Below are 72,089 nucleotides of genomic sequence, written 5' to 3' on the forward strand. Positions count from 1 at the left end.
AAGTTACTTGCATGGCATCCATTATCGCTCTACTATTTTTAGATTCTGCAGATGGGATTTTCCAGTCTACATCTGGCATATTAAAGTCACCAACAATCACCACTTCTCCCTTCTTACCTATCTTATGGATGTCTTCAACCAGATCTCTGTCTAGCTCTTCCTTTTGGTTTGGAGGCCTGTAAACCACTCCAATATAAATGGACACTCCGTCATCTTTTTTTAGGTCGACCCATAGTGCTTCTTCCTTGCCCCAACTTCCTTGCAGCTCAGATGCTTGGATATTGTTTCTGACATAAAGAGCCACACCTCCCCCTTTTCTATCCACTCTGTCCTTCCTTAACAAATTATAGCCTGGTATTGCTGTATCCCAATCATGAGATTCTGTGAACCATGTCTCTGTGATAGCAACAATGTCCAATTTTGCCTCCGTCATTAGGGCCTGTAGATCTGGGATTTTATTTCCCAAACTATGAGCATTTGTGGTCATAGCTTTCCAGGTTCGCTTTTTAAGGTTATTGCTTTTCCTGGACTCCTTATGAGACTTTAGTTGAGATTTGTTATTCACTTCACTCTTTCCTTTTGCAGTTGTGCCACTGATGACAGAGTTATCGATCTCAATTAGCTTTTTCTTTTGGTTATGGATCTTGAAATTCTGCATGCATTGGGTTTTTTCTCTCTTTTCTGGTAACACTTCAATGTTTTTCTCAAGAACTTCTTCAGTTTTTAATATAGAGAAGACTTTTTGTTCATTTTGCATTTGGTACAGTGTGTGTCTCCTCATCACAGGTCTAATTCTACCAGAGCCCACTGTAATCCTGGTTTTTAATGAGTTCCTTAATGACCTGTTTGAATGGGGGGGGGGGGTATACTTGTTGGCTGCCCATCTGTCAAGATTGGGTGACTGTGGGTCACATGTGTTATCCTACCTGAGCCTATTGTATCTCTATTTCTTGACTACTGGTTTTTCTGTGGTATTGGGGAATTATTTTCTGAGTAATGCAATGTGGGTGTAATTCTTGTAATTGAAGCTAATTGATCTTTAACCTCAGTCAGCTACTTTTTCAAGGAAGAGAGTTGTGCACAAATTGGGCAAGCTCTAAGTTTCCAGATGCTTTCCCTGAGAATAAAGGCTCCACAGCAGTTACATTGGATAGTCCTCATTGTGGTACATTTTTTGATTGGTATTTCCTTTACTGTTAACAATTTACTAATTTATCTTGCTGCTAATGTTAAATTAGGCAGTCTTTATTAGAAAACAAACCCCAGGGGTGGGTGGGTAGAGGGGTAAGGTGGGAGGGAATCAAACAGTTTAACCTGGGACAAGCTGGACAAGAAATGGGACCAGCTGGACAAGAAATGAAAACACAGACAGGAATTATTCACAGAAGCCTTCTACAGTACTTGTAAGTAATAAGCAAGAATACTTAGCCACAATGAGAATTCAGTTCCACAAGAGAAATCAGCTCCACCCTGTGCACTGGCAACAATGGTTCTCCTGCTTCTCTAAGTTTATCTCCCCCAAGTGCTGAGACCCACCCAATCCAGTTGGATCAGGTCACTTCTAGAAGTTTGTCTGTCCTGTCCTTTGTTGTAAATTGTTTTCAGACAGTCCTTATGCCCCAATATTAAGATCTAAACAGATTATTTGTGCCAGCTAACTCCAAATTTATGTGACTTTACAACATATGCATGGCCTCTGTGCTATATTTTTGATCACTGGATTCAATTATTATTTTTGACCTGTTTTATATTCCATCCCAGGTTACTTTATCTAGTCATTGCAGGACAATCCATGGATGTAGGTCATGCACCTAGACTCCATCTGGAACCCTGCAATTTGGGACTCTAAAGCCAGCCATTATGTTATGATTATGGCGCCCCTCCCCTTGTGGCTGTGAATGCCCCTTCTTAGCCTTAGACAATTCAGGGAGCAGAAGACCTCAGCTAGGAATTAAACCAAGGTCCCTCTGCATGGCAGCATGCAATGCTGCCACTGAGCCACCAGGAGGCCCCCAAGATGCAATTATTTTTATTTACCAATCTTGGGGAATAATATACATTTTTATATGGCTCAATTATTGATGCTGAGCATATCTAGCACTGTTCTATCCCTCTCACTGCAGAACAGCACAAAAGTTATCTAGCCTAAACCTGAACCTTTCCTGAAGTTTAACTAAAAGGGTATTATCTGTCATTACAGAACAAATGGAATGGAAACCAGCACACAGCAGTCTATGTTGCAGTCGGATACTGCAGGCGAGGTAGTGGACCCTTGGGCCGGCCCACCTAGGATGACAGGGTAGGCCGGGAGGCGGAGCCACAGGCTGGCGGTGTTCACCCGGGAACCAGGAGCCCTCCAGGAGGAGCCCGTAGGGTCCTGGACCCTTGGGACTTGGGGAATATGCTCAATGTCCAGTGGCAGGAAAGGCCTAGGCCGGGACTATAGTATAGGAAGTCCAAAAGTATAAGATAGTCCGTGGACCAGCTGTACAGGCCGAGGGCCAGCTGATGACAGGGCAGCGGGCGGCAGCGGGAACTGTAGCTAACCGGATACTGAAGCAGAGTCTGTAGAAAGCTGGAACTGAAGCAGGCTGAAGACTGGAATGGAGTCTGTAGCAGGCTATGGACTGAAGCAGGCTGTAGGCTGGAATGGAGTCTGTAGCAGGCTGTGGACTGAAGCAGGCTGTAGACTGGAATGGAGTCTGTAGCAGGCTGTGGACTGGAGCAGGCTGAAGCGAAGTCGGGAATGAACCAAGGTCAGAGGCAGGCGGCAGGCTGAAGCGAGTCAAAGGCAGTCCAAAGGTCAAGTCAGGAACGAAGAACAGACGAAGCGCAACTCAGAACTACTAGGCAGTAGTGAACCTCGTTGCAAGGCAAGGAGGAGTCCGGACGCCGGTTATATCGGGCTTAGGGCGTGACGTCATCAGAGCAGGCGGGGCCAGACTTCCGGGAGCTGTGCGCACAAAGTGGGCGTCCTCGCGCGTGCGCGAGGCAGCGGGGAGACGGGCAAGCAATGGCGGCCGCCACGTGGAGCAGGCAGCGCCGCCGGGGTCCCAGCCACGCGGAACGCAGCATTTCCAGCAGCGGAGGTAGGCACTGTTCAGACCTAGCGAAGGGGAAGCAGCGGAGACCGCAACAGTCTAGTAGAAAACCTGTACTGTTAATCTCGGTCTCTTCTCCTGGAGCTTCAGATTTTCACTCCCACACTGCAGTATTCTCATTTTACTGATTTCTGTCAAATTAAATCACCGATTAGATTAGCAGGCTTAATTCTGCTGCATCTGGCATTCTGTTGCAATTGAAATGACATTTTATATTTCAGCTAATATGCTCATTGACTATACTATAGAAGAGGCGTTCACCCTTCTGAATAGAAAATTCAGTGTATATTTAAAATTAACAAAAGGAGGTTTTCAGGATCTCATGCTATAACGGAAACAAGAGATTCGCTTCCCTGTAGCCTCCACCGATCCTTCCCGCTTTCCATGTCCTCGCACACCGGCACCCGCAATCACCTAGTCCACACCCTAGTTACTACTACATGCTGTACAAATTTCAAGGTCTCCGAAGCGGAATGTCAAGTAGGGTAGAAGAGCACGAGCGAGAGAGGAAGCAAGCGTGTTTATGTGTGTAGTAGCTGCGCTCGGCCGGAAGAGGGCTCCGATCCAAAAGCAGTAGGCGCGTGCAGAGCCCGGAGCGTGCGCCCGACCGGCAGCAGCTGCAGAGTGGCGCGAGGAGCCGAGCTGCGCAGAGCGGCGGCTGAAAGGGCAGCGCCCGCTACGAGGAGAGCATGGACGGCAAGGACTGCAGGCTGAACTCCTCCGACACCAACTGGGACGAGGGCAACAACGCCTTCCCGGGCAACGCGGACAACCCGAGCGTGACGGAGCACACGAACTCGGTGTGCTTTAAGGTGGATGGCGAAGAGCCGGTGGTGGGCTTTGAAGTTGCCGACGGGGATGGGGCGTCTCACGGCTTCATGCAGAGGCAGATGACGTCCCTGCTGCAGCCGGGGGTCAACAAATTCTCTCTCCGGATGTTCGGCAGTCAGAAGGCGGTGGAAAAAGAGCAAGAAAGGGTTAAAATTGCAGGCTTCTGGATCATACATCCCTATAGTGATTTCAGGTAAGGCGTTCTTACTGATCTCTCTCCTGTGATAAGTCTTCCATTGGTAAACTGGGGGGAGGGGTGGAAACAGGGATCTTCCTGTGTGTCTGCATGTGTTAACGCTGTTTGCATTTACATGTGCGTGCATTTTTTTTATGTGTGTTTACATACATACATGTGTGTATTTTTTTAAGGAGCCCTGCGTCTCCATTAGGGAGCAGGGCACAATGGGGCGGGTAAGGCAAGGTAGGCAGGGCTAAGAGGGAGGGTGGGTGGGGAAGGGGCGGAGAGAAGGGAGTAGAAAAGGGAGAGCCAGCAGGGGCAGCCCCTCCTTTTCGTCCTGTGCAGAGCTGCTTCATCTCACCTCTAAGATCAAGCAACTTTACCTCCTTGCTATATCCGTTTTGCTTCCCAGTTCCTCGTGCTCCAGCGCTGCCGAGCCCAGCTGGGGTGGCTCCTCTCTCAGCACGGCTGTGCTGTAACAGTTTTGCTTTTACTTTCACTTTGCCTCCAGCACGGCTGTGCTGTAAGAGGAGCAGATCAGCTAAAGGAGCAGGAACGATTTCTTTGATTACATCATTGGGTAAAGTACAAAAATTTTGTGGCTTATAGGTAAAATGTTGAGAATATTAATGGTAATTTTGTGCTGCTAAGGTCTGGAATGTATGCTCACCCCTCCCCCTCCCCCCTTTTGCATTGAACTGGCTCTGCATTACCAGTACTTTATTTAATGAAAAGGTTTTGAATGCATGGCTGCTTTTGCCTGGAATGTTGTTTTATTTAAGGAAATGCCTTAGCACATGGCTGGTTATATATATTTTAACTATTATATATTTAGTGAAACGCCATATATTTATTTTAACTAATATATATTTAGTGAAACGCCATGGGCACATGGCCACACTTTACCTGTTATTATATATATATATATATTTTATGAACTCATGGCTGGCTTTCAGCACAATGCTTGCTCTGCATGTTGCTGTATTTATTGAAAGGGCAGCGAGTGCAGGGCTGGTTATCATTCACTTGTAGCCTTTTAAGAAACGCCATTGAAGGGGTCTGCACATGGTGAATGCATAGGTGGTTAGAGCACATGGCTGACAGTAGCAGGCTTGGTAGCTCAGTGGTTAGAGCACTGATCTTGTAGGCTTGCTTTACTTTAAAATCGACATTTTCTATGTATTGCTTTACCCCTTGCTCTCTAAATTGCTAGGAAGTGGGCAGGCTTCATGTCTACTATGCTACCTCAACAACCTGTGGATGTGCTTTGTTATACCTAAGTAATCTGACAATTAAAAAGTAGCCAGCATCCCCGTAGTTGGGAATTCTGATGATATGTCTATGGGACAGCGGTACGGCATCTGAGTGCTCAGCCAGGTTAACAGGATGTTTTTTATATTAATTATAAAGGTGATATTTAGTATTTGGTTATTTAAAGGGACAGCTGTCCCATGTGCACGTTTATACTGAATTATAAGGGGTACAGGACCCTCAGCTTGTTAGATATGATGATTTAGGCTGCGCTATGCAGCTCTATACAAAGTAATTTAAAATATTAATGAAAGGTCAGCTTACATCTTAGCATGGTATTGTGGTTCTTATTGTAAGCTCAGGGTGGCAGCCATTTTGGGGGTCAGCTCAGGGCAGCGGGGTCAACTCAGGGAAGCAGCCATTTTGGGGGTCAGCTCAGGGCAGCGAGGTTAGCACATGGCAGCGGCCATATTTAGGAGGTTAGCGCATGGCGGCGGCCATATTTAGGAGGTTAGTACATGGCGGCAGCAGCCATATTTAGGAGGTTAGCACATGGCGGCAGCAGCCATATTTAGGATCACCATGAGCATATTTTGACGCCGGTGCCGAGATAATCCCAACTAAGAGCCTGGTGGTGTATCAAAAAAAAAAATTAAGACAAGTAAATCATTAATCTGCTGATCAATAAATTGTGACTTTGTAATACAGTATTTATCAGTACAGAATGGCGACGGCGAGCCAGTGGTCATCGACCGCAGCCGAGTCCGCGACGCTGCATCAGCCCCCCCTTGAGGCAGACGGGTCAGCAGTGGGGCTGATTGAAGTTCCAAGCCGGCCCCAAAACTCAAGGCCTAGCAGGAAGACCGTAAGGAAGGGAAAACGTCAGAAGCAAATGGATACTTCCAATCCATCATCGTCACACTCCGCTACAACTCCTCCCAATGTAACAGCAACACCCATTCCTGCAGTTACAGCTATAAGTGACTTAGACCTGTTGCTGTTGGAGGTTAAGGCACATGCTGCCGCACATGGCACAGATTGGCTTAGGCAGCGCATGTCAGAGTTTCCCTCTCCGTCTCAGGAGCGCCCACCAAGCGACGAGCCACTGCAAGATTCCACATTGATCTCCTTTGTTCCAAGGAGTTCGTCGGCAGCTTCTCGCAAGAGGAGCACCAGACCACAGCAAGCAGGGGCATTAGTCGGAAAGAAAAAGCGCCCGGCGGGCCTGAAAATGATTGCGGCCGGGCCCCACGGTGGCGATGGGGCGCCCACGCCGACATCAGGTTCTGGTACTGCTCTCGGCTCACTGGCTACAGCTTCTAGGGCTGCTAGCACTGAGGCTACAGCTTCTACGGCTGCTAGCACTGGGACCACTTCATGTCACTTGGGACGAGGTAAGCCCCAGACTTGCGACCCTTTATCGTCATCAGATTGCAGTGATACTGAGAGAGTGTTAGCCAAGTCGCTTTGCTCTCTATTCCATTCTCTTAAAAAAAAAAAAAGAGGAATGTGAGCCAAGGCAATTCGGCTGCCGTTGTCTGGGGTGCTAATCCGGTAACCGTGCCAGTGATCAGTGGGCAAACGGTTACTGAATCAGGGAGGCTACAGAGTATGCTGGCCACTCAAGGTATGCCAGCCTCACCCGCTATACCAGCCAACACTCTGCCAGCCCCAGTTCAACCTATTTTGCCGCCTGTAGATATAAATCCTCTTTTACACACTGCTAATTCGGCGGTGCAAATTCCAACCCAACAGTTGGGGTATGAGGTTTTATGTGGGGTTACGTCCTTAGCTCACAGTGTGCCAGACACAATAAAAGACAAAATATTGAAGAGGGAGTACATTGACATATTGTTCAATGCTGGCCACTGCACATGGAAAAATTGCAAGTTCAGGCACACTTGCTCCACATGCGGTTTTGGCTCCTACCCAGCCGCTCAGTGCCGTACCTCCAAGGATCAAAGGCAGTTTCCTCAGCAGCAGGTGGGACGCTCGCCTGATTTCGCGAGCCCCAACCCCAGTCCGCGTTAAGGCAATGCGCCCGTGGCTGGATCGTTATCCCTACCAAACCGAAGCGGAGCAAATTTATGCTGGTTTCCTGTATGGCTTCCGAATCTCTATTCAATCTTTACCCCCTTTAGTGTTAGACTGCCCCCCCCCCCCGAGCAATGCATGAGGAGAAGGCGGATAAAAAAGTTCAAGCGGAATTGGCGCTAGGTAGGATAGCGGGCCCGTTCCCTTATCCACCTTTTCCAAATCTAGTAATATCTCCTCTGGGAATGGTACCCAAGAAAGAGCCAGGCCATTTCCGGCTCATACACAACCTGTCTTTCCCGCCGGGTAATTCGGTTAACGACCAAATTGACCCCCATTTGTGTGTGGTGTCATACTACTCCTTTGACTCTGCAATCCAGCTGATCAAAGATGCAGGGCCCTGCGTGTACATGGCTAAGGTGGACATAGAGTCAGCATTCCGCCTTCTGCCGGTGCACCCAGACTCCTTCCACCTTCTGGGTTTTCAATTCAAGGGGCATTATTATTTTGACTGCTGCATTCCAATGGGCTGTTCAATTTCCTGTGCATTGTTTGAATTGTTTAGTTCCTTCTTGCATTGGGTAATTGAACAGCAGTCGGAGAGAAAGCAAATAGTACACTACCTTGATGATTTCCTATTGGTAGGGAGGGACAGCGCAGACTGCCATAACCTACTGGCCATCGCTCAAGAGGTGGCCAGGCGTTTTGGCGTCCCCTTAGCACAAGAAAAAACAGAAGGTCCAGCTACCACAATTACCTTCCTCGGTATCGAACTGGATGCCCAGGCCCAGCAGTCTAGGTTACCTACTGAAAACATTTTTAAACTCAGGGAGACAATCTTGGAGATGCGCAGCCTCAAGAAAGCCACCTTGAGGCAGTTCCAGTCATTGATTGGATTGCTTACCTTTGCGTCAAGAGTAATTCCTATGGGCAGGGCCTTTTTACGCAGGTTATCACTTGCTACAGCGGGGGTTAAAAAAAAAAACAAAAAAACACCACCGTATAAGGGTCTCCAGGGCAATCAAGAGTGACCTGCTGGTGTGGGAGACCTTTCTAACAGAGTTTAACGGCTTAGCTTTTTGGCAGGACCCCCCAAGGCATAACAGTGAGCTAGAATTATTCACAGATGCGGCAGGAGGTGTTGGTTTCGGGATTTATTTCCAGGGAGCTTGGTGTGCTGCGCAGTGGCCGCAATCGTGGCACCAGCACAAAGTCGCCAAAGATCTAACCTTCCTTGAATTATTCCCAATTGTGGTTGCCCTTGTCATCTGGGGGGAGTCCCTTGTAGGATCTCACATCATTTTCAGATCCGATAACATGGCTGCGGTGCAAGTCATTAATGCACTGTCTGCACGCACTTTTGAATCAAATGCCCTCATCCGGCACAGACTAGCGCCGATGGCAGACTGTTCCCCGACTCCCATACCCGAGGCGGTGTGGCTACTTGGCCCCCCGAACTTTGGAACATGATTCTGGGGTCTTTGTCTGTGAACACGCGTAAGAGCTATCTCCTGGCGCTTCAGGAGATACTGAGATTCCTGGGGAAGGAATCCCTTGAAGTAGTGGCCATTGCCTGTTTCCACGTTGCTGGCATTTGTAATGCATTGCAAGAGGCAAGGAAAGTCCAGGACAGCGGTATCAAATCGTCTAGCTGGCATTTCCTTTTTCTCTAAGCTTCAAGGTTTTTCCCAGTTGCTCCGCATTATTTCCTATTAAAAGAGCCATGTTGGGTTGGGCCAGGGAGAGCCCCCCGGGAAGGGATGGCAGAAAACCCATTACCATCCAGATCCTCAGGAACATACTCAAATGCCTGGCAGACGTTTGTAGCAACGAAGCGGAATCGCTTTTATTCAAATGTGCATTCTCCCTGGCTTTTTATGCAGCCCTGAGAGTTAGTGAACTGGCAGCTCATGCTAAGCTCGGACCTTCCACAGCATGCCTGCAATGGGGGGATACAAAGCTGGAAGGGAAAAAATTGATCCTGCGCGTCCCTAGGTCCAAAACAGACCAGCTGGGAGCGGGAGCATATATCATCCTCCACGAATGGCAGGGGGAGACCACGTGCCCTGTTCGCTGCATGAGATCATACTTGCAGATTCGGCGTTCAACATGTGGAGGCCCTCTGTTGGTGCATTCATCTGGGTTACCTCTGACTAGATACCAGTTTGCTCGGGTATTGCATTTGGCGTTAACATCCCTGGGTATGAGCACGGTGGGCTACTCGTCGCACTCCTTCCGCACAGGAGTGGCGACAGCAGCAGCCAGCCTGGGTCTGCAAGACAGTGAAGTCATGGCCATTGGCAGATGGGGTCAGGGAGGCTTAGATCATATGTGAGGCCGCCGGGTTACTTTGCGGTTAAGGGGTAGCCATGATCATTGAAAATCCACCGCTTCACATCTATTTATTCTCTTGCTTCTTATGCGCAGACCATTGTGGGAGGCTGTCATTCGCATGGATCATCGGGCACTCTTATGTGCGTTGGGCACATAAGCGGGCCCAGCAGCGCCCGACAGGGGAGCATCTAGGGATGGCAAAGCAGCGAATGGCATTGATTTGGAGAGGAATTTCAGGGATGGTAAGGGACCAGCTATTACCGACTGTTTTGGAACTGCGCAATAGCAATCCAGTTACGCCTACAGCCCTCGTCATACACCTGGGTGGCAATGATATGCCTCAGACCAAGAGCGTAGCCCTCACACAAAAAATGCAAAAAGACCTCCGGGTATTGCATAATATGTTCCTGCAGCCTGTGATTGTATGGTCCTGCATCACCCCTCGCAGAGTTTGGAGGGGGGAAAGATCTCATGCAGAGGTAGAAAATGCCAGGAAAAAGATCAACAGATGGATGGTTAAATTCATGAGTACCATTGACGCTTTGTCTGTGACGCATGAATTGATAGACGAAAGCCCAGGGATGTTTCGGCACGACGGGGTACATCTATCGGACATAGGTTGGGATATTTTCAACTCCGACCTACAAGATAGTATTCAAGCGGTTGTACACCTGTTGGCCGCAGCCCAGTTGAGTGGGGGGTCCCCGGTAAGCAGTTCCGCTACCGGGGAACCTTGGCATGGTGACTGGCACAACCAACAACCCCTCCTCCCGCATTTAGGAGAGTCCAACAGGCGGTTCGGACTGGGCAAGCGGCCTAGCAGAGCCGGCGTAGTCCCTCGACGCTTCAACGGCCGAGAGGGAAGAAGCAAGAGATGCTGAGGCGAGGCGATTAGAACAAATGTTCTCGACTTCCACGGTCGGGTCGACGGATGCTATGGCTTCAACGGCCAGGGATCAAAGGACAACTCCGCGGCTTATACGGCCAAGGGGTGTGCACCCGCCTCAGCTGATTTTCATACCTTCAACTTTTAGAAGTGTGGGGGGGCCATCGCTAGTCACTAAACTTTGTTATGATCAGTTATGCAGTTGTGTATAGTTACAATGATGTTATAGTTATGCTTGCTAATTGCCATTTATTCAATGCTTATGGGCTGCGGCCAATTTTATCCAACCAATAAAATCTGCTTTTCGAATGAAGTCATTGCAATTGCGCCGTATGTTGGAAGTGGGAGGCGGGGGTGGGAGGGGGGAGGGGGCCAACGCAGCCTTTACACTGCCCACATTGGGAGCCCAGCGACTCCATTAGGGAGCAGGGTGCAATGGGGTGGGTAAGGCAAGATAGGCAGGGCTAAGAGGGAGGGGGGGGTGGGGAAGGGGCGGAGGGAAGGGAGAGCCAGCACAGGCAGCCCCTCCTTTTCGTCCTGTGCAGAGCTGCTTCATTCCCTCCCACCCTCCCGTTTTTCTCATTAGGACAGATAGAACCAGTATAGAGGGCCAGATCTTCTGGCCCTTTCACAGCCCTTGGCGTTGCGTAGCGGCATGGTGACTGGCACAAGCAACAACACCCCCCCCCCCCCCCGCATTTAGGAGAGTCCAACAGGCGGTTCGGACTGGGCAAGCGGCCTAGCAGAGCCGGCGCAGTCCCTCGACGCTTCAACAGCCGAGAGGAAAGAAGCAAGAGATGCTGAGGCGAGGCGATTAGAACAAACGTTCCCGACTTCCACGGTCGGGTCGACGGACGCTATGGCTTCAACGGCCAGGGATCAAAGGACAACTCCGCGGCTTATACGGCCAAGGGGTGTGCACAACCTCTACTACCATTTCATTCAATACTTTAATCTACTTTCCCAGAAATTTTCAGATCCCTGCCTAAAAAAGAAAGAAACCTGTTACTCCAAGTGATCAGGCTGACAAGGCACAGCATACAAAGTTATTGATGCTGAGCATATCTAGCACTGTTCTATCCCTCTCACTGCAGAACAGCACAAAAGTTATCTAGCCTAAACCTGAACCTTTCCTGAAGTTTAACTAAAAGGGTATTATCTGTCATTACAGAACAAATGGAATGGAAACCAGCACACAGCAGTCTAGTAGAAAACTTGTACTGTTAATCTCGGTCTCTTCTCCTGGAGCTTCAGATTTTCACACCCACACTGCAGTATTCTCATTTTACTGATTTCTGTCAAATTAAATCACCGATTAGATTAGCAGGCTTAATTCTGCTGCATCTGGCATTCTGTTGCAATTGAAATGACATTTTATATTTCAGCTAATATGCTCATTGACTATAGAAGAGGCGTTCACCCTTCTGATAGAAAATTCAGTGTATATTTAAAATTAACAAAAGGAGGTTTTCAGGATCTCATGCTATAACTGAGACAAGAGATTCGCTTCCCTGTAGCCTCCACCGATCCTTCCCGCTTTCCATGTCCTTGCACACCGGCACCCGCAATCACCTAGTCCACACCCTAGTTACTACTACATGCTGTACAAATTTCAAGGTCTCCGAAGCGGAATGTCAAGTAGGGTAGAAGAGCACGAGCGAGAGAGGAAGCGAGCGTGTTTATGTGTGTAGTAGCTGTGCTCGGCCGGAAGAGGGCTCCGATCCAAAAGCAGTAGGCGCGTGCAGAGCCCGGAGCGTGCGCCCGACCGGCAGCAGCTGCAGAGTGGCGCGAGGAGCCGAGCTGCGCAGAGCGGCGGCTGAAAGGGCAGCGCCCGCTACGAGGAAAGCATGGACGGCAAGGACTGCAGGCTGAACTCCTCCGACACCAACTGGGACGAAGGCAACAACGCCTTCCCGGGCAACGCGGACAACCCGGGCGTGACGGAGCACACGAACTCGGTGTGCTTTAAGGTGGATGGCGAAGAGCCGGTGGTGGGCTTTGAAGTTGCCGACGGGGATGGGGCGTCTCGCGGCTTCATGCAGAGGCAGATCAGGTCCCTGATGCAGCCGGGGGTCAACAAATTCTCTCTCCGGATGTTCGGCAGTCAGAAGGCGGTGGAAAAAGAGCAAGAAAGGGTTAAAATTGCAGGCTTCTGGATCATACATCCCTATAGTGATTTCAGGTAAGGCGTTCTTACTGATCTCTCTCCTGTGATAAGTCTTCCATTGGTAAACTGGGGGGAGGGGTGGAAACGGGGATCTTCCTGTGTGTCTGCATGTGTTAATGCTGTTTGCATTTACATGTGCGTGCATTTTTTTATGTGTGTTTACATACATACATGTGTGTATTTTTTTTTTAATGCGGTTGCCCTCTAATTTTCACCTGACCGCACTCCTTAAAAAGGGAAAGGCTTGAATTGCATCAGATAAACTTTTGTCTTTGCGTAAACAAAGCGCGGTGATCCGTGAAGAGATTTGCTTTTCTTCCCTGAAAGGGAAGCTTACAGGGGTGGAAGAGAGAACTTTTTCTTTTGGATTGTTTGCCTTTTGTGACCTACCCGCATGTTGCTTACACAACAAGACAGTGTTTTGTTTTGTTTTTCTTAAGCAGATGAAATATTTCTGAACTTCATTTTAGAAACCAGGGAAAATACAATTTGGATACATCTTTAGTTGCTTTATTTCTCAATAGTCACCCAAATTTTGTCACCGAAATGGAAGTCGAGTCTGACAGAACAGTCCACTTGTAAACTGTATATCTTGATCACTTCTCCTCTCCTTAAAGAGCTGAACGAGGTAGGATCATCCGAAAAGATATTTTAGCCTGTCTGCTCCTTCAATTGACCTTGAAAGCAAATCTATGGCTACAACTTTTTTAAATTTCTTCTTACCCCGCTCCTCTGTTTACAAGACAGCATACAAAAATAAGTACAAAAAGAAACCACATCTTACAAACTGCGATAAAAAATAAGCAAACGTGATTGTGTTTGCAAATGAAGAAATATTGAGTTTGATTTGTATTTTGGATAAAAATGATTAGGTCCTGATAGGTGGGGGATCTTCATATTCTCTCTCTCTCTCACACACACCCCTGTTGTCTCCCTCAGCGAGTTCTTAAACTCTGAACGCACCCCTGTGTTTGCCGTTCCAGATTAAACATATACTTTCTGGTGACTGTGCAGTAACCTACGATAGGTTTCCCACGTTTGAAACACATTTTGAAAGGTAAATTAATTAAATGTATTCGAAATGCGTGTTTGAGAAGCTATTTGCTCTTTGTATTGATGGGGGCGGGGAGAGGGGGGGGAGATTGGAGAGGAGACGTAGAGGCGAGGAAGGATTAGCTTTGAATAATTTGGGGAGTTATAGGAAATCGTCTTTCATTAACACGGGGGAACGTGGTCTGAAATCAGCGGATGTCTGTATGGAGATTACATTGAAAAAATAGGTGGAATTTCCCGTCGGTCCCTTAGCGTGGAGCTGTCCGGCGTGCTGAATCACAGCAAGCCCGTCTTACTGGAGAGATAACACAACCTTGGGAGGCAATATTATATATATTTGACAAAATTAAAAACTAAAGGAATAATAATATATTACCGCAGCTGACTGCCCCTCTGAAATGTGCTGAAATAGATTTCCAAATTCTAAAGGCCTTCATCCCATAGTGCATCTAGTTCTGTAGAAAGGTCATAGCTTCCGAAACTGGTACACTTGTTAAAAAACGCAGTCGGCATGCAGCCTTATTTTGTTTTATCTGTTTTCCAAGAATATATTGAAAACCATGAGATATTACCACCTTTTATATATGTATTCCTTTGAAATACACAAATATGAGAAAATTGTGATTTATATTGAAAATCTTTTGTATGCTATTATAGAAAACTGTCATTCATATTGTTTTAATTTTAAATCAGTTTTATTTTTACTAAAAGTATATGTATTATATAGTAAATATTACATCTTCCAAAAAAATATAATAAATACAAATAATGTATTATCATTCATACTATTTAAAATATAACAAAGTAAAAATCTAAAAATTTTTTAAAATGAAAAATGGAGGAAAGTAAATCAGTTAATATTCTTAAGGTACAAATTTTCACAAAATATGCTGACATGAAGGAATGGATGGGACACTTTTGTAAACTTTGCTTTGTGTCAAGCTATAGCTCAGAAAAATGTGGACCAGAACACGTTATGACAGGAAACTAGTGACCTCTCAGTCACAAATTGCTGTTAAGAAGTTCTAATCATAACCAATAATTATGAGTATTATTACTGTTCTTAGTATCGTTTTACATGAATATCAACTTGGAAATATAGATAAATTTATCATGGTGACTATTATTTTACTTGAATTATTATGGCACACCAAGAAGTATTGCTGACTTTGCAGGCTATATCTTTCATTAGACCAAAATAAAAATTATTTGAAGATAGTACTGCTTAGATATGAAGAGAGAACGTATGCAGTCTCAAAAGCTTGTGTACAATAACACGTGGGTGATTCTTATGCTAATCTAATAAAAGGTAACACAACCTGCTGAGAAGCCATTTTTGTCTGGGACCACATGGGTTCTAGGATTCTGTGCAATATTAACTCAGTAGCAATTATACATTTTTCTGCTGCAACTATTTTTTTCTGGTAACTCCCATGAACCTGTAATAAAAGCATATTTAGAAAAGTCATAAACCACTTTACACTCAGTGCATTTGATTTTTCTACAGTATTACACACACTGCATGAGCCATTTAGATCACATTCCATGTGAGGTAATTTGTAACTTTCTTTCAAATGTGACAGCTTCCAGGAACTCAGGGGAATTGCAGGGGAATCTTGTTCAGAGAATTAGAAATGATAGTACAACTTTTAATTCATGTAGTGTAACTGCTGCTACCTATAGAATGTTAGTGAAGAACTACAATGTGTAGAAACAAGAATTAAAGTAATATGAAATTTAGCCCTATGGATTATTTAATTGATTTTAATAGAAAAAATGGTAGGCAAGCCATACTTATAATACTGGATTTCAGGATAGGACCATATCCTCTAAATAATACATTTTCTGTGATAAATCAAAATGTATATTTATTAATACAATTGTATATTTTGAAATAACCACACCTGGATAATACATATTTAAAAAATATATAACATATCGTACTGTACAGGATGAAATACAATCTAAAATAGTTTAAGAAAACTCCCCAAATTACATTATGTATACCATTCTGATATTTTGTCCAGAAATTTTTCCCTCTTAATTGAAATATCTATTAGAAGAAAATAGATGTGGAATAAGAATGCATTCATTGATACAAACTCAAGCTGTTGCCCAAGTGAGGTTAGTAAGTCTGGAGATCTGCAGTGTGTTGCTAGACAGATGCATTTGGTGTTGTATGTTGGCCCAAAGTATTATGCATGCAAAATTTAGAGATGAATTATATTCTTGTCCTGATCAGTTGACATAGACTCCCTCTATGTCATGATTGTTGCCTCCACTGTATAAGCAATATGCTGAGTAAAGAAAAATACAATATACCATTCATTTAAGGGTAATTATTATACACGTTGGGGTTGATTCATTAAAGTTCATGAAAAAATGATATAGCGTGGAGGGGCTACATTTTTATCATGCATACTAAAATTACATTTAACATGAATTCACTAGGATAATGAAATGCAGAACATGCACTTGCTAAAATAAAATGACCCAAAATGTTACAATGAACTACTAAGCCTTAATTTGTTTACAATTATATTTACCACATGCTTTTTTTTTTTTTTATATACACAGTGTAGCTCTTCTCCCAGCTGCTTCTCCTTCCTCTGATAAACAAGCCTATCTATATCTGTCTATCTATCTGTCTTATCTATATAGGGCTTTTGATTTCAGGTTTTAACTGATAAACCCCAATAAAATACTCCCGATCTAAAAAAAAAAAAAAAAAGCAGTGTTCATTAGATGAACATCGGAAAAGCACTACTTCCCCTCGTACTCTCTCATCTCTCCTTTGCCTACGCTGGATTCTCCACTTTGTTTTTGTGCCTTTTCCATGCTAACGACTCCTCAGCTACACAAATAAATGTACTTGATTCCGCTGGAAAAGGTACCCAATGATAGTACCAGTGCCGTGAAAACACAGACACCAACGATATGCCCAAAGATCCTCTAATTAGCTTGAAAATAAACACCTAGATTTACAAACACCTAAAATCAGAAGCCCTATATTGTATATTAAAGGTTAGCATCTGCTCTTAGGGGCAGATTTTAAAACCTTGTGCGAGCGCGTACTTTTGTTCGCGCAGCAGGCGCGAACAAAAGTACGCTGGATTTTATATGATACGCGCGTAGCCGCGTATGTTATAAAATCCGGGGTCGGCACGCGCAAGGGGGTGCACATTTGTGCAACCTGCGCGCGCCGAGCCCAGCGCGCGCTGCCTGTTCCCTCCGAGGCCGCTCCGATTTCAGAGCGGCCTCGGAGGGAACTTTCTTTTGCCTTCCCCCTCCCTTCCCCTACCCAACCCACCCCCCCTTACCTTTGTCGGCAAAGTTACGCCTGTCGCCGGCAGCCCCGCTCCGTCCTCTGGTCCCAGGGGCGTGGTCCGGAGGCCTTGACCATGCCCCCAGGCCAGCGCCACGCCCCCGAAATGCCACGTCGTTTCGGGGACGCCCCGGGACCCTTTTAAAATCCGCCCCTTAGTGTCTTAGTGTAATAATGCACGCTGGGCTGTGCTTGAATATTAATCTGGTTATGTGCACATTTTGTGCATGCAGCTTTACTCCTAATTTAACAAGGAGTTTAATGCACAAAAAAATGTATGCACAAATGTGAGTAAAGCTGTGCACAAATTAGTGCTCCTCCATGTAAATTCCATGATGATCAATGCATTAGCTGCTCCTCCCCAGTGCTGAGAGTTGTGTAGGCTTAACTCATGTTTTCTTAATGCTGGAAATTTAACTCTTGGTCAGAAGTGGAGTACAATTTCTGGGGTTAATGTAAGTCTGGGAGGCTGAACCTGGAGTTCATAGTGCAGGGGTCCTGTGTTTAGGATTTTTGTGCATAAAACAGTTTGTGTACATTTGTTTTCTGTTTATTCTTTGTCTTTTGGTATATTTGTGAAGATTGATCTGTTTTGGCTTCAATTAAGATTTGTCTTTCTTTGTTAGGGTCTGAAGAGCATGGCACATGGAATGGGACAAGAGAAAAATCTGGGTATATGGTTGTGCTTAGGAGTATGACTGAGATCACAATTTCAATACTGTGTAGTGATATGAGAAATGAGTAGGAAGAAAGATGTTATGATTTCCAGCCAGAGTAATGGAGTGTAGGTTATACTGAAGAAGGAGGAGTTAGTGCAGCTGTAGAATAGCCAGCTCCTGAAGGTAAGAGAGATAGGTCAGAGTCCAGTGTTAAGGCCCATTAGGCACAAGGAGGAGAATTGTAGGAGAAGAAAGTAGTAGGAGGAGGGGAGAGGAGAAGGGCATGGGAGGAGCCAGGGAGAAGAGGGGAGCCTCACAGCACTGACTTGCAACACAAGAGTAGCATAAAGAGGACAAGGAAAGATGACCAAGTGCCAGCGGTGCCCTACTAAGGCCACACTGGCAAGTGCTCAAGTAAATCCAAGAGGAGAATGAAAAGTTTATGGAACTTGTTCTAACAATTACAACATCCTTTTTAGCAAAGATTCAACATGGAAGTCTTTGTGAAACAGCACATCAGAAAAACTCTGACACAAGACAGCAGTTTACAAATGTTGTCTAGGACAGGGATAGGCAACTCCAGTCCAAGTGCAACAAGCCAGTGAGGTTTTCAAAATATTTACAATTAATATGCATGATATGAATGGAGGCTGTGAATACAAATGTATCTCATGAATTTTCAGTGTGGATATCTTGAAATCCTAACCAAGTTGTGGCACTCGAGGATTGGAGTTGCCTACTCCTGGTCACGATCAAGCAAATTTGACAGTAACCCCAGAATTGCAGATACACTATCAATGAAAAGGTAGCCAGGACACAGTGACATCAAATCAAGACAGGAGGCAGTGTTGCTTCTCATTCTCAACTGAGCAGACTGGAGGAAAGACTGTGACTTCATGAGACTAGAAACCACCAGGTGCTGAGATGCATGAAAACACAAGGTGAGTAGCTTGCTTTCCCAAAACAAGGTCCAATGTCCAGGAGACTGACCATATCTCAATAAGGAGGTTACACTTGGATGCTCATTTTGGTTGATGAAGGATGAAGGCAAGCTTATTCCCCTGGAGGGGGACAGCCTTGGAAGAGGTGGCAAATGTCATGCATTCAAAGCAATGTATGTGTTATAACACCTGTTCTTACCAGCTTCTTCCTAATATGAAGAAAGAATTGTGTCATTTAGAAAGAAAATGGTGTAAACATCCTAATGCTTCATCTTTAGCTCATTATAGAAGTATGCTTTAAAAATATAGATCAAATATAAACTTATCTAGACGTGATTTTTATTTGAAAATTCATAAATTTCAGTTTAATCCTCAGATGTTCTTCTCCTATATTACAGAACTGATCAACTCTCATAGCAGAAAATCAAAACAGATAAAATGAATAATAAAGCGATAGAATTTGCTAACTATTTTAATGAGAAAACAAAAACATTAATTCATAATCTAGCAGGCTTTAATGCCTAGGTAATTTTGCTGCCTTTTCATCTATGTTCTAAATGGGCGACTTTTGAAACAGTTTCCTCAATGGAAACTGTGAATCTATTAAAAAAATATGAATCTGGCTTCTCACCCTCTGGATGCTATTTCCATAAAACTCCTCCAAACGGTGCCTGACATCCTAGCTAGATCTCTGGCAGATATCATCAACTCTTCGCTGGAAGAAGGTATTCTACCAGATTCACTTAAATGTGCAGTGGTTAAACCAATCCCAAATAATTCTCAGTTAGATAAAGAAACGTTATCTAATTTTCGACCAATTTCTACCCTTCCATTTTTGGCAAAGCTGCTAGAAAAGGTTGTCAGTCGGCAGCTGATGGACTACCTGGAAAATAATCACCTACTCTATCCAGCCCAATTTGGCTTTCACAAGTCATTTAACACGGAAATATTATTAACATCACTTTCTGATTTAGTAATAAGGGGTTTAGAAGTAGCAAAGCGTCAATCATGAAGTGCTGGTAAAGAGACTGGAAGAATTAGGTATAATAGATACGATTCTGGCAAGGTTTAGATCTTTTTTAGCCAATAGAGCTTTTAAAGTTAGATTAGGAAGAACAGAATCAGATATAATTCAGCTCAGTTTGGGGGTTCCCAAGGTTTTGTTACACATGAATGATTTTAGAACGATCCTTCAGGCTTTACTTTTTTCCAAATTAGATTATTGTAATGCTCTATTTTTGGAACTTCCAGCATCGACAACTCGTCTGTTGCAACTTTTACAAAATGCAGCAGCAAGGGAAGTAGAAAACATAAGCATATTACCCCAATCGTGAAAGAACTGCATTGGCTCCCCAACCATTAGAGAATACAATATAAATGTCTAACACTAATTCACAAATCAATATACAGGGATAAAATAGAGTGGTTAAATACAGCGTTGCATATACATGTACCCCAATGTAATTTATGATCCCTAGGAAAGGCACTCTTGACTATTCCATCTCCCAAACTGGCACATTTAAACATGGTACAGGACAGGGCATTGCTCTCGCTGGCCCAAAGATTTGGAACAAACTACCGGACGAATTAAGGTTGGAATCCCAGCCATACACTTTAAAAAAAAAAAAAAAAAATTAAAGACATGGCTCTATGAACAGGCATTTTTAAGCTGAAATCTAAGAACAGGCATTTTAAGCTGAAGTTATCCCCCTTTTCCCATTTCCTGCTTTCCTGTTAATTTTGAATGTTTTAGCTAATTAAAATTTTAAATTTTAACTGACTTATTACATGACAATGTATTTTAGAATTTAGTTTTATATGATGTTTTATTTGGTTTGAATATGTTAATATGTAAACCAATATGAAGTTTTTTTATGAATACCGATTATAAAAAAAAAAGTGTATAAATAAATAATAGATGCTACTGCTGTGCAGAGCACATGCACAGTTACAACCATAGCCAAGACCATGCAAGTTTAGGAGGCCAAATACATTCATCCTGTGGAATCAAGGAGGAAGTTGAGTTTCTGGTTCCTCTACCTGCACCAGAGATGAATATAGCCAGCATCTACATGGAACCAGGAGCATTGTTCCTGCCATCAGAGGCATTCCACAGAAGGACTCTATAGCTAACTCAATTGACACCTGGGTGGATTCATCTTCACAGACTGTGGAGAGCCACACCATCATATCCACCCACTTGCTGGCAACTCAATAGTGTTGGGACAATATCACCTGAATAACAGAGTCCATAAGAGTTTCAAGTCCTTGTGATAGAAGATGCGTTTGCAGTCCATTGGAAACAGATATTGCTGAAATACATGGGCAACATGACTAAGGTGGTTAATGCACAATCTAATAGGGAACAATGATCCAAGGACAGACTGGCAAAAGTCATCTCCAACATTCAGCCTCTCCCTCCAGTGGGGCTTTGAGAGCCTTCTAACAACAATCATCTTATCTAGCATTTCAATCAAGACCACACCAATCAGACCTTATATCAGTCCATTTATGAGAAGGCCTGGAGCATGCATTTTATGGAGGGCAGAAACTGCCTATTTCATCCTGTAATTAAAGAACCAATGATGTATGAGGGTACCTAATGTTGCTTAACTGCTAAAGTACTGTGCCTTTTATACCTTCTGACTGTTAGTTTACACTAAAGACTCTGCATACTGTCTTCATTTGCATAGACTAGAGGAATTGTAATCATGTTACCTTGCTTTATGCAGTACATACTCTAATGCAGAGCTTACCAAAACTGTCCTGGGGATCCCACAGCCATTCAGGTTTTCAGGTTATCCACAATGAATATGCATGCAATAAATTTGCATATACCGAGACTCCTTGATATGCACATTTATCTCATGCATATTCATTATGGATATCCTGAAAACTCGACTGGTTGTAGGGTCCCTAGGATAGGTTTGGGAATTCCTCCTCCAATGTCTCATACCTCTTTTACTATTACCTTTATTGCAAATGTTATAAACAACAAGCACTGATGTTAATTTATGGTTTGTCAATGCAACTTTTGTTTTGGAACAGATCTTCATGTTTGTTATTTTTGATGGGTTTGGGTGTTGAGGTAAGAAACCTTTATTCCACACTGCCCATTCTCTCAGAGGTGATTGTGAGTGAATAAGAGAGGAGAAGGGTGTGAAACGTGAGGTGCAATGGAGGTGTTGTGTTTGAGGCATTGTGTGGATCCTTAGCCACAGTGGAGATGACTCCTCCCACGGGGAGGGACCCCGTGGGGAATCACAGCAATAGGCTAAACGAAGAGAACGGACACTTGTAGGTGAAAAGCTTTATTGTACTGCTGTAATAAATCTGCTGTTAGTTAGACTGCAGGGATAGCAATCTGTTATGAAGGCTCCTAAAAAAGGAGGAGTCAGTAATCTTGTAATGTCTCAGATATTGTCTTGCTAAGGAGTAGCAATCTATAATGAATCTGATATAGTTGTGGGTGGATCCCTGGGCCGGTGGCAGATGACCACGCCCTTGGGAGGATATCCAGAGAGGGACCACCGGCTAGGCTTGAGTATGGAGACAGACACACATTAGTTCTTTTATTAAACAGGTTTTTGAAACCACCAGAGGTGGAGTATTGAGCTGATATGCCCGGCAGGGCTGTAGTTCCTCAGGTACTGGAACAGCGATCCAGGATGGCTGAGCTGTTGAGAAAATAGAAAATGAGTAGGCAGAGTTCATGAACAGAACTAGATGACAAAAACTCACATAATGTCTCAAAGAAGCTCAGGAGCTGGAAAGGTTTAGGCCCTCGAGGAGCGAGTACCTTGTTCCAGGGAAAGCTCTGAGAGAGCGATGGTAACTCACAAATGTTTGTAGCAGCGATAGCTTCCAGGCAGTAGAGAATCTTCAGAGTGTCCAGGAACATGGGCCCTCGAGGAGCGAGTACCGGTTCCTATCTGTAATCTGAAAGTAAAGAGAGAGCGAGGCCCCCGAGGAGCGGGTACCTCTGGTAAGTCCGAGGAGGCAGAGTAGCTTGGGGGGAGTACTCCGTAGGTAGCAAATCACATTCCCATACCCAACCCCTTGCTAACTGTTAGATAGTGAAATAGAGACCTTTAAATATTGGAAGCGGATGACATCATCTCAGGGGGATGCCCCTGAGGTTCGCGCTCTTGCTGGTACTTCAATCAGAGCGCGCACGCCCTAGGTCTTCAGGCAACATGGCGGATCTGCAACGGGGACGTCGGAGGGAGACGGCATGGAGACACCGCGGCAGCCAGTCATCCATCAGACCCGGAGGGAGTCGCCACAGAGGTAAAGAGGGCGGAGTGAGGACGTCAAGCAGCGACGGTCGCAACACTGTCTCTGATGGTAATCTCATTCAGACTCCTGTAATCGATGTGGGGGCGAAAGGTGCCATCTTTCTTCCCTACGAAAAAGAAGCCTGCACCAGCAGGAGATTTGGAGGGTCTAATGAACCCCTTCTGCAGGTTCTCTTGTATGTAGGTGGACATGGCTTGAGTCTCAGCTACTGAAAGAGGGTAAACTCTTCCTCTGGGAGGTTATGAATTAGGCTTCAGATTTATGGCGCAGTCGAATACTCTGTGCAGTGGAAGTGCATCAGCTGCTTGTTTTGAGAACATCCTGGAAGGAAGCGTATTGTGGAGGTAAACCAGATAACGATGGTGTAGTGGACATGCAAATGAACAGTGAAACTTCCGTGAGGCACCGGCCATGACAGTCAGGTCCCCACCGGGACATTTCCAATGTGGCCCAATTAAATTGTGGCACATGATCTTGAAGCCAAGGCAGTCTGAGTACCACCGGATGCATGGCCTTTTCCAATACGAGAAATGAGATGGATTCAGAGTGTAAAGTTCCGGTGCGCAGGCCAATGGCCTGGATAGTCAATGAAATTTCTCCAGGAAGTGGTTCTCCATGGATAGAGGACAATAGCAATGGCTTAGCTATTGGTGTGGTAGGAATCCGTAGTTTGTTCAAGATAAAATTACCTCCGGCTCTGGAGTCAATGAAAGCGAGAGTCTGAAATTCAAGTCTTCCAAAGAGAAGAGATACTGGTAAGGATAATGGAGGAGTAGGAGAGGTGAGGCCCAGGAGAAGTCCTTCTGCAGATCCTAGGCCCATCAGTTTCCTGGACAGATGGGACAGATTTGGATGGCATGGCCCGATTGGCCACAGTACATGCATAACCCCCTGCATTTGCAAAAACGTCTCTCCTTGGAAGTTAAATGGCTTCGACCTAGTTGCATAGGCTCTTCCTCTTCTAAGGGAGTAGATGGCAGGCTGGAGGGGTCAGTTCTCCCAACCAGTTCCATCAGGGACTCAAGGGTATCAGGCAAATCATGAGCCACAAATTCTTCCTTTAAGCGAGAGTTGAGGCCTTCCATGAATATGGCACATAGACATCCAGTGTCCCAATGTAGTTCAGATGCTAAAGTCTTGAGTTCGATCGCAAAGTCTGTGAGCAGCTTATTACCTTGCTGGAGATTGAGCAAAGCAGATCCAGCGACAGTTTGGCGAGCAGGGTCATCAAAGACAGACTTGAAAAGTTTTAGAAATCCTGATAGGTCATTCAGGATAGGATCTTCACGTTCCCATAAAGGTGAAGCCCAAGCCAAGGCTCGTCCCTTTAGAAAAGATAGGTGGTCTTGGAAGCTTCTGTGGGAAAGAGGGTAGGCTGTAATGCAAAAACCATGCTGCATTGATTAACAAACCCTCTACACATCTTTGCTTCACCCGTAAAGCGGGTAGGTGTGGATAAGGGTACAGTGGTCTTGAGGGTCACCACTGGAGACAGCAATTCTTTCACCGGAGTTGTTGAAGAATTCAGTTGAGCATGCAACTGGTTGAAAGCAGTAGCTAGGCTCACCAAAGTCTTTTGTTTTTCCATGATCCGCTGGGCTAGGCCAGGAATGGCCTGTAAGGCCGCGAGCTGAGCCATGGAGTGAGCAATCTGTTGGTCTGTGGTATTGTGTGGACCCTTAGTCGCAGTGGAGATGACTCCTCCCATGGGGAGGGGCCCCGTGGGGAACCACAGCAATAGGCTAAATGCAGAGAGCGGTCACTTGTAGGTGGAAAGCTTTATTGTACTGCTGTAGATAGATGGTATGAGGTAGGAAGGAAAGGCACTGGAGTCCGGCAAGGTGCCAATATGTTCTGACAGTCTCGGATGTAGAAGTCTCACCCAGATGTTCAAGGTAGATAGGAACCCGCGGTGCGGGTTAAGCCGAGCCTGGTGGTTGGAGCTGGAGAACCGGATCATAGAGGTACTCACTGGAGCATAGTACAAGCGTCTTCCTGGCAATGAAGATGGTGGGACCAAAGGTCCGTGGTGCAGGATACACTGGACTGGTAGGCCCTTGAGGAGCGAGTACCTGATAGTACAGGAGATCCTGAAATAAAGAGAGAGGAGCAGTTGTCAAGTTAGTAGAAACCCCGAAGAGCAGCTTAGAGCAGTCAGAGTAGCTAAACCGAAGTCCTTGCTAACTCAAAGTAGGTAGCGTAGCTGAGGCTTAAATACCTGGAGGTACTGACATCATGCGGTGGGGACGCCCCTGAGGTTCCCGCCATGACGCGTACATAGGCGTAGGCAATGTGCATGCGCGCACCCTTGAAGGGCATGGAAAGGAGCATGGTGGACTGTGACACCCATGCTGAGTTGGAGACGCCGAGGGTTTCGGCACGCGACACCAGAGGCAGCCATCTTGCCCAAGGAGGAGGTAAAAGGTAGAAAAGAGGTAAGGTGGAGCGGTCGCAGCCATCTGCGACCGGATGCAATAGGAGGAGTTGTCTCACCTCTCTTGCTCCTTGCCATCTTGTTCTTGTATTTAGAATTCTGCTGTTGCGATTCTGCCTGCAGCTGGAGCTGCGGGCAGCCTTTCACCTCCCTTTTGCCTCGCTCCTTCAGCATGGCTGGAGCCGCATTACTGCAGTCCATGTGTCTAGAAGGCCGCTTCCAGTATTCCTATGCGGCTCGGAGGCCGCCGACATACCTTGCCCCCTCAGTGGGGAGGGGCCAACATCCCCAGCCTTGATTGCGACAGGGAGCTGCTCCCAGCTGCCCTTCACGGCAGGAGGCCGCTTTTCACGTTGGGGCCTGTCATGCGGCCCATTCCTCCTTCTGCTCGGCATCGGAGCATGGCCGCTGTCCAAGGTCCTGCTCCTTCCTCATAAGGGGCGAGGCCGTGTCTCTCTTCCACATTTAAAGGGCCAGCCCTCCTGGATCCTCCTGATGAAATCACCGAGAGAGTTCTTATTCAGCCCTATAAAAGGGCCCTGCCTTCAGTCCAACTTTGCTTCACAAGGTGTCAGTCCTCCTTAGGACTTCTCACCTTCCAGCTCCTCCTGTTTCCTTGTGGGATCCCGTGTCTTCGTCTTTGTCTCTTCGTCCTGATGTTCCTGGTCTCGTCCTTCGTCGCCTGTTCCATGTCCAGATGTTCTGTGGTTCCGTTCCTGAGTCCTGATGTTCCAGATGTCCTTCAGCCCGGCAGCACAAGCCTCCTGAAGATCCCGGCTTTTATAGTTCCTTGCACTGTGTTCCGCCTCGGTGTTCCTTCACCAACTTCCGTCTTTGTGTTCCTAGCTCCGAGTTCCATCTCAGAGCTTCTGCTTTGAATCCTGGCTCAGAGTTCCATCTCCAAGCTTCTTCTCCTCATCCTGAATCCTGTCTGAATCTTCAGAGCCTCTGTGTCTGCCTCCGTTTTGATATGAACTCTGCCTAAATCTGTTCTGTTCTGACATGGCCACTCCTTGCCATGACTGGTACAGGCCTCACTGAGTCTTGTCATGTCTGTTGCGACCGTCTCTGCCCGACGTATTCACTCCACCCACCTTACTGCATTGGAGACTCCCTCCGGGGTCTCTGAATTGCTAACAACTCAAGTTAGCAAGGATAAGGATTTGTTCTATCTTCACTACTCTGCCTTCTCGGATTAACCAGGGGTACCCACTCCTCGGGGGCCTTGTTCTCTTACTTCGTAGGTTGCAGTCTGGAACCGGTACTCACTCCTCGAGGGCCTCATTCCCGGACTTCTTCGGAATTCACTTCTGCCTGGAAGTCATTGCTGCCTACTACATCTGTGTTATCATTTTTGCTAGGGAGCTAGCAATCTGTTGTCGATCGTCCTGCCAGGGGGGTGGAGTTAGCAATCTGTTAGCGATCCGCCCACCAGGAGGGCCGAGTTAGCTATCTGTTATCAATTTCCCCGCCAGGAGGGCGGAGTGGCAATCTGTTGTAATCTGACTCCTGTAGAAGAGAGGGATTAGCAGTCTGTTATGGCTTACCCCGCCAGGAGGCGGAATGATCAATCTTTTAGAGTATCTGCTAAAAGTTAACAGTCTGTCATAGGTTAGGACTGCTGCGTAGCAATCTGTAATAGGAGCTGCTATGGAGTTGCTTCCCAGAGAGGAGAGGTCAACAACAATCAAGATCTGTTCTTCCAGAGAGGAGGAAATAGTATCTGTTATGAATCTCCGTACAGAGAGGCAACCTGATATGAGAGTCTCCCTGGAGGGAGGTGTAGACCCTCTGTATGGTTCCTGCTAAAAAGTAGCAAATGGTTATGATACAGTTCCTGAGGAAGAAGATTAGACTGTAAGGTAGCAGTTTGTTGTACTCAGGTCTTGAAGTGTGAGAGATGAGCACTCTAATGTAGAATGGTGAATCCTTGGGTCGATGGCATATGACAGCACCCTCAAGAGGATATCAAGAGAGGGACCACCGAGGTGGCAGTAGTGAGCTGATGTGCCCGGCAGGGCTGAAGTCCCTCAGATCCTGGAACTGCAATCTCCGGGTTAGCTGAGCTGTAGAGAGAGACTCATAGATAGTGAGTAGACAGGGTAGGCTGGATACATAACCAGACGTAGATGATACACTCACATAGATATAATAAAGCTCAGTAGCTGGAGAGAGGCCCTTGAGGAGCTAGTACCTGGTTCCAGGAACAGCTCTGAGAGAGCGATGGTAACTCACAGTCAATTATCTCTGTAATGGTTTCTAGGCAGACTGTAATAAGAACTCACAATGTCTGTATATGAAATAGCTTCTGAAATAGAAGGGAGTCTTTGTAAGGTTTTAGGAATATAGGCCCTCGAGGAGCGAGTACCGGTTCCTATCTGCAATCTGTAATAACTCACGATCTCCGTACCTGTGATAGCGTCATAGACAGAAGAGAGTCTTCAGTTCTAGGAACATGGGCCCTCGAGGAGCGAGTACCGGTTCCTATATGCGACTGAAAAGGAAACTCACAATGTTCACGTCTGCAATCGCTTCCAGGCAGTGGGGAGTCTTCTAAGCATTCAGGGACGTAGGCCCTGGAGGAGCGAGTACCGGATCCCATCTTAGCAATCTGAAAACAAGAGGAGAGAGCGGGGCTCCCGAGGAGCGGGTACCCCTGGTAAGTTTGAAGAGGCAGAGCAGCGGAGGATGAAGTGGGTGTGAATGATCCCCGCAATCAAACCTCTTGTTAACTCAATACGCAAGCGTAAGCAAAGACCTTTTATGTTGGAAGTAGATGATGTCACTATGGGGGGGACGCCCCCGAGGTTCGTGCCCTTGCTGGTACAAACTTCAGAGTGCGCGCTCGCGCCCTACGTCATCTGGAACATGGCGGATCCGCAGTGTCATACCAGCCCGGGGACTCCGGAAAGAAACGGCGAGGAGAAGCTACGGCAGCATCTGTCCATCAGACCCGAAGGGCAAGAACAGGCACGAACGCAACAATCTGTGAGTTACCATCGCTCTCTCAGAGCTTTCCCTGGAACCAGGTACTCGCTCCTCGGGGGCCTACTTCATTCCAGCTCCTGGGCTTCTATAAGACATTGTGTGAGTGTTACCATTAGGTTCTGTCCATGAACTCTGCATACCCTGCCTACTCACTATATTTCAGTTTTTCTACAGCTCAGCCTCCAGGGATCGCTGTTCCAGTTTGAGGGACTACAGCCCAGCCAGGCATTCCAGCTCACTACTGCCACCTCTGGTGGTTCAGTATACTGTATAATAAAAGAACTAGTGTCTGTCTGTCTCCTAACTGAGCCTGACCGATGGTCCCTCTCGGGCTCTTCTCCTGGGGCATGGTCATCTGCCACCAGCCCAAGGATCCACCCACAACTCTTCTAAATAATAACAATGTCTTCAACCTGAACCTTCAAGCAACCTGTCTTGGGGAGCCTCAAACGTGATCCGCGACCTGCCTTGCCTGGTAGTGTAGGGCGCATGCATGCGTGGTCCGCAACCTGCCTCGCTTGTTAGTGTAGGGCGCATGCTGTGGCAGTACCACTTCAGAACTCCAGATCTCCAGATATCGTGACTTCGACTGTTCTCCAAGAGCGTCATCTCGTCCAAGTGTCCGTCTCGTCCAAGTCTCCAAGAGTCTCGTTTCGTCCAAGTCTCCAAGAGTCTCATCTCAGCCTTCAGTCTTCGTCAGATCCTGTGTCTTTGCCCTTCAGCCACTGTCTGTCCTGTCACATTTGCTGCTCCCGTGTGGCAGGTCCGAAAGGGCTATTGAGTGGCCGGAGGGCTACTCCAGAGACCAACATTACATTGTTGTGTCTCTTGATGCGTACAGGTTTGGCAGGGGCCAGGGTTCTGCATCCCAGCTTGTGCTTGGACACTCCTCGCCTGCTGCAGCGCTATCCGGAGCTCCTGAATGGTTGCGTCGTGGCCCAAGGGTACACTTCCCCGGAAGCGGGATCACTCCCCAGCATCCCCCACAACATCTGCCACCTGCTGTGTGCCAGGCTGCTGCATTGCTGGGTCCCCACTATCTACTATGCACTCCCTCCATACCTCTTATCCAGTAGTGGCTTCCCCTCCTTCCATCTGAGGTCCAGTACTTGACTCATTCTTCAACTTTCCAATGACCTAAAAAGTTAGAAAGGACCAATACAAGATGTGCAGCCAAGACTGGTGTTTGTAAGAGAGACAGGTTTCATTGTTGTCAGTAGCAGGTTGTCTTAGACCTAAAAATCTGTGAACATAAATGCTTCTTGATACTCCCTGCCATTCCCCTCTCCCCCTTTCCTTTTGCATCACAACAACTATTCACTTCTTTCTTTTACTTTCCCTTCTCTCCTCCTTCTGCTCCTCTCCCCTTTGTCCATGTCCTCTCCTTTCTTGTCACAGCATTTCCTGCTGCAATAGCAAAAACGTCTCCATTTTGTCATACAAAATGTCTCTGACCAGGACATGGCTTTCATAGCATGTGCATTAAGTGCCTAATGTGCGCTCTAGAGTGGATGATACACTTCTGGCTACAGTGTACTGTTGCTAATTAGTGTCTGGTTCAGTGAATAGGATGATAATTTGCATAAGCTCATTAAGCACTGATCTGTCTCCCATTATGGGCTGGATTTTCAAATGAGTGCTGGGTATTCAACTTAACTAGTTAGATCTGAGTCAGCTAAATTAAGCTCATTTTCAACTGCAAACTAGCTTAGCTAGATTGCAGCTGAAAATTACCATAGTAGCATAGTAATGAAGGCAGATATAGACTAAATGGTCCATCCAGTTTGACCAGCAATTTTCTTATGGTAGTAATTGCTGCTCCATGCAGGTTACCCCCATATATTCTGTTAAGGGTATTAACTGTGACTCCATGTTACCCCCTGTCCATTCTGCTAATCTAGCCAGCAAAAATAGAACTATAATATGTGCATTTGAAGTTGGCTGGCTAAGTCCTCATCTTGGGCTGTCCACATTTTCAGTTGCTAAATCTAATGAATGTAGGTGGCTAGATTAATTTCCTTAGTGTGGTGACATTTTCATTCCATGGGTTATAACCAATTAACTCCTTAGTTAGAAGGTCAGATCTCACTGAAAATTGACCTCAGTGTTCTTTTGCATGCGCCTAGATGTCATGGGTTACCATTTGTTCAGTAAAATGTTGTTGGACGCCTTAGCATGCCTCTATTGTATGCAAATATATCTCATTTATATAAAAGATGGATATCCTGAAAACCAGACCTGTTTGTGGCACTCCAGGACTGGAGTTGCCTTCCTCTGCTATAGTGAATAAGGCATTTTTAATAATAGTTTTACCATGTATGCTAACAGCAGCCTTTAGTGAATTTTACCCATTGTGCCTTTTATACAAAGGACTTTTCTACATGCAGTGTCTATGGAAAAAATCTTGATTGAATAAAGTCCACTGTACCAAACATCTTTGACAAGCTGCAGATTGCAATAATTCAAATAACTAGAAGACTTTTTTAATAATTTCTTGCTCTTAAGTAATGACCAGTGAAATATAAAATTGAAAATAAATGTTAAAATATTATTCTGGTTTTATGTTTGAGGCCATTTATTCACTTATGCAGATCTTTTTATGTCCCAGATCCACTAGCTATGCCATTTCTGGGAAGTGCAATATTGTATTTTATTCCTTACAATTTTACTTGATCATCATAATGTTTGTATGAGTGCAGAAACCACATCCTCTACTTTTTCTTCTCATTTAGATTAATTCCACCTATTTAATATTTATTTATTTAAAAATTTAGATTACACATCTATCCATGTTCATTTATTAACAACATACCACACACAAAATTGAAAGAATGATGATAATATCCTGATATTTCATTATAAATATTAATGATAAAATCACTGAAAAGAAATAAAGTCCTAGGGGTGGGAAGGGGGAAAATATTGTTTTGTTTTTCATTCTGTTTTGGGGGCTTTTTCCCCATAAATTTCATTTCATGACATGTTTATTTCATTTCTTTAGTTAAAAAAAAAAATGAAAATAAACATTGAACCCCCCCCCCCAAAAAAAAAATAGAAAATTATAAATAATCGGGGCCCCCAAGGACCTCTGCCCCCCACCCACCCAGAAAAATGTTGGGGCTGGGATCCTCCCCAGCCTCCACTTACCCAATCTGGAGAGGAACCGCAGATGAGGCCTTGGGTTAGGACTTCCATGGGGCCAGGCCAAGGCCTCTGTGACCTAGGACCTAGGTCACCGAGAATCAGCCTGGGCCTAGGCATTGGGGCCAGCTGATTCTGGAGGTTGGGTCCCGACATCTGCGACTCAGCCTAGGCCAGGGCCCATGTCCAGGCCCGACGTGTGCCTGGGTCTGAGCTGAGGCCCCAGTCTCCACACCCTGGGCTAGTCCCAGGCCTAGGTATTGGACCCAGCCTCCTGGCCGGGTCATGGTGTGGGACTGGTTCCAGGCTGAGGCTCTAGCTTCGGGACCATGCCCAGGACACTGCGTTGGATTTGGCAAGTATTGGGGGGGTTGTCGGGAAATTTCCTGAGCTTGGGCCTTTGCTCAGGTCTCGGCCTAGGCTCTGGCTATTAGCTAATTATACTCGATTAATAGCCGTTAATGGACTTCTCCTGCAAGAACTTATCCAAACTGTTATTGAACCCAGCAGCACTAACTGCACTAACCACGTCCTCTGGCAACAAATTCCAGAGCTTAATTGTGCGTTGAGTGAAAGAATTTTCTCTGATTAGTCTTAAATGTGCTTCTTGCTAACTTCATGGAGTGCCCCCTGGTCTTTCTATTATCTGAAAGTGTAAATAACCAATTCACATCTACTGGTTCAAGACCTCTCATGATCTTAAACACCTCTATCATATCTCCCCTCAGCCTTCTCTTCTCCAAGTTGAAAAGTCCTAACCTATTTAGTCTTTCCTCATAGGGGAGCTGTTCCATTCCCTTTATCATTTTGGTTGCCCTTCTCTGTACCTTCTCCATCGCAACTATATCTTTTTTGAGATGCGATGACCAGAATTGTACACAGTATTCAAGGTGCGGTCTCACCATGGAGCGATACAGAGGCATTTTGACGTTTTCTGTTTTATTAACCATTCCCTTCCTAATAATTCCTAACATTCTGTTTGCTTTTTTGACTACTGCAGCACATTGAGCCGACGATTTAAAAGTATTATCCACTATGATGCCTAGATCTTTTTCCTGGGTGGTAGCTCCTAATATGGAACCTAACATCGTATAACTACAGCAAGGGTTATTTTTCCCTATATCTAACACCTTGCACTTGTCCACATTAAATTTCATCTGCCATTTGGATGCCCAATCTTCCAGTCTTGCAAGGTCTTCCTGTAATGTACCACAATCCTTTTGTGATTTAACTACTCTGAATAATTTTGTATCATCCGCAAATTTGATAACCTCACTCGTCGTATTCCTTTCCAGATCATTTATAAATATATTGAAAAGCACCAGTTCAAATATAGATCCCTGAGGCACTCCACTGTTTACTCTTTTCCACTGAGAAAATGGACCATTTAATACTACTCTTTTTAACCAGTTTGTAATCCACAAAAGGACATCGCCTCCTATCCCATGACTTTTTAGTTTTCTTAGAAGCCTCTCATGAGGTACTTTGTCAAACGCCTTCTGAAAATCCAAATACACTACATCTACTGGTTCGCCTTTTGTTGAGATCTCGGGCTGTGCCCCGGGACCTCCACTCACCATGCGGCCCGGACCGGCCGTGGGAGCTTCTCTCCAGCCACCCAGGCCCGAAACGCGGCCTACCGCAGTCTTCTCCCTGCGAGGGAGATGCCGCCGATGATCCGCGGCTGGCCCCGTCCTCCTAGGCGCGCGCGTGAGCCAGGGCTTCTGATTTAAAGGGGCCAGCACGGGAAACTGGAAGACAGCCTCCCTGGTGACGTCAGACGCTGCCGGGTTATTTAAACCTGGCAGTCACAGCTAGCCCTTGCCTTGCAATGAGGTTCACTCTTCGGAGTAGCTAGTTGTGCTTCCTACTTCCCGGTTCCTGGTTTTTCCTGACCTAGCTTCATTCATCGTCTCTGGCTTCAGCTTCCGTCCCTGGTTTTGTCTTTCGACATCTGACTCCTGGCTCCTGACTTTGGCTTGTTCCTGGACTTCTGCTTCATCTCTCGCCACTGCCACAGGTATCCATTCTCTACTCGCCCGGAGGTTTCTCCTAAGCCCCAGTGGCTTGGGTCCTCACGGGCCCCTCCCGGGGGGACCTCGGGCTTCCAAGGGTGAAGTCTCGTCTGACCTCCTGGGCGCCATCTCTTCGTCGGACTACCTCGGCAGCCTGCTCTTCAGATCCTTGGTCGCAGAGGATCCAACTAAGACCAAGAGGCCCAGGTCCCTACTGGCTCCTCCTGGGGGACCTCGGGCTTCCAGTGATGAAGTCTCCTTCGGAGTCTCTCAGCACTGCCTCCCTGCTGCGACGCTCACTGTGGGTTCCCACAGCGCAACACCTGCAGTCCCAGCTGGCCCAAGAGTCGACAAACCTAATACCTTTATCCACATGTTTATTAACCCCTTCAAAAAAATGAAGCAGATTTGTTAGGCAAGACTTCCCATGAGTAAATCCATGTTGACTGTGTTCCATTAAACCATTTCTTTCTATATGCTCTACGATTTTGATCTTTTAGAATAGTTTTCACTATTTTTCCTGGCACTGAAGTCAGGCTCACTGGTCTGTAGTTTCCCGGATTGCCCCTGGAGCCCTTTTTTAAATATTGGGGTTACATTGGCAACTCTCCAGTCTTCAGGTACAATGGATGATTTTAATGACAGGTTACAAATTTTAACTAATAGATCAGAAATTTCATTTTTTAGTTCCTTCAGTAAGAGAGAGAGAACTGCTTTCCATGGAGCAAAGAGGAGCCTGGGGTAATTTGGTGCCATTTTGCAAGATGGCATTAGCAGAGGACGAGCAAGAGGGGATCACTCTTGCTTCTCCAAGAGATTCCCACAAATGTGATAAGCTGGGGAATGGGGAACTACCCCTCAAGGAGGATGAATTTTGTAAAAGGAAGGGTTGCAAGGCTGGGGGCAGGATTTTAAAACAGTTACTTCTTTTTCACATTTATGAACTGGCCCAGTTGGGGGTAAGGCAGAGCTATGATACTTCCTGTAAAGTCTGCCAGGGAAATTTTTACAAAGATGGCGGGGATCTTCTACAGGGACTTGCATCCTCTTTAAAGCTGCAGTTTTCCCTATTGCGGCAAAATGAAAAAAATTCTGGTTTGATTTATAAAACTATAATACTCAGGTAATAACTCAGAAATATCTTGCATTAAAATAGCATGAGCATATGCTATTTTAGCATGGATTAGAAAATGCATTCCATACTATGATTAAAAAAAAGCGACTTGCACTTAATTATGTTGACTAGAATTTTCCTAACATAGCTGTTTTTTAGTTAACTTCTCTTACAGATCAACTCCAAATTCATAAGCATTCATTTTTTTAATGCTTGGCATATGGAAGGAAGTAGAGTTGACTTAAATTTAGTAAACCATTATGAATAATGAAATAAAGACAGGAGTAGAGTGACATCTTATAGACTAATTTATTAAAGCATGAGCTTTTGAGGACAGAATACACTTGTCTATAAGGTGCCACTTGACTCCTGTCTTTTTTGCTGCACCAGACTAACACAGCTCTATCCCTCTGAAGATTTTTTATATTATGAATAATATCATTCAACAAACATTTCCGATATCTTTCTGGTCATCATACCTTATAGCTTATATATGTATATCATTACCAATATCAATGTAGATACATATTTTTGCTTGTGTGCCTAATACACACGCCTTTTAAAGTTTATCTGTTAGAACTTAGTTGACTTGTTCAAAGCCTTTGAAAATTGACCAAACAAGTGGCTAAGTTTATGCTCAATTTCACTAGGTGCTAAATTTAACTGGCCAAATTTTGTATGCGCTGGGCCTGAGGGTGGGGTTAGGTCAGGGGAGAAAATTAGGGGGGTTAGTATTGAATTTCAGCACTAGCCTGCCAAATCTAGGCACTACTATAGCAGGCTTAAATCTGGCCAGTCACTTCCTTCCCCCTTCATAGTGTTTTTTTTTAAAAACGTATTTGAGGCCAATCACCACCTCCACCCTAACTAAAAAAAAGTTTAAAAAAAAACTTGCTATCTGATCTCCCTTCCTTCCCTTCTGACTCTTAACTGAAAAAAAAAGTCCTATGGTACCATTTTGCTTCCCTCTTGCCCACCTATAAAATAAAAAAAACTAAGGCTCCTGTGGCCTCCTCTTGCCTCTTTCCATCTCTCCCATCTATAATAATAAAAAAAAAAAAAAAGACTGATCAAAGAACAGAAAATAAATAATACCATATCATACTTACATTCACAATAGAAAGGATCAGAAGGAGGGAACAGGCACTTTGTTAAAGCTGAACAAAATGACACAAAAGAGAGGCGAACATTGCAGATGCAACAACAATATGCCAGAGAGAGTCAGACACCACATGAAAAGACAACTGCTGATACATAGACCATAATCTATGATGGACAGATTACATTTAACGTGGATGTGCAAGGTGATGCATATAGGGAAAAATAACCCATGCTATAGTTACATGATGTTAGGTTCTAAGGAGTTACCATCCAGGAAAGAGATCTAGGCATTATGGTGGATAATACATTGAAATCATCGGCTCAGTGTACTGTGGCAGTCAAAAAAGCAAATAGAATGTTATGAATTATTAGCAAGGAAATGGTGAATAAAACAGAAAATGTCATAATGCCTCTGTATCGATCCATGGTAAGACCGCATCTTGAATACTGTGTATAATTCTGGTTGCCGCATCTCAAAAATGATATAGTTGCGATGGAGAAGGTACAGAGAAGGGCGACCAAAATGATAAAGGGGATGGAACAGCTCCCCTATGAAGAAAGACTAAAGAGGTTAGGACTGTTCAGCTTGGAGAAGAGATGGCTGAAGGGGATATGATAGAGGTGTTTAAAATCATGAGAGGCCTAGAACGAGTAAATGTGATTCAGTTATTTACTCTTTCGGATAATAGGACTGGGGGCCACTCTATGAAGTTAGCATGTAGCACATTTAAAACTAATCTGAGAGTTCTTTTTCACTCACGGCCGGATTTTAAATGCCCTGCGTGCTGGCGCACCTATTTTGCATAGGCCGTCAGCGCGCGCAGAGCCCCGGGACACGCGTAAGTCCCGGGGCTTTGTTAAAGGGGCGTGTCGGGCGTGTCCTAAATGACGAGGCATTGCTGGGGCGGGCCCAGGGGCGTGGCGCCGGCCCGGGGGCGTGGTCGAGGCCTCCGGACCAGCCCCTGGGTTGGGTGATGGCGCGCCAGCAGCCCGCTGGCGCGCGCAGATTTACATCTGCTTTTAGCAGGCGTAAATCGTGCAACAAAGGTAAGGGGGGTGTTTAGATAGGGCTTGGGGGGTGGGTTAGGGAGGGGAAGGTGGGGGGAGGGTGAAGGAAAGTTCCCTCCAAAGCCACTCCGAAATCGGAGCAGCCTCAGAGGGAACAGGCAGCGTGCGCTGGGCTCGGAGCGTGAAGGTTGCACAAATGTGCACCCCCTTGCGCGCGCCGACCCCGGATTTTATAAGATATGCGCGGCTACACGCGTATCTTATAAAATCCAGCGTACTTTTGTTCGCACCTGGTGCGTGAACAAAAGTACGCGCTCGCGCAAAATTATAAAATCTACCCCTCAATGCACAATTAAACTGTGGAATTTGTTGCCAGGGGATGTGGTTAGTGCAGTTAGTGTAGCTGGGTTTAAAAAAGGTTTGGATAAGTTCTTGGAGGAGAAGTCCATTACCTGCTATTTTTATTTATTTATTTATATTCTTTTATATACCGAAGTATAGCATAGTGCCTTCACCCCGGTTTACAGCGAACAACAACAACATCATACAGAGAACGAGTTATACAACTTCATACAGAGAACGATTTATACAGCTTCGTACAGATGATTAGTACGAGTTTTAAGTTAAGGATAATTATAGATAATAAATATAAAGAATTGGCGAAAACTAGATTAGAACAAGTTATCAGTAGTTAACATATAACTTAAGTAAGTAGAATAGTTAATAGTTAATAGTTAATAGTTAATAGTTAATCAAGTTGACTTAGAAAATAGCCAGTGCTATTACTAGCATCAGTAGCATGGGATAGACTTAGTCTTTGGGTACTTGCCAGGTACTTATGGCCTGGTTTGGCCTCTGTTGGAAACAAGATGCTGGGCTTGATGGACCCTTGGTCTGACCCAGTATGGTGATTTCTTATGTTTTATTTCATCTTTTTGAGACTTTCCTCACTCCAAATAACGTCAAATCTTCACCAAGGTATACTGTGCTGTTCGTACGTGTCACTCTGCATGTGAAACTGACCCCTAAACACTAAATGACCACCAACACCTCACCTCAACTTAATAGGTGGCCCTCCAATAGAGATATAAATAGGTGCACACAGTGAGGCTCTCCCCAGTGGCTCTTCTCTCTCAGTGCAGGATGAGAAAAAGAGGGATTATTACAGGATGTGCTATCATGTGGTGTGGTAACTAAAAAAATTTCTATGAACATACCCCTTTTTGTTATCAATGTGTTATTAACTTTTGTTTGAATCTAGGGGTAAGTGAGGGAGTAAGTTGAAACATTGGATGATCAAGGGGTAAAAGAGGCACGTAGAGATGCCAGGCCAAGGCAGAGAGACTAAAGCCCAGCTTTCAAAAGGCCCGCGCGCATAAAAATTAGGATTTACGTTCGTGGCTGGACCTTGTGCGCACCACGCGCATTTTAAAATGAGCCTGGTCATGCATGTAAACCCCGGCACATGCATGTTATAAAATCGGCGCGTCCATGTGTGCGCGCCGGGAACCACGTGCATATGGACAACCACACTCCTTTTAAAATCCACCCCTAAGTGCATCATTTTACACTTCGGCACATTAAATTTAATTTTCTATTTGCATGTCCAGTCTCCTTATGCAATTTCTCACAATCCTCTTGTGATTTAACAACTTTGAATAATTTTGTGTCATCCACAAATTTGATCACCTCATTCATTATTCTCATTTCTAGGTCATTTATAAATATGTTCAAAAGTAGTGGATTCAGGACAGATCCCTTGGGCACTTTTCTCCATTTTCCATCTTTTAACCAGTTGCCAATCCACAATAGGATACTGCTTCCTATCTCATGATTTTTTAATTGCTTAAGAAGTTTCCCTTGAGGAACTTTGTCAAATGCTTTCTGGAAATCTAGATACACTATATTAACTGGCTCACCTTTATCCACATGTTTATTTATGTGCTCAAACAATGTAGCAGATAGGTGAAGGAAGACTTCCCTTGGCTAAATCCATGTTGGCTGTATCTCTTTAAAGGCTTCAAACCATTCAAAATACAGCTGCCAAATTAATCTTTGGTAAGCAGAGATTTGATCATGTCACCCCTCTCCTGAAAGAACTGCACTGGCTCCCTGTCTCCATGTGCTTTCAGTTCAAGATCAGGCGTTTGATCTATAATGCCCATTGCTGGGATACTCCCTCCTAACTCACTATTCAAATTGTCCCTCGTCATCACTCCAGAGTATATTCATCTCAACAAGAACTGTTAGTTCTCCCCTTCCCAAGGCTAGAACAGACTAGAAAGGTTTGCTTCTCATATCTAGCCATCAGTTTTTGCAACTCTTTCCATTAGCATTACATATAGAGTAAGATTATACCAAGTTCAGGAAAGCCTTGAAGACAATCTATTCTTGGTAGACTTTCCTTCAGAATAGACTTTACTTGAGAAGAATTACCAATACTTAAAGCTTTACTTGGGCAGAATAAAAACTATGGGGAGGATTTTAAAACCCCTGCGCGTGCCGGCGCACCTATAGCCCCGGGACGCGCGTAAGTCCTGGGGCTTTCGAAACGGGGAGGGAGGGGGCGTGTCCGGGGGCATTCCCGAAATGACACGGTGTTTCGGGGGCGGGCCCGGGGGCATGGTCGAGGCCTCCGGACCACGCCCCCGGGACCGGAGGACGGAGCGGGGCTGCCGGTGACGCGCGCAAAGTTACGCCTGCTGAAAGCAGGCGTAACTTTGCCAACAAAGGTAAGGGGGGGTTAGGGAGGGGAAGGTGGGGGGAGGGGCGAAGAAAAGTTCCCTCCGAGGCCGCTCCGAAATCGGAGCGGCCTCGGAGGGAACAGGCAGGCCACGCTGGGCTCGGCGCGCGCAGGTTGCACAAATGTGCACCCCCTTGCGTGCGCCGACCCCGGATTTTATAAGATACGCGTGGCTACGCGTGTATCTTATAAAATCTACTGTACTTCTGTTCGCGCCAGTGGCGCGAACAAAAGTACCCGCACGCGTAATGTTTGAAAATCCGCCCCTATATATATATATATTTTTTTTGTTTGTTTTGTTTTTATTCCACTTTGGTTTAGGATTCTTATTTGTATGTAAATTTTCTCTGCACTTATTTATTTTATTTTATTTATAATTTTTATATACCAAAATTCAGTCAGAGTCATCACATCGGTTTACATTCAGGTACTGTAGGTATTTCCCTATCCCAGTGGGCTTACAATCTAAGTTTTGTACCTGAGGCAAAGGAGGGTAATCGCTAAGGGCCATATTTAGTTGGTTACTTAGAGGTAGAAAGGGGATAGTTCAATTGCTGGTTTCAATATACATTGGATTTTTTTTTATACAGCGATTATATAACAGAGGGAATATATACATAAGTTCCTCCCATAAATTATTTATATGTTGCCTAGTTCATCATATTATATTATGTTATCTGTTATATGTACGGGCACTGCCCAATGGTTTTTTGTTCACTGTGAACCGATACGATGTGCGAACGGATATCGGTATAAAAGAAATGTTAAATAAATAAAATAAATAAGTTTATATACAGGGCTTGTATGTCGAGGGTTATATACAAGGGCTATATATATATACACCGGGGTTGAATGCCGATGATAATCAGTATAAATTTGAGTATAAAGAGCGTTTGTGGGAGGTTTAGTATTCTCCGTGAGTAGCTCTACTGTGTGGTGGGTGATGGGGTAAGTGAAAAGGGGGGCGTAGGTTAATGTTAGGGCAGGGAGTAGGTTAATGTTAGGGCAGGGAGTCAGGGAGTTGTAGGATGCATTATAACAGGAGATATCCTTCAAAAGATTTGTTGCCAAAAGAGGTTAAAGTTGGAATGAGAGATTCTTTCTTAGCTTTAAATAAGTCGACAGAGTGGTTACTTAATGGGCAAAAAACAATGTTCATAATAGAACACTGCTCCTTTTGTTTCGTTTTCCTTTGTTTTGTTTTTTTTTTTTACCTGCGCTCAGCCATCAGCACTGGCTGAGAGTACGACTGGATCTACAGCTACAGGGGGAGAGGGCGAAAGCCTTCTTCACCGAGCCTCCCTTGTCCTTCATCCACTTTGCATTATTTTTTTAAGCCCACACCTGAAAAGGCTGCCAGACTAAGGCGCTCAACTGAGGAAGGGACCCATTGGTATTACCTCAGAAGTACAAGCAGTGTGATAGATCTTTTTTTTTTATTTTTTTTTACTACAAGCAATCCCCAGTAGGGAAATGCAGGTCCACCATCTGCTGGAGACAGAGAATACTGGTAAGCTGATGGTAGGAGCATGGGACCTTTCTGCTCTTACCATTCAGTTATGAGAATGGTTTCTGGGGATCGGCTTGTGGATTCTGAGAGATCTATTTTCATTTTAATGTTCTGTCAATTTTATTATGTTCTAATACTTGTCTCTATTTAATTTTTGCATGAAATCTTTATTTTCATTATTCTTATTTTTAATTCATTTTATCTTGTGCTGTTCATTTAATTACATTAAGTTCATTAATTACATCATGTTAATTTTATTGTACACTGCATTGATTTACTTCTGTAAGATTTGTGATCCATCAAGTATTAAATGAACTAAACTAAACTATCTAAATGTTCAGTAATTTTGTTCTTTATCTTAGTTGCTACCATTTTGCCTGACACAGATGTCAGACTATAGTTTCTGTCTGTAGTTTCCTGGATCACCCCAAATCCCTTTTTAAAAACTGGCATTTCATTGGCAACCCTCCAATCTTCAGGTACCATAGATGATTTTAATAATAATTTATAAATTATCAATTGCAGGTCCACAATTTCATTTTTCAGTTCTTTCAGCACTCTGAGATGTATACCATCTAGTCCAGGTGATTTGCTATTAGTTAGTATGTCAATTTGCCCTTTTACATCTTCCAGGTACACTAAGATTTGTTTCAATTCCTCTGAATCATCACCTTTGAATATCATTTCTGACATGGATATATCTCTAAATAAATCAATCTAAATAGAGAGGATATATTCAATATATTTTATCCTATTTTTATTACTATTTTAATGTTTTAATAACAAATTAACAGGAACAACACCATCAGTAATAGTGCAACTGTAGTCTAATCCACCGCCTCTCGCCACGCAATGGGCCGCAGGCAATTTCAGCAGTTTGTCAAGCACACTGTTTTTAATCATTTGATGTTCCTCATTTTACTCATAACATTTTATTCAATTTAATTAAAAAAAAGTTTTTGTTTTTTACCCCAAAACCAAAAATACTATTGTGTACTAAATCCTAAAATTTATAATTTAATGTCACTAATAACACTACGTTTTGATATCATTCAATCCTAAGATTTATGTATTCAACCGCCCTATAGATTTTACTTCCAAAACTGTCACTATCACAATCGCTGAGATTTTTATCATATCGTTTAGTAATAAAAATAGGATAAAATATATTGAATATATCCTCTCTATTTAGATTGATTTAATTATTGGGTGAGGATACAGAGCTTCTGTGTGGTGATTTCATATCTACACCATGGGTATATCTCTTACATCTTCCTTAGTAAAGACCTAAGCAAAGAATTCATTTAGGGGTCAATTTTTAAAGCAGCGCGTACCTGTCCCTGTGCATGCAATTCCTGGCGTGCCTACATGGACGTGTTGATTTTATAACATGCCATGTGAGGGTGGTGTGCGCAGGGGGGCACATTTTTATTAAATATGCATGGCAACACAATCGGGCCTTTCCCTTCCCTATCCCCCTAGGTAAACTTTCTCCTTCTTCCCCTCTCCTCCCCACCCCCTAAACCTAACCTACCTTTCCATAAATTTTTATTTTATTACTTACTGCTCCTCTGGAGCAGCAGTAATCTCTGCGTTGCAGCTTCTCCAGGTCAGCGGCTAATGGCCGCTGTCCCAGCCAACTTCTATTCTGCTCTGCCCTGCCCCTCTCCAACAAAAACCCGCCCCCAACCCACCCCTTCGGAGAGGCCTGGCACTTGTGCGCGTACCGGGGTTTATGCGCATATCCGGGCCCATTTTAAAATGCGCACGACATGACAAGACCTTGGTTTTTATGCATGTGGGCCTTTTAAAATCCAGGCTTTATGGAAAAGTACCCAAATTATAGCTGCACAATGCAAGGTTCCACATTAGGAGACACCTTTCAGGAAAAGGATCTAGATGTCATCATTCATGATACATTGAAATCTTCTGCTCAGGGTGCAGCATCACCCAAGAAACCAAATAGAATGCTAAGAATTTTTAGGAAAGGAATGGAGAATCAAACAGAGAATATCATAATGCCTCTGTTCTGCTCCATGGCGCATCTCATCTTGAGTACTGTGTGAAGTTCTGGTCACTACATCTCAAAAAAGATGTAGTGGCATTTGAAAAGAGATAAAGTGCTGTAATTTGTTCTTGTGGGAGACTCCCGCGAGCTGAGCTCCTTGCTCCAACACTGCTGAGCCTTTTTCTCAGATGCGATGGCACCACTCCTCTAGTGTGCCATCACTCTCAAAGTTAAAGGGCCCACAGCAGGAAAATCCACCTTGGAGGCCTTAGATGATATCACTTTCCTGTCCCTATTTAAGGGCAGATCTGATGCCCTTCAGATGCTTCAGCAACAGGTCCATCTGTCCTGTAGTGTGTGTTGCTTCCTGCCTTCATCTGCCTAGCCTGTAACAGCTTTTGTCAGCCCAGCCTGTTCCAGCCTTTTCCTGCCCAGCCTGTCTCAGCTGTTTCTGTCCATCTTCTTCTCCCTTGGATAGATACCTGGTTTTGACCCTTGCTTGGACTCTCACTACACCTGATCTCTGCCTGCATCCAACCCTTGCCTGAACCTTTACTATAGCTGACTGCCACCTGCCCTGACCATAGCCTGTCCTTGGACCATGCCCCTAATCATCAGCAGAGACCTTTTCCTTAGTCCTTTCAGCCCCGGCACCCAAAGGCTGAACATGAGGGGAACGTGGGCTGGTAAAGGTGAAGCTCCGACCAGTCTCTGCTTCGTCTGGGTCTGCTTGCTGGCAGTGAGAACCTTCAGGGCTCCTCCCTGCAGGTGGAGCCAATCTCACCCCAGCCCAAGGGTCCACAGACACAACATAAAGGGGATGGAATGATTCCTTTATGAGGAAAGGCTAAAGTGGATAGGATTCTTCAACTTGGAGATGAGACACTGAGGACAGATATGGTAATGGTCTATAAAATAACGAGAGGCATAGAAAAAGTAAACATGAATTGTTTTTTTACTCTTTGAAAAAGTACAAATACTATGGGATACACAATGAGGTTACTACATTGTACATTTAAATCTAATAAGAGAAAATACTCTGGAATTTGTTGCCCGAGGATGTGATGAAAATTGATAGCTTCATTTAAAATGGTTTGGACTAGTTCCTGGAGGAAATGTCCATAAACCATTATTAAGGTGGCATTATAGAAATCTACTGCTTATCTCTGGGATAAGCAGCTTGGAATCTGTCTACACTTTGGGATCCTGCCAGGGATTTGAGGCCATGATTAGCCACTGTTGGAAACAGGATACTGGGCTTGCTGGATCTTTTGTTTGACATAGTATGGAAAATCTTATGTTCTTATCTTGCATCTGATGCTGCAAGCAGTATACCAAATGTGACACTTCTGGTGCCAGAGCCTATTTCTGCTGGAAATCTTCTAACTTCTCCAGGATATACACTATGGGGATGACCTTACCTAGAGTAGCTTGTGAGGAACTCAGATTCTCTGTGACATACTTGAAGGACTTCAGGATTCTTTTCAAGTGTATCATTTATAGCCAAGCATGATTCCCCAAGGAGTGATCCACACCTATTTCACTTTTCAAAGATAAGACAAGAAGGTCTATCCATTGATTCAATAACCTCTGAAGCATCAGATAGGTGGACTTCCACTTGATGCCTACATCTTGAATCATCTGCTGTAGAGGTGCCCTACTTCTTGCTGTTTTCTTCCCTTTTTTTCTCAATTGAAAATGATTTGTTGTTTTCCTGCACCTCTCTATCATGTTTTCAGAGCTGAACTACCATATTCCTTGGCCCCCAGGACATCCCTTACTGTCAGGTGCAGCAAGTGTGCAAAACAATGGATGCCATTTACATGTTTGTGACATTGTGACAAAAAAACCCAGGAACATCTGTTCTGACTCTCTTGTCTAGCTGCCAGCCCTACATCATCTTTCTTTTTGCTATTAAGATATTGACTGATTTATGGTGGTTGTTCATCACCTGGGTGAGCAGCACTGCCCACCTGTACTCTGCTGTATTGCTCCTGCTAGAGCTGCTGCCTGTCCCTACCTTGTCTAGTTTTCACCAGTGGACTGTCAGGGAGAGAAAGGATTGTGTAGTGTTTCGCCTTGTCCAAATGTTTCTGGTGGAATGGATACTAATTCCTTCTGTGTTAGCAAGCTGCACCTGCATGCAAATGCATCATTGAATGCACAGGGTGGGGATAACCTGCCTTCTAAATGTTGTTCCAGAGGGCACTTTGTTACAAGGAAACAAGAGGTGCATCAGCTGCTTAAATTCCATGTTATCTATGGTCTGTAGTAGTTGGTCATCCAAGGCAATCCTTTCTCTGATGCGCCATGCCAATGCTTGAGATGCTGCCTGCCTCTTTCCCTTGGACACCACCCCATGTGCTCTAGGGTGATTTGTCCCCGCTGATGCATGAGCTAAACTAATGGCCTGCAACTTTACTGGCAGAAGGGGTCAGGTTTTGACTTGGGAGACAGACTTCCCTGGCTTTTCTCTGCTGCAGCTGCTGCAACTGCCTTGAATGGCAGACAGTGTTCCCAGACTAGTGCTGGTGCCCTTTTCCCAAAGCCAATACTACTGTTTTGTTTAGAGATGTGCAAAACCCGAACCTTTCGGTTTGGGCTTCGTTTTCAGCCCGCCGCGGGAAATTTCGTATTTCCCGCAGTTTGGGCCTTTCTAATTTGGGGCCTAATTCATCCTAAACGATTGCACATCCCTAGTTTTGTTTTGTTTTTTAACATGATGCAGCATGTCACTGTTTGTAAGGCACCCCAATAGCTTTCCTCTGCTGATGGCTTTACAACAGTGAATGAATTCTGAAAAATGAAGATCTTACCTCACTCTAAAGGGCCTCCACACCTTGAATGTTTTGATGGTGGACAAGTGCAGTGATGCACTCAGGGAAGAGTAACACAAATTATAGCTACATTATGCAAGGGTCCACATTAGGAATCTCCACTCAGGAAAAGGATTAGGTTTCATCTCAGTGTGCAGCAGCAGCCAAGAAAGCAAGTAGAATGCTAGGGATTTTTAGGAAAGGAATGGGGAATAAAACAGAGAATATGATAATGCCTCTGTATTGTTCCATGGTGCGACCTCATCTTGAGTATTGTGTGCAGTTCTGGTCACCATATAACAGAATTAGACAAGGTACAGAGAAGGGCGACCACAATGATAAAGGGTATGGAACAATTCCCATATGAAGAAAGGCTAAAGAGGTTAAGACTCTTCAGCTTGAAGAGAGGGGAAATATGATAGAGGGGTATAAAATAATGAGTGGAATGGAATGAATAAACGTTAATCATTTGTTTACTCTTTCAAAAAATACCAAGACCAGGGGACACACAATGAAAATACTAGTAATACATTTAAAATTAATATGTGAAAATATTTTCTCACTCAATGCATAATTAAGCGCCAGAATTTGTTGCCAGAGGACGTGTTTAAAGCTGTTAGTGTAGCTGGATTTAAAAAAGGTTTGGAAAGTTCCTGGAGGAAAAGTCCGTTAACCATTATTAAGGTAGAGTTGCAGAAATCCACTGCTTATGCTTGGGATAAGCAGCTTGGAATCTGTCTACCCCTTGGGATCCTGCCAGAAACGTGTGACCTGGCTTGGTCACTTTTGGAAGTAGGATACTGGGCTTGATGGACCTTTTGGTCTGACCCAGTATGGCAAGTCTTATGTTCTTATGTTTCTCTTCCTCTGTATCCTTGGGTGCTGCTGCTGGTGCTGGCATTGAGGTTGGACTGATAGGTAAAAGACCAGAGGCATCTCTCATGCTTTCCAACTCTCATGCTTGCTTTCCCCAGCAGGTTATCTTGGCTCCAGCAGTATTACTTTCTGCCTCAGAGCCCCACTCCCTCACTTATGGAGTGCCTCAAGATTCCATCCATCTATTCAATATCTACATCTTCATAATCCACCAGGATTTTAGCCTACAAGACTCTCAAAGGTTATGCACCAGTCTTCTTCACCAGCTGCCTCATTGCCTATTCACCTTCTTGCAAATTACACTTTCCACATCAAGCATGATTGGTTGTGCTGGCTCCCAAAGATATGCACCTCACCTGCACCAGAAAAAGGACCTTCACAGGATGTGTGCCAACACTGGATCTTCTCCTTGTCCTACATCAGATTAGCTCCAGATCTCCTATCCTTCAGTAAACTGGTGGAAACCTAGCTTTTCAATGCAGCATTTTGTCTACCCATGTATCATAAGCAGCATTATTAACTCTGCTCTTGCTGGGCTCCCTCTCATAGCCAGCCCACATCGCTCCCTTAAACTATTTCTTTACATGACACCCTCTACCCAGCTCTACCGTATTATGTTCTACTTATTTGTCTTTATGTAGTGTCTGCATTCTATACCTACTGTTCATTCAGCACCATTATATCATATCCCATTTATTTGTCTTTATGTATTATCTGCATCATGTTTCTGTCATCCTAATTTAATGCAGCACACTTTGAATTCCTTTGCCGGAAAAGCTTGATATAAATAAACAGTGTTACTGATGATGAAAACCCCTTCAATATGCTATTATATATATATATATATATATATATATAAACATTCTGTTTCTGAACTTTGCTCATTTTTCTGTTTCTTTACCATCTTCTCTATTTTAATTTCTGACAGATATCTGTTTGGCATTATTGTGTGAGAGAAATTGTGGATGAGATCTAGTTCTAGCACTACACTGAATTTGGCTATGGTTCAGAAGACTAAAATCCTGTTTTGAGTTCTTTATGTAGCTCTCATGAATTACATCTCTATTAAAGAGGTTGATGTATTAATGTGCAATAAAATGGGTTATTATTGCTTGTTAATGCATAATAATAGCCCATATTAGTTGTAGGTATAGTTAAGTTTCTTGCGATAATGGTTATGCATTGATATTTATGTATTTTAATGTGTATTATTGGCTATGCAAACAGATAATGAACTGATTTACATAATTATTCAGCTAATTACATATTTTTGAGTAGATTTAGCAGTGATGTTTATAATGAATAAATAGCATGGGTATGTGTTAGTTGCCGATTTAGCTCACATTAACACATTTGTAAATACTAGCACACCATAGCATCAAAATTAATTCGTTTGCAACATAACAGGGATCCCAACTTTCAGACCTATCCATGGGTACAGCATTTGCACTCATAAGTGGATGCACAGAGATTAATGCTAGTATTTTATAAATTTTGGGATGAGAGCTGCACAGTTTATAAAATTTCAAGTATTTCTGCTCCGATAGTATGCATGTATGTTTCAGTGTGTGTGTGTATATTTTCAATGCAATAAAACATATAGGTGTAGATTTTATAAATGTACGCGCGGGCGTACTTTTGTTCGTACACCAGGCGCGAACAAAAGTACGCTGGATTTTATAAGATATGCGCGTAGCCGCGCGTATCTTATAAAATCCGGGGTCGGCGCGTGCAAGGGGGTGCACATTTGTGCCACCTGCACGCGCTGCCTGTTCCCTCCGCCGCCCTATCTAAACCCCCATACCTTTGTTGGCAGATTTACGCCTGCAGAAAGCAGGCGTAAATCTGCACGCGCCATCACCCAACCCGGGGGCTGGTCCGGAGGCCTTGACCACGCCCCCGGGCAGGCACCACGCCCCCGGGCCCGCCCCCGAAACGCTGCATCACTCGTGGCACGCCCCCTCGACACGCCCCCGACACGCCCCTCCATGCAAGCCCCGGGACTTGTGCGCATCCCGGGGCTTGCGCGCGCTGCCGAGCCTATGCAAAATAGGCTCGGCATGCACAGGGGGGGTTTGGGGTAGGTCTTCGGGGGGGTACGCGCATATCCCTTTGAAAATCTACCCCATACTTTCTTTACCCTTTTTATAAATATATGCATGCATATTTTATGTGCAAAATAATTGTAACATTGTGAGAGTAAACACCAGAATTAAATATAGAGACAGTTATTTTATAAAGCATGTGTGTATAGTATTTTAAAATACTTAATTATCATTATCTTCATTTATTTATGGCACTCCATTCCAGCCAAGGCATTCAAGGTATGTTACATATCAGAGTAGTGACATAGTACTTATTTCTTTCTTTATTTATTTAAAGTGATTCATATTCCACCAGTCCACAAATCTTGGTGCATAACATTACATACATAATCATGAATACGTGACATAAAACAGAAAAATTAAAACAGGGAAATAACTACTAGTGGAGATGAGTCTTTCCATTATCAAAGTTTAAAGCGTAAGTGCCAATAAGAAGACATATGCTTTCAGAAGTTTCCTGAAATGGAGCAAATCCTTTTTAGTTCTGATTTCTTTAGGCAGATTGTTCCACAGAGTAGTAGCCATGATTTTAAACATCTTACTCCTGGATTCAGTTAGCGTTGCTTGTCCTAGTTATTAAGATTTTGTCTGCTGTACAGCCTTATTGTACCCTGACCTGGACAACTATGACACCTTCCCACCTCAGAGGCCTCCAGTGAACTCTGCTCCTAGCCACCCATGCTGTCTCCATTCAGGGCATCTAACTCAGCCTGTGCTGCAGCCTCCTATCCACCAGAAGTCCTCAGCGAGCCTAGTCTTCAGCCTTGCCAAGATCCTCCTTGCTGCCTGCACCACATCCAATCTACAGTCCTACATAATCCAGCCTTGCCAAACCCTCCTCGCTTTTGCATGGCGTCACTCTTGACTCTTTGCCCTACCACAGTTTCCTTGCCTTGCCTTGTGGCCTTCAGGCCTTCTTGCTCTTTGCCTTGCGGCCTATCCTTGCCTTGTGGACTAAGGGCCTATCTAGGCCTTGCCTTGCCCCTCGAGGCCTGACCTTGCCTAGTGCCCTATGTGTTTCCTGTATCACTGCCTTAGGGCCTTTATGTTCCTTGTTCTGAGTTGTCCTTGTCTCATCCTGTCCTGCCTTGTCTTCCTCCAGTCCTTGCCTGCACTCAAGCCCCAGTTCCAATCCTTGCCTGCACTCACTCCTCAGTTCCAGTCCTTGCCTGCACTCAAGCCTCAATCCCAGTCCTTGCCTGCACTCAAGCCTCAATCCCAGTCCTTACCTGCACTCACCATAAGAACATAAGAAAATGCCATACTGGGTCAGACCAAGGGTCCATCAAGCCCAGCATCCTGTTTCCAACAGTGGCCAATCCAGGCCATAAGAACCTGGCAAGTACCCAAAAACTAAGTCTATTCCATGTAACCATTGCTAATGGCAGTGGCTATTCTCTTAAGTGAACTTAATAGCAGAAGTCAGATGTAAAGCCGCTAAAGCCAAGCCCTACTGGCCCCCAAATTCAGAGACCAATCTGCGTGGAGGGGGCTGGCTAGGTGGAAGACTGGCAGATATCCTGAATTGCCATCCTGTACCACTCCATGGGTGATGCACCCTGAGCCCAGTCCAGCAATCCATGGCATTAGTCAAAATACTGTAGCTCAGTTAATGATGGGGGTATATCGTATAACCACATCTCAGCCATTTTTATGTAAATTACACTGGCTACCCATAAATTTACGATTCCAATTGAAAATCTTGGTACTTACTTTTCGGGTATTGAGCGCTATAGGTCCAGAATATTTATTGAAGAAATTGCGATAGAATGTACCGGTATGATCACTACAATCCAGCTAAGGTGATATATTGGTTATTCCAACTTTCAAAGAGCTACTGCATATGTGGCTGAGGCTAGGGCCTTTTTCATTATTTCCCTTTGTTGTGGAGCTCTAATCTAATCTAATGCTAGATTAGAAAGAAACTATCTGACCTTTTGTAAAAAAAAAGTAAAGACATGGTTGTTTACACAGATATGATGTCCCAGTGGATGACAGCGAGAAAAGAGAATTTTTTTTTTTTTACTGTAAAATGGAATGATTTGTGTGGTGTTTTGTTTTATGTATTAGGCATTATTTTTATCTAGTAGGTATTTTGTATGCTGCCTTGGGTGATTTTTTTTTTTAATTAAATTGGGGAGGGAGGTGTTAAATGTGTTAAAAATAAATATCTGGAAAGGACTAGATGGATCTTTCGTTTTCTGTTTAAACTGAATTTCACACAAATTCCTGGATTTTTCCAAAAGTGACAATCTGTTTAAACCAATTTTCATCCTAATTTTAGGCTGATTAAAGAGCAGCTGCAGATGCAGTATCTCAAGGCCTCCAGCAACTGCAGGAAGCCAGTGTGGGCCAAAGCACTTGCAGTTTTTCAAGTCCTGCCTCCCATCAGTGCCACCGATATGGCATTTCAAGTCCTGACTCCCCCTCTTCCCAGGCAGCAAAGATGCCTCTGCTTGGTGCTGCCCATGCAACGTTTGAAGTGGGCCATGCCCACCAGAAGCACTTCCTGGAAGGCTCCCTAGCCCCACACAAAAGCTGTGCTGCATAAGCCTCAGTAAGCCTGGTACTGAAGGAGAGATGAAAGTAAGGATGAAAGCTGTTGCAATGGGGGGGGGGGGGGGAGATTCTCAGGGGTGTGGGGAGAGATAGTGTGCCCTGTACATACCCGGATCAGTCCAGTCTCCTGGGTTTATTCATCCATGCCAGCAGATGGAGACAGAGAAAGTAAAACTGACACTGCTTCAAGTACCCTGATGCCACCTGCAGTTCCTCAGTATTTCTCTTTCTCCAGCAGATGGTGGCTGATGCATAAACCTGCAGTTCTTTTAGTCTCAGCAACTTTTCATTTTCTAGTTTTTGAGCCTTACTCCCAGGGGTCAGGGTTCCTAGAAAAGGATCCCTACCCTGCTTGGTTGAGTCGGATGGGCTGGGGGTTGGTGATCCTTTTGTACGCCTGGTCCAGGGTAACATGGGGTGCACATCCGGTGGTCCAGATCCCTTCCCTCCACGAGGGAAGGGATCTGGACCACGAGGTCACTTAAGTAACTGTTTTTCTTGGGCTCCAAGTCCTCACTTTCGCTCTCCTTTTTGTAATTTGCTGAATTGAGCTGGGCAGCTCTCTTCAGTTTTAGGAGGAGGAACTTTTACTGAGGCTTAGGATAGGTTTGCCCAGGGCTGGAAAAGAACTCGCACACCTTGAATTTTCAACCTATTACAAATTCTCCCTGCACAGAAAGCAAGCGCATGTCGCCATGTACTTTGTACCCATGGCATGTTTCTATGTGAAAGTGTGCGCGTACTTCATCTTGGAAAGTGTGGTGCAATCTGAAAACTGCCACTGTCATGTCATTGATACCTTTAGTACAGAAACGCTTCTACAAATGAATAGGTGCACAATATAGGAATAAGATCATTGAAAGCATCTTCTTTCCAGAGCCGGATATTGCTTTTGTATGAACTGAAGTGCCCTAAGAAACATTTATGTAGCCACTACTTTTTAGAACTTTTTCTTTTGCATCAGTAGCATGGGATCTTCTTAGTGTTTGGGAACTTACCAGGTTCTTGTGGCCTGGTTTGGCCTCTGTTGGAGAGAGGATTCTGGGCTTGATGGACCCTTGGTCTGACCCAGCATGGCAATTTCTTATGTTCTTAAGGGATTTCCAAAAGACAAAGACTTGCATGTGTACTTTGAATCACCAGTTTTCTGATGCCTCCACCAGTTCACACAGTCCTTCTCCAGTTCACCTATACCCTCTGACACTTCACCTTGAACCCTGATCAGTTCACCCAGACTTTCCACCCAAAAACTGCAGATAACAAGACAACTCTAATTTCACTTTAGTGAGTCAATTACAGGTATAAAAGTGTATAAATAAGTACACAAATATATACCCATATATCTCTTACAAAATAGCACCTAATGCATGTAATTCTGATATCCTCCCCAGAACATCCCTTTTTTCTCTGGTAAAATGTACATGTGAAACTGAAAATATGCACATATTCTTGGTTATAAAAGAGCTATTGCTGGAGTGGTGGGGTCTTGGTAGCTCCATGGTAATGTTGGTCCTCTCCTTGGTGGCATTCTCCTTTGGAAGGCTATGTCCCTAACTGACTAGGGTTGTGGCTAAAGGTTTTTCAACATCTAGCTGGACAAAATCTATCTAGATAGATTGGAGCTATGCAGGAACACTTAACCAATAACTGGCTAAATTGACCACCCAAGCCAGGAATGTGTCTAAAGCTCCCCATTTTTAGTTGGCTACATTTGTGCAGCTTGCCACTTTAAAATACCAAAAATATATTATTAAAAACACAGAACATATAAAATAAAAATAGTGTAAAGTTGTCATGTCAATAATTACATATCCATGTTAATGCTTGTTTAAAATAGAAAGCTTTTACCTGCTTCCTGAAGGTTATATAACATTGGATATTCTGGATTTCATCTGCTATGCTGTTCCACAGCACTGGGCTGGCCACATAAAAGGTTTTTTTTCTGGTGTCATCTAAACAAGCTTGATGAACAGTAGGCGCCTGCAACAAATTTCGACAAGAGCTTCTTAAACTGCCTTGTGGTTTGTAAATCTTTAATGCTGAACTGATGCACATGGGGAATTTCCGCTTAAAGCCCGATGAATCATCATGACAATTTTAAATTGTATTCTCCATCATATGGGGAGCCACTGTAAGGTTTAGAACATCAGAGCAGTATGATCACATAGCCTAATACTAGATAATAATTTACAGTAATTTATATTCCACCTATTGTCAATACACATGTTCTAAGTGGATTACAACATACACTGCCCCAATTATTTGTAAATCAGTCTCCTGAAAACCCAACCAGAGTTGCCCAACCCTGATTTAAAGGAACTTTACACATTTTCAGGTGATTTTTCAAAAGCTTACACGTGAAAAAAAACTGCCGATACAGTACAGTGCGCTCCGGTGGAGCACACTTTTAGCCCGGGTTTGGCCGCGCGTTTTCGACGCGCTATTACCCCTTACTGTATAAGGGGTAAAGCTAGCACGTCGAAAACGTGTGGCCACCCCCCCAAAACTAATAGCGCCCGCAACATGCAAATGCATGTTGATGGCCCTATTAGTTATTCCCGCGTGATCCAGAAAGCAAAATGTACAGCGAAGCCGCTCATTTTACTTTCAAAAATTAACTCCTGCCCAAAGGCTGGCGTTAATTTCTGTCAGCGCCGGGGAAGTGTACAGAAAAGCAGAAAAAAGTGCATTTCTGTACACCCTCCGACTTAATATCATAGCGATATTAAGTCAGAGGCCCCAAAATTTAAAAAAAATTTAAAATTAAAAAAAAAAAAATTAAAATTGGCCTGTGACCCGCGGGTCGGAAGACGGACGCTCAATTATGCTGGGGTCTGTTTTCCAAACCTGTGGCTGTCAGCGAGTTTGAGAACCGTTGCCGGCAAAATTGAGCGTCGGCTGTCAAACCCGCTGACAGCCGCCGCTCCTGTCAAAAAAGAGGTGCTAGGGACGCGCTAGTGTCCCTAGCGCCTCTTTTTACCGCAGGCCCTCATTTTCATACTAAATCGCACGCACAGGAGAGTGGTCTGTGCACGCATCGGAAGAGGGGCGCTCGCCTTGGAGCGCCGGCTCTCCCGCGGGTTTTACAGTATCGGCCTGACAGTGCATATATACACATATGTTGCACATTCGTGACTAATTTATATTTTATAAATATGTACCATGTACACATATATGATCCTTCATGTGCAACAATATGTGTGAAAAAAGGGGTGTGTTAGGGGGCCTGTCAGGGCATGATTAGAATGTATGTGCACAATGAGCTATTTTAAAAGTGACTTATGCACAAATATTATCAAAACTACATGAGTTCATTTTCTGCTGCACATTTACGCACACCACTTCAAACTTTCATGCTGCTTTGCCAATTGTTTGGAGGGCTGGCTTATCTGGGTGAGTGGACGTGCCACTAGGCTAGGGGGTGGCTGTGAAAGTACCTGGGATAGACAGGGATATACTGGAGGTTAACTGGGTTATACTGGGGGAGGGGGGATGGCAATGAATTTACAGACAGACAGGGTTATAATGGGATTTAACTGGGACAGAATGAGTTATACTAGGGGGTGGGAGTGGAGAATTCGTATTCAAAATGACTCTAATGGAATTAAGGGTACTAGTGTCACAAAGACTGAGGAGGGAGAGAACAAAGGAGGAGGAGGAGGAGGCACCCTTTATAACTGTGCCCTTATAGAGGACAAGGGCACAATTTTTAGATCTGTCAGAGAAGTAAGTCTTGTAAGTTTAGATTTAACAAGGAATCCATACTGTTGCCAGCAGTTAGAGCAGGATCTGCACCCCTCCAACCTCAGGGGCCATGCCTTTCCAGTACACATCAAGATCACTACTGCCTGGCATTTTTGGCTACTGACACTTTGTAGATACTTCTAAGGTCACAGCTGGAATAAGCCAGTTTGCCACCTCCATAAGTATAGAGCAATTCCAGGCTGCGATTCTCTGGAAAACTCACCAATATATATATTGTTTCTTCAGAGCATGGAAACAACAACAAATAATGATTGATTTCTAGAACATAGCTCACATCCCCTCTGTCTTAAGGGGCTATTGACTCCACTTACATCCTCAACAGGAGGAGGTGAGATCCCCTACTGCTAATACAAGACTTTCCACTCTCTCACGATGTAGGTGGTCTGTGACACCAAAAGCATTAACTCAGATGTCATGTCCAGGTTTCTGGGATCCAGTCACGATGCCTACAATATATCGCAGTTAGGAATCCATGACCACTTCCAGGAAGGCCCTCACCAGGGTCTGGTTTCTAGATAGGAATACACTTGCCACTGCAGTTAACCTCTTCAATTGGTCTCCCTCATATCTAGGTGGACTTACATCATTAGTCCAGGGGTCCGCTCTCACCTTGACCTGGGATCTACCCCCATGCCCTACACTAAAGGATATCTAACTCTGCTCTTCTCTGTGTTCTCCTCTACAGATGATAGAGGATATTAGAGATGCGCATTGTTTAGTTCTATTGGTTTGGGTTTCATTTTCAGGCCCCCGCGGGAAATTTTGTTTTTCCTGCGGTTCGTTTTTTTTTTTTTTGTTTTTTTTTGTAGGTTCCCATTCTCATGTTAGTGTGCACTAACGGGAGTTAGCACGCACTAACATTTTAAAGTTAGCGCACACTAACGGGAGTTAGTTCACGCTAACTCCCGTTAGTGTGCACTAACACGAACTATGAATTTTTCCGAAAATTCAGAAAAATTCCATTTGTTTTTCGGTGCCCACGAACCATGACGAATTAGACAATTTTGTTGAAATTGTCTAATTCATGAAAAATGAATGCACATCTCTAGAGGATATCCAGTCAAAACCTGGCTAATTATTCAGTTAGCTAGCCCACAGACCACTACAGAGGCTCACTACAACAGGGCCCACTGGCAGGCCAGGGCAGTTGTCGAGAAAACCTTCAATGTACTCAAAATGGATTTCTGATGCTTGGACAGATCTGGGGAATGCCTTCTCTACAACACTCCTAAGGTCTGCAGGTTATTTCTAGCCTGTTGCATGCTTCATAATCTGGCCAAAGCCAGAAGCTTGCCTTCTCCAGAGGGACTAGACGATCATCTACATCAGGGGTCAGGAACCTTTTTGGCTGAGAGAGCCATAAACGCCACATATTTTAAAATGTAATTCCATGAGAGCCATACAATATGTTTAAAACTAAATACAAGTAAATGTGTGCATTTTATGTAAGATCCCACTTTTAATGTACAATAAGTCTCTGAAAATATTACACCAGGCCTTAAGACACCAATACATCTCCTATTAGGAAAACGGACCAAGTCAGGCTGCTATAGAGTCCTACACAGAAACAACACGCCAGCAGAAAACCTCACCTGAATCACGTGCTGTCCCTCACCTAACATAGAATAAAGAGACCAAAACGCATAACAAGAAGCATGCAGAAAAAACTGAATTGGAAACTGCAACAAGCCAGAGTCTCTGTATGCAGTGTAACAAAGGAAAAAAGAAACATCACCCATCCTTATAAAACAAATCAAGAAATATAAAATCATCAGCAGTAAAACTGTACTAACAAAAAGAACATATTTCGAAACAGCTGATGAGAGGAATATCCAATAATTAAAACTCATATAAAACATTTCCAGATACCAACAAAATATTTCAAAATAGCAGACACAAAGATCCAGTAATGAAAAATAATAAGGATACAAAAATTTTTTTGCTCTGCATACCTGGGAACGTTTGATATCCAGGTGTCCTGAGATTGTTCTGAATTAGCAGGAGGTGGGGTGGTTTGCTTGGAACTTTCTCCTCTCTCAGTCACATACCAGCGCTCTCTCTCACACTGGCTCTCAATGACACACCTATACACACATGCTCTCAGTACTCACATATACACATGTTTTTTCTCACTCACTTATATAGGCTCTTAATTACACATTTACACACATGCTGTCTATCTTTTCACGCTTACACACACACACAGGCTTTCAATCACATAAATACATGCTGTCTTTTTCTCTCACACACAGACTCTCATTCACATGCTTACAAACATGTCCTCTCTTTCTCTCATTTACACACAGGCTCTCAATCACATACTCACATGCTCCCTCACCTAAATCAGCTCTCAATCACATACAGACACACATGGTCTCTCTCTCTCATTTAAACACAGGCTCTCAATCACATACTCACATGCTCCATCACCTAAACCAGCTGTCAATCAGACACAGACACACATGATCTCTCTCTTACTTATACACACAGGCTCTTAATCATACATACACATGATTTCTCTCACACACAAAGGATCTCAATCATACACACATACTCTTTCACACAAACAGGTTTTCAATCACAAACTTACACATACAGGTTCCCAATGGTAAACTTACATTCATGCTCTCTCTCTCACAGGCAGGCTCTCAATCACAGACATACTCTCTTTCACATACACAGGCTCTCAATCATTCACATACATGCAATCTCACTCACACACACAGGATCTCAAACACACACGCTTGCTCGCTCATTCACTCTCTCTCTCCCCCACCCCCACCCCAGGAACTCGCGGCAGCAGCAGCCTCCTCCCAACACTAACCTCCTTCATTTTCAGCCCTCGCGGAGGCGGAGTCCCATCGGCCGCGGTTGAAACTCTTCATTTTCCTCCGAGCCACGCTGCAGTCTTCTTCCCACAAGCGTGGCCTCTTCTTCTCGCGCAGGCACCCGATGCTCACCACTTCCTCTTCCGGGCCGCGGGAAGAAGAGAGCACGCCGGTGCTGAGCGGCACCGGCGTGCTCTCTTCTTCCCGCGGCCCGGAAGAGGAAGTGGTGAGCATCGGGTGCCTGCGCGGGAAGACTCCCGCGCAGGCACCCGATGACTCCAGCGCTGGCACCCGGCTGACTCCAGTCGTGCCGCTGCCGGCGTGCTCTCTCCTCCTCCTCCCCCCCCCCGCGGCCCGGAAGAGGAAGTGGAGAGCATCGGGTGCCTGCGCGGGAAGAAGAGACCACACTAGCGTGGTCTCTTCTTCCGCGCAGGCACCCGATGCTCACCACTTCCTCTTCCGGGCCGCGGGGGGGGGGGGGGGAGGAGGAGAAGAGAGCACGACCTCCGATTTTATAACTTGCGCGCACCTGTTTTGAAAATCTACTCCATAATGAATGCATGAGATCAATTGGCATACACTGGAGACTTAGTTTATGTAAAATTATTTCATGCATCAAATCTTCACAAGAGAGCACTGTTCTGTTCGTACGTCTCACCTGGAATGTCAAAGTGGCCCCTAACCCCTACACTCCAGCTGTCCCGCCGCGTTCCGCCCGGGCTGACAGCATTTTAAGCCCGGGCGGCGGAGGACCGGGGAGCAGCTGGGTCAGCGGGGAACCGCGAAGTGTGGCGACACTTGTCTGCGAGCCAGATGCAGCCCTCAAAAGAGCCATATCTGGCTCGCGAGCCATGGGTTCCCGACCCCTGATCTACATGAAGAGGAGAAGAATGAGAAGGCACGTGTCTTGAGTCAGGAAAAATTATAGGAAATACATCTCCAGATCAACATCAGGTTAAAAAGAAAGGAACACTGATGCAAAGACATTGTAGACAGTGAAGGTGCATTAATTAATTTAGAGGGTGTGCAAAGATTCATTAGAAGGTGAAGGTGCACTTATTTACATGGAGTGCTAAATGTGATACTGAATAAATTCAAAGATTTCTGGGTTTTCTTGTATGGCTTCTCTTTTTTGGGGTGGGGGAAGCTCTGTTGACTTGGCCTGCACAAGTCTTGTACTCCTCTGCAGCAGGGTTCAATTGCAGTTTATGCTGCCCTCAGAGGGCCCAGAACCTGGAAGCAGTGGCTCATCAAGATAGCTGCTGGAGGGCTATGGAGGGTTATGATTCAGTTGCGAGGATGGGATGCTAGCATTAGTGGGCCTATCCTCCTCTGCCTTCTGTGGCCTTGGAGAAGGGGAAGCATCTCTCTCTGGTGAGCTGGTGATAGTGATCCTGTTGGCTGCCTTGCTGCAGGAGGTGGTAGCAGAAGTGGAGTTTCAACCACTATAGGCAGTGGTGGAGAAATAGGTGGAATGGCTCAGGGAGCAGGTGACACTCTGGTCTGGGGAGGCACCATCTAGGGTGGTGGTGCTGTCATGGCTGGTGGGGGCTGCATCCATAGAAACAGCATGTAGAACACATATGGTGGGGGCTGTAGCTGGCAGGGGGGCATCCTCTGAAGCATTTCCCTGCAGACAGCTGTCTGGGCCTCTATCTGATTATGAATGCCCCTTAGCTCTTGCTGCACATCCAGCATCTCCTGTCACATATTCTGCATCTCATCTTTTATTACATCTAGTAGGCCCTGCAGATCATGCCTGAGGACATAGATCTCCACCACTTGAGCATTCAGATCCATTACATGCCTCTCCACTGGAGTTGCCTGTATCATCTCTTTTGTTTTTGAGCCAGAGTGCTCCTCAGCTGAAATGTCCTCCTCCAGCACAGCTGCATGCTGCCAAAGTTCTGGCATGTGTGACTGAGTCAGAGTACAATGGTTCTCCACTTCCTCCAGGTGTCAACACAGAGCCACTTGTTGCTCCTCTGCTGCTCACTCCTCCTCCTCTTCTTTCTCTTATTGTGTCACTGGGTATGATGGGTGTCATGGATGTGAGCCCTTGTTGCTGTGGCATAGTTGATACTGTGTCATAGGTGGACCTAAGAAGCCTGTGCCAACAGCTGGTGAACACGCCCTTTTTCAGGACAAGTAGGAGCTTCACATATACCACCTACCTCTGCTGCAGGTTGAGCCTTTGGATTCTGGTTGATGGTAGGACTTAGGTGGGTCCCTAGGGAGGTCAGATGAGCAAGAGTCTGAGGGCACGCCAAGGTCAGGGCAGACAGCAGACAAGCGTGGTCAGGTCCAGGCAAGAGGTAAAGTCCAGGCAGCAGGGAATCATGGTCAGGTCCAGGCAAGATGAAGACACACTGAAGACGTGGATGAGACAGACAGGGCAAGGCATGGCTGAACAAGGAAGGCTGGACAAGGCAGGCTGGATGAGGAGATACATGAACCATGAACCCAGACATGACTGAGGAAGAAGCAAGAATAAAGGTGCAGGAGCAACATGTACTGCCAATGCAGGAGACTCATTGCTGAGTCATCTGAGGGGTGTCTGGAGCAGCCTCTTATACTATACTCATTGCTGACATCATCAGAGGGTGCTGGGTCCAGGATTCCCACCAAGGTCCCTTTAAGTATAGGCACATGCTTAGAGAGAGCTGTGAGGAGCAGGACAGAGGTAGGGCCTGAACGCCATGTCTGTGTGCAAGTCACACAGTATGGCCCTGGCAGAGGAGAGTGGCATTTCTGCCACATGCAGTTTTGGGCGGCATCGGGGGTAAGTAAGGTGGATCATGGGGCCCTCCCGCGAGCCATGTATCATGACACTGGGTGCTACTCTGTTGCTTGTCCTTTTCAGAGGAGGCAGCACTCAAGAGCTCTGCCTTGCCCTTCAGAGGCCACTGGGTCCTGGAGCATTGGGGTTCATCACCTGGCTGGTCCCTGCAAAAAGGATGAGTGTACAAACTGTAATTATACATGCTACGTGGCTCATTTTCTTCACACTTACTGGAACTTTTTTTCTTCCTTACAGAACATCTCCATGGACCCAACCTTATCTCCAGCTATTCCACTAGCTAAATAGAAAGCATTCCAATGGAATCAAAATCTACCCTAGTAGGTGAGGACAGAGAGATGACTCAAGATTTGATATAGCTCTTGATTAGGGTTGACTACTGGCTCAAGATTTTCAGGACAGGTAGATTGAGTCCTTCATTTATCTAACTGCATTCTGGGATATGTACTTCTAATTTCCCTATTGGTCTTTAAAAGAGCTATAGTACGAGTCAGTGCATGATGTGTGGTAAATCTTGGACTGGATCAAAATGTCCAGATTCTGTGAAGCCACATGACCAGCCTACTGTTATGTACTCACTCTGTCTGACTTGTGCACCATTTCATATTTCTAAGCAATAACATATCAATATGTATGGTGTGGGGGTAGGTGGGGGACACATTTGTGACCCTTTAAATGTGTCCCATTCCCTTACTTACATCTTATACGTACCATTAACTGGTCAGAGTGCCCTCAGTATGACAGAGTTATGACTATACCTATCCTTTCTGATGTCGGCTTCATGTCAGTATGCGATGGAGATGTACCATTCCACCGCTAGGTGAGATCTCTTCATTGAGTGCCAGCATAGGGACCATGTCTTCACAAGCTCAGCTAAGATTTGAGAGAAGATTTCAAGGAAAGGATTTCTTGGAAGTTTAAAAGATACAAAAAGCAAAAAAGGTTGACATTAGCTGAGTACTAGAGTACATGCAGGGGTTACAGGTAGGGCTTGCTGCCAGGGAACAGTCACCAGAGTCTGAATAAGATACTGCTACAAGAACATAACCTAGGAGTTAAAGATTTCAACTATTGCTCATCTACTAGGAGGGGCCCAGAATGGAAGTGGTAACAGTCCCAAAGTTGTGATCGGTGTAGTGGCTCTGGATGTGAAAAGGTGGGTGTTATGAGTTTGTGTACATACAAATACTGTGGCAATAGTACTGTATACAGATAAGTATCCTGATGACAAGTTCAATTCCCCGAGTTATGGTAGAAAATATGCTATTTTCTACCATAGCACAGGTATGCATAATGGACAGATTGACCAATGAGCTAGACAAGCCACGGTGATTACTACTGCATTATGGCTTATAAATTTCTCAGGTTTTCACTCCTGTACAGGATTCATCGTTGTTTAATATGAGATTAGTGTTAGGTATATAGATAGTTCGTTGGATATGTGCAACATAAGGAGTATGTTAGATGGAATAATTATATGAACGAGATTAGTCTGATGAATGTGTCTAATATTGTAAAAATAGTGCAATTAGAAACAGTTTAGTTTCATTATGGCTTATGGAATGTGATTTAGGAGATAATTTTTAGTGAGTTGTTAGCATGATTGAGTATGTATGGGTATGAGTGAGGATGTTTTTTTAATTGAGATATTTAAAATATGTTAAAGGTATTTTTGTAGCTGCACAATTAATGGATGGTATATGCAATTTGTTGTATATTGACATAATAAGTGGAAGTGAATACAAATTGTTTGTGATAAAGAAATAATAGAAAAATAGTGGTATGTGCTTATATCCCACTCCGGCAGGAGTGTTTTTTTGGCATATATATATGAATTAATTGTATATATACAATTAATTCATATATTCTATATATAGAATTCTATATATTCTATATATAGAATTAATTAGAATTGAGATTAATTAGAACTATAAATACAAATGTTGGTATAATGTAATTTTCGCTGGGATTAATCAAGATTGTGACTATAAGGAATGTTTATATAAATGTTAATAATTAGAAGGTTTTAAAATTAACATTATGCAATTTTTGCTTGGAGAGTTTAAATGTAAATTTGCACAAATTGTGAATATGTATGGATATGTGTGGTATGGATGTGTATGAATGAGCAGTGATTTTAATGAGAGCAAGGTTGTAGTGAGATGTATTGATGAAATATGAAGGTTCATTGTAATTTTATGAGTGTTTCAAATTTTGATACCTGTTGTGTGTGATTTTTCATAGATCTAATAAAATAGGAATTTGAAAAACAATAATTGTGTTTTTACTCCACCCCATAGGGAGTGTTTTTTGGTATTAGTATTAAATAGGCACAATAAGAAGCATAATATTGCCTAATAATTGGGTTACTATGAAAGGGCCACTTCATGTGTGCTCCTTGTCTCCCTATGCAGTGCTTTTGTTAAAGGGAGACAAATTAAAGATGTTTTCTTTTATATACTAAATCCCTGCTTGTAACTTGGTTGCACTTATATCTGCAGCCCTTAAAGGAAGAAAGTGGTACTTGTAGACTTATACCTTAGATTTGTGGTCTTCCTTATTGGTTGGTCTCTCAGGCTGCAAGGGATAGCAGAACTAAAGAAAAATGCAGCTTTAAGTGTAGGATGTACTTAAAGGGACTTGACTGTTGTAGGAAATAAACCATACAATTCAGCAAAGAACACAGACACACACCGAAATTGATTAACAACAATTACAACTTTAACAAAAATTAAACCTTTTTAAAATAATCTAAAACTATATACAATAAAAATATGGACAGGTATGGGACAAACTAGGGATAAAACTATATACATAAAAAAAATGGCGCAGGGACCTAGGAAGGCCAGGTCATGAAGGCCTAAGGGAGCTGATGGCGGTGGTAGTGGCCTCATATCCATCAGCTCAAGAACAGCCATGTAGCTGTCTTGAGCCTCAGCTAGTCACTCCATCACTGCGAGAAGTTTGCAGATGTCAGCTCTGACACTTCACAACTTTTCCACCATCATTTGCATCCCCTGGCCAAAAGCTTCCTGTGAGAATGGCTCAGCAGCTATTGGCAGCTCAGCAGAGGATGGGTTATAAGAATATAAGAACATTTATTTTATTTATTTATTTAATGGTTTCTTATATACCGAGGCACGTTTGCAAAACATCACCTCGGTTCACAATGTAACATAACTTAGCAACAAGCTTTACAATAATAATAATAATAATAACTTAGGAACAACATAACATATGCATACTGGGTCAGACCAAAGGTCCATCAAGCCAAGTATCCTGTTTCCAACAGTGGATAATCCAAGTCACAAGTACCCAAACATTAGATAAATCACAAGCCCCTTGGTCCTTCTTTTATGTGAGAGGGTAAATTATTGATTTACATTAACTTGTTCAAGTCCTTTCATGACTTTGTAGACTTCTATCATATCCCCCCCTCAGTCATCTCTTCTCCAAACTAAACAGCCCTAACATCTTTAGCCTTTCCTCATAGGGCAGCCGTTCCATGCCCCTTATCATTTTGGTTGCCCTTCTCTGCACTTTCTCCAGTACAGCAATATCCTTTTTGAGATGTGGTGACCAAAATAGCACACAGTATTCAAGGTGCGGTTTCACCATGGAGTGATACAGAGGCATTATGACATCCTCCGTTTTATTTGCCATTCTCTTCCTAATAATTCCTAACATTCTGTTTGCTCTTTTGACTGCTACAGTACACCGAGCTGACAATTTCAATGTATTATCCACTATGATGCCTAGATCTCTTTCCTGGGTGGTTACTCCTAAGATAGAATCTAACATTGTGTAATTACAACAAGGGGTATTTTTCCCTATATGCATCATTTTGCACTTGTCCACACTAAGGGAGTCGTTTTTTAAAGCTAGTGCACGCGAAAAGGGACGTTTTGCATGTGAAAAGTCCCTTTTCGTGTGCGATAGATAAAAAGGGGCGTCGTCGGGGCGACATCTGCCCCAGAAGAGGAGGAGTCGGGGCTGACGCCGCGAAGACAGCGTGGACGGCGAAAAGGTAAGGAGCCTTTTTGCTGCCCATTTCGCACCCAATAGCACTACTTTTATGATGGCGCTGTTGGGTGCGAAGGCCGGCAGCGATTGCACTGCAGAGGTGCGATCACTGCCGGCTTTCGTAGACCCACCCCACTCTTCGCCCCCCCCCCCCCAAAATCCCTCTGCACTGTGTGATTCATGACGCCACGGTGTTTTAGAAAATCTAGGCCTAAATTTCATCTGCCATTTGGAAGTCCAGTCTTCCAGTCTCACAAGGTCCTCCTGCAATTCATCACAATTCGCTTGAGATTTAACTACTCTGCATAATTGTGAGCCATCCAAAAATTTGATCACCTCACTCATTGTTCTCCTTTCCAGGTCATTTATAAATATATTAAAAAGCACCATCCCAAATACAGATCCCTGAGGCACTCCACTCTTTACCGTTTTCCACTGTGAAAACTGACCATTTAATCCTAATCTGTTTCCTGTCTTTTAACCAGTTTGCAATCCACAAAAGAACATCACCTCCTATCCCATGACTTTTTAGTTTTCTTAGAAGCCTCTCATGTGGGACTTTGTTGAACACCTTCTGAAAATCCAAGCATAGCACAATGTCCGGTTCACCTTTGTCCACATGTTTATTCACCCCTTCAAAAAACTTTAGGAGATTTGTGAGGCAAAACCTCTCTTCTGTAAGTCCATGTTGTCTGTGTCCTATCAAACCATGTCTATCTAAATGTCTTGTGATTTTATTCTTTATGACAATCTCCAGGATATTTCCCGGCACTGAAGTCAGGCTCACCGGTCTATAGTGTTCCAGATCACCCCTGGATCGTTTTTAAATATAGGAGTTACATTGGTCATCTTCCAGTCTTCAGGTACGGTGGATGATTTTAATGATAGGTTACAAATTAATTGAAATAGGTCTGAAATGTCATCTTTTAGTTCTTTCAGAACCCTGGGGTGTATACCATTTGGTCCAGGTGATTTACTATTCTTCTATTTGTCAATCAGGCCTACCATATCTTCCAGGTTCACAGTGATTAGGTTCAGTTGATCTGAATCATCACCCATAAAAACCTTCTCCAGAACAGGTATCTCTCCATCATCCTCTTCAGTAAACAATGAAGCAAAGAGAACTTTTAATCTTTCCATGATGGCCTTATATTCCCTAAATGCCCCTTTAACTCCTCGATCACCCAACGGTCCAACTGATTCCTTTGCAGGCTTTCTGCTTTAGATATATTTTAAAAATGTTTTTATTGTGAGTTTTTGCCTCTATGGCCAACTTCTTTTCAAATTCTCTCTTAGCCTATCTTATGAATGTCTTACATTTAACTTGCCAATGCTTATGCTTTATTCTATTTTCTTCTGATGGATCCTTCTTCCAATTTTTGAATGAAGATCTTTTGGCTGAAATAGTCTCTTTCACCTCACCTTTTAACCATGTCTGTAATCGTTTTGCCTTCCTTCAACCTTTCTTAATGTGTGGAATACATCTGGACTGTTCTTCTAGAATGGTATTTCTAAACAATGTCCACACCTGTTGCACACTTTTTACCTTTGTAGCTGCACCTTTCAGTTTTTTTTCTAACTATTTTTCTCATTTTATCAAATTTTCCTTTTGAAAGTTTAGCGCTAGAACCATGGATTTACTTATTGTCCCCCTTCCGGTCATTAATTCAAGTTTGATCACATTATGATCACTATTGCCAAGCGGCCCAACCACTGTTACCTCTCTCAGCGTATGCTGCGTTCCACTGAGAATTCTAATTCTAAAATTGCCCCCTCTCTCACTGGTTCCTGAACCAATTGCTCCATAAAACTGTCATTTATTCCATCCAAGAACTTTATCTCTCTAGCATGCCCTGATGTTTCACTTATCCTGTCAATATTGGGGTAATTGATATCTCTCATAATTACTGCAGTACCAGTTTGGTTAGCTTCCCTAATTTCTCTTAGCATTTCACTATCTCACCATTTTGACCGGGTGGACAGTAGTATACTCCTATCACTATACTCTTCTTCCCCAACACACAGACTTAAAGCACCACCCCACTACCACGATCCTTCTGTCTGTCATTACAATATAATTTGTACCCCGGTATAGCACTATCCCATTAGTTATCCTCTTTCCACCATATCTCTGAGATTCCAGTTAAGTCTATATCATCATTCACTGCTATACACTCTAATTCTCCCATCTTACTTCTTAGATTTCTGGCATTAGCATATTAACATTTCAAAGTGTTTTTTGTTTGTATTTATATTCTACTTTTCAGTTGACAGGAAAAAATTGGAATCTTTTAGCTCAGGTGAGTTTTTAATTATAGGCACTTGGACTATTTTTCTTACTATTGGAATCTCTCTGAATGCCCTAACTCTAATGCTTCATTAGTATCCTTTGAAGATAACTCTCTCCGAACCATGCACTTCTGACTGTTGGCTTTTCCTTTTGTTCTAGTTTAAAAGCTGCTCTATTTCCTTTTTAAAGGTTGGCCCAGCAGCCTGGCTCCACCTTGGTTAACAACAATTAAAGAGAGATCTTGGACTCCCTCAGCCAGCAAAGGCTGGGCAACCTGAGAACCTGCATCCCTAGGTCCTAGGACAGAATAGGGAGGAGGCCCAACTGGGAAGGAGGGATGGTTGTCTTCAGATGCTGGCCCTGAGCCTTCCATGTGTGGGGGTTGACTAGACTGCCACCACTGGGCCCCCTGCTGGTGATAGTGGAGGGGATGGCAGCTGCTCTCCATTGGTGGCCTTAGCTGCTGCTGCATCAGGAAGGACTGGACTCTTGTCATCATCTTTTGCCTCTTCCTCCTTCTCTGATGATGACAAGTTGATGTTATCTGTGAAGAGATCAAAAATTGTGTGGTCATTTATTGTTCTCATATGCTCCAGGTTATGATGTGCATGATCATAAATGCAGTTAAGCGGGCATTCCATTTCTGGGAGAAGTGTAGTGAACGAAAATTCTCCTAGCTGCAGGACATTCATGTCCTATATGTGGTAGCAAGGCCACATATTGGTTACGGAAGCTTCAGTTCAGCAGTATTGTACTACATGGTGCCTAGCTAGTGAGCTAGTGATATAAATTAGGCTTGGAGGTAGACTCTGTGTCAGAATAGTTAGTGCTTGGGTGTGGTCTACATAGCAAGGTATCAAGGGCAGGGGTGGCTCAAGGCAATCTGCTGCCTGAGGCGAAGGATGAAATGGTGCCCTCCTCCCCCCCATGGCCCTGTGCAGTTGAAATCATCGAGGGCCAAGGCAGGGGGAAGCAATGGAGGGTGAAGTGATTTTTCCAGGGTCACAAGGAATGGAAATAGGATTTGAACCCTGGCTTCCCTTGTTTGCAGCTCACTGCTCTAACCATTCAGTTTTTGGGCCCGCACTCTCTCGTAGGGCTGATGCAAGGGTATTAAGTGCCCTAGACAAAACGTATAGCCTTTCATTCCCCCTTCCCTCCCCTCCCCACATAATTAAAACTTATTCATTCTTTTCCATTTTAAATGTTATTAACATCCCTAACCTAAAAAGGCAGATTGCATAAGGAAAATAGACATTCAAAGACTTAATAAACTACCTTTCTCATAGTAATGAAGGCGGTTTACTGGATCCCATATGGTATTAGGCTTATGGTAAAGGGCATTTGGTGTGGACTTGTTCCACAGAAAGCCAGGAATAAACCGAACTATAATTCCAGTATAGTAAGCCCTCCATATAAAAGCCAGCACTCAACCTATGAAAAAGTCATACTGCAAATATTACATCAGGCCCTAAACACCAATACACCTCCTATTAGGAAAACAGATTAAAGCCAGGTTGCTGTAAATCCCTACACATAAACCTCATGCTAGCAGGATACCTAAAGCCTCAGTCACACAAGTAGAACACAGATAAACTCTCACCAAAAACAGAATAAAGAGAACATAAAATATAAAAAAATATAAAAACCTTCAAAAGGAGTTAAAAACGTGGTTGTTCAACAAAGCATACCAACTCACCCAATGAACAACACAACATCATCACCCTCCAATCCAACCTCATGAATAAATAAATGAAATTCATCACATCTAGGTTTTCATAAATAAGAAATCAAACAAAAGACGGAACTAAATCCTTACACATGTTATCCCCTATGCTTAACAGTTTGTACTTTGCATCCCTTGTTTAACCCCCCTTATCCCTGTAACGTTATTTTGTAAACCGTTATGATGGCGTTATTTTGGCGTTTCCGAATGACGGTATATAAAACCCATTAAATAAATAAATAAATTGAAGCATATAGACAAAAATTGAACTGGAAATCACAAGTAGCCAAACTTTGTAAGCCATGCAAACACAATCAAGAAATAGAAAATATTAAACATTCCAATAAAAAGAATGTCAAATCTGCTGATAAATTCAGGCAATTAAAAACATGTATAAAAATGTTTAAAATATTACCATACACTAATAAAATATTTCAGAAAAGCAGATACATCACATCCAATAGTTAAAACTAACAAGGAAAAAAAAAATCTCCCATCTCCATACCTGGGAACTTTAGATTTCTAGTCCTCCTGAGATTGTTGTAGATTGGAGGAGGGGGCACAAACTTTAACCTCTCTTACACACACATATATATATATAGGTACACTTACACAGACATGCACATGTGAGCAGGCACTCTCTCTCATAAACACACACACGCACACATATACGCACACAAAAACCCTCTCTTATAGACATACATTCACACACATCCTCTCATATATACACAAAGATACACACACACCCTATCATATATACACATACACACCCCTCTCATATATTTACATACACACACAAACACCCCCTCTCACAATCACACACACACACACACACACACACACACACACACACCCTCTCTCATATGTAAACACCCCCTCACCACCCTCTCATACATACACACTACCACCCCCACCCTCTCATACACTCACACACATACAAGCAGGCTGCCTCACACACAACACATACACAAATTATGCCTTTTCCCTTTCTTCCGCCACCACCACCTGGGCTCTGGTGGTGGCCTGTGGCTTCCTTTCCTTTTTTTTGACCACCACTGGCTTGGGTTCCGGTGGCGGCTCGCGGCCATCACTCTCCCGGGTTCCGGCAGCATAACTTGGACTTCTCTTTCATTTCTTCAGCCGCCGCTGGCTTGGGCTCCGGTAGCGGCATGTGGTCCCTCTTCCTTTCTTCAGCCATTGCCGGCTTGGCACCAGCGGAAGCCCATCTTCCATTTTTGCAGCCGCCGCAAGCCAGGATGGCTCTGCTGTGGCCCCACAGGTGTCTCTTCAGGCTACAGCGCCAGCAGCCCCCCTTCTTCTCTTTGTCCAGGAAGTATAAAAAAGAAATCACGTGATGGAAGCAACTAGCCCATCGGGGGAAGCCTGATCCTCCAATAAGGCAATCCACCCCTGGCCAAAGGTGCTTAAGACGCTACAGCATGAGCAGAATTACAGCTCCTGACATTAACTCTAATGGGTTTGTCCCTTTTCAAATTCTAAGAGCAGGCATAATAAAGTCAGGGTGAGGCGGCTGTGGCAGGAAGGATTCAGGGGCAGTTTTGCTGCCTCAAAATCTTGCTACCTAAAGCGGCCACTTCACTCTGACTCATTAAAGAACTGCCCCGATCAAGGGCCATGAAGTAGAACCTAGTATATGAGTGTATCTAGAATAGGGGGATATACTTTCCCTAGTAATAACTTTAGGAGTGGGTTTTAACACCTTAAAGAGTTTCATACTAAGCCTGAGGGTGCATTTGAAGTCATACTTCATGATATGAACCAGGAAAATTTCAAGGACAGCATTTTTTGGCATGAGGGCTTGTTGAAGCTCATGGCAGAAACAGGGTCTTGCAGGTGGCCATATAATAAATTTACCTCCAGCTCCATCCTGTCTCGCATGCAGCCGATACAGCCCCCTCCAATGTTTCCTGCATAGCTTATTAGCTCCTGGGTCTTATTCTTCAGGTTCTCAATCTATACAGAGAAATAGAAATACAAAGTATAGTGTGCACTGTTGCAACTAAAGTGACCTTCCAGTACCTATCTCCACCCTAACAAAAACATCTCTCTCAACTCGTTCGAACCTATCACAACTTCAGAGATCCTAAGAGTACCGAAAAAATGAAACCCTCGTCTCACCCTTTTGACCATATCCCGTCCAAACTACTTCTTCTTATTCCAGACACCATCTCCAAAGCTCTGGCAGACATTATCAACTGCTCTCTATCCCAAGGAATCTATCCAGACGACCTTAAAATAGCTTCCATTAAACCGCTCCTGAAAAAAACAAACCTAGATCCAGAAGACCCCACCAACTTTTGCCCAATCTCCAACCTTCCTTTCATAGCCAAGGTCATGGAAAAACTAGTTAATACTAAATTATCAGACTACCTTGAGGATCACAAAATTATTTTCCCCTCTCAATATGGCTTCAGGAAATCATTAAGCACCGAATCACTTCTTATTTCCTTGACAGACTACATCATCATGGGCCTCGACAAAGGTCAGGCCTATTTAGTGATCCTCTTGGACCTCTCAGCCGCTTTTGACACTGTTAACCACGCTATGCTCCTAAACCAGCTATCGAACATCGGCATAACAGGCACAGCATTGGCCTGGTTCAATACATTCCTAAGAAATAGAGGCTTCAAGGTCAAAATACACAACAAAGAATCTAAGCACTACCCTTCATCTCTAGGAGTTCCGCAAGGCTCATCCCTCTCACCTACACTCTTTAACATTTACCTTCTCCCTCTCTGCCAGTTACTAACCAAACTGAACTTAAAATACTATTTATACGCTGACGACGTCCAGATTGTGATCCCCATCAAAGAATCCATCAAAAACCCCTAGATCTATGGGAAACATGCCTTCGAGAAATCAACTCCCTCCTCTCCAATCTGAATTTAATCCTAAATTCTTCAAAAACGGAACTCCTTCTCATATCCACGGAGAACGGCAACATCACTACAAATCCTTCAGCAAACTTACAAACAGCCCAAGTGAGAGACCTAGGAGCGATCATTGATAATCGGCTAAACCTAAAAGCTTTTATAAACCAAACCACCAAGGACTGCTTTCATAAACTGCATGTCCTAAAAAGAATAAAACCACTGTTCCACAATCATGACTACAGAACAATCTTACAAGCAATAATCTTCTCTAAGTTAGACTATTGCA

Source organism: Rhinatrema bivittatum, chromosome 1 (genome assembly GCF_901001135.1).
Source record: "Rhinatrema bivittatum chromosome 1, aRhiBiv1.1, whole genome shotgun sequence".
NCBI lineage: Eukaryota > Metazoa > Chordata > Amphibia > Gymnophiona > Rhinatrematidae > Rhinatrema > Rhinatrema bivittatum.